The sequence below is a fragment of the Coturnix japonica genome, chromosome 3 (assembly GCF_001577835.2).
Source record: "Coturnix japonica isolate 7356 chromosome 3, Coturnix japonica 2.1, whole genome shotgun sequence".
Classification (NCBI taxonomy): Eukaryota; Metazoa; Chordata; class Aves; order Galliformes; family Phasianidae; genus Coturnix; species Coturnix japonica.
The window spans coordinates 57649772-57721677 of NC_029518.1; the positions used below are offsets into that span (position 1 = coordinate 57649772).

Below are 71906 nucleotides of genomic sequence, written 5' to 3' on the forward strand. Positions count from 1 at the left end.
TGCTGCCAGGCCCTGTAATCACTGAACAGTTTCTCTGTATTTTTGACCAGAGATCACTACGTAGCAGAAGAGAAGCTCATCCTGACGTTGGACACAACTATGAAGACAATTTTGTTGTGTAGAACCTCAGCCCAATCAATGACTTGAAGAGCAAATTACTTGCCTGCTTACCTGCTGCCCAGAATGTGTCTTCACCAAAGTGGAATTATTTCCAGTTCTTTTGAAACTAGATCATTCATGGTTTGAGTGGATTCCAGGTATTAAGAAGTAGAGAAGTTTGAAGGAAAAATATCCTTCCCCTTCTCCCACCCCAAGGCAGTAGTTGTTTCATGTGCTTAAGAGTATCCTCGCTTTACCTGTACTTGCTTGTGTACTCTGCTGCAGAAGTAGTTTGGTGTCTGCTCCCAGTGCCTGTGCCTGTGGTGTGCTGGTCATGAGCTGGGTTTTCAGGACAACTGGCTGAATGAGAGGTGTTAACGGAAGTGTTCTTATTACCAATAAGAAAATGTCATAAATCAAAGATGCTTGGTTGACATCTGGTAACTTTTCAGTTGAGTTTTAACTCATCAAATTGTTAACTACAGTCCTGTTGAGGAAATCCCAGTTTTCCTGTTAACTGTCTTAATGCCTGAGTGGGTCATGCTTCTGTAAAACGGAATAGAACAGAATGACATGGTAATAATTTTGTTGAATGGTATTCATTATTGTCCAAGTATTTATTGTTAATTTATTTAGGGGAATGGAAGCGTTAATGTTCGGGCAGCTGGACCAGAGCAGTTCCACATCCTCTGTACTGGATTTACACTTGCGGAGATGTCTTTGCCCTGGATGCTTTTCCTTCCATCAAGAAGTGGGATGTTGCAATTCTTTCTCTCTGGGACCAACCTGTGGTGAGTGCTGCTATTTACTTTTTCTCTGCTAGGGGGCAGTTAAAGCTTCTGTGTTCTCCCAGGCTTAGTACCAGGTTCATCCTGGTCTACCTGGCGATCATATGAGCTGCCGGCCCTCTGAAGTTTCTGAATTCGGGTGGGTCTGCAGACTGGCTGACAAAGGCGAAATCACTGGAATGAACAAGTGGGGACATGGGAGGACATGGGAGTCACTTCTTTCACAGTAGTATCCCTTAGGGAATATTACTCAAGAACCATTAGGCTATGATGTGTATGATGAATTTGTTTAGTTATTAAATAGTATTTTTCTTCAGAAAAAATGTATCCTGATCTTTTTCCTGCTAAAGCAAGGGATACTAAGATGGCTTGTGAGATGTGTTATGTATCAGGCTGTTCATTAGATTTCATGTGTTCTTTATATTGCCTGGCTTTCTCTCCTTTTGCACTTATATTAGTAATTTTCGTACTATAGTAAGTAGTCGTCTCAAGTGACCTTATTATGCAGTCAAGATTAATTTGTGCTACCTCAGTTTTATGCTATTTAAAAAACCAAAACTTGTCTATTTCTTGGTGAATACGATCTGTAATCACAATCCTAAATATTTTAGTGCACGATATTTGCACTTGTATTTAGAACCAAAAGGGGGCAGCAGCTTCCTTCAAATCCTCGGCATTAACTGGACAGGGAAAGGTCTTATTCTTTGCTGTTTGCAGATTCTTTTTGTTGTTGTTGGCTTTGTTCTTTAAAACTACTTCTAGTCATGTTTACTCTTAAAAGAACAAGCATCCGGTCTAGTTGGTGTCCTGTAGCAAGTGCTTTCCCGGTGAAATAACATAAACCAAACATTGTTCTCTGTATCACTGCAGCATACGTACAGGAACACGTGAACACGCACATGCATGAATCATGACTTGTTAAAGAATGCTTTAATTTCTCCATCGGTTACTTTAAAAAAAAATGAGTGTTCTCTTACATGCTCATTGTACAAGTTTTGATCTCCATGGGCAGATTAAGTGCTGCTGAAGGAATGGGCCGAGAGCAGTGATAAAACACAAAATGAGTTACCGGGTAGGTTTGCAGACTCCCCTGCTTGTGTTTTGCGAGTGCCCTTCAATCTTGCTCTACAACCAGCCTCGTCACGTTCCTGACATTTTTGCTGGAACTGAGGCTGCCCATCATGTCCAACTGTGTTGAGATTTGATGAGGAGGAGTAGCAACGAAAAAAAAGTGGTGAATATAACATTTTGTTCTTGCCTAGTTTTATACTGAAAGCTTCTGGTCAGGGGAAAGAAGAAGATCAGTTCACACTGACCTTCTGTAGTCTCTTCCCTAACCCTGTTGTTTCCAGTGTTCACTAAATGGTGTCTGTTGTCATTAACCAGGTGATCCATGAACTTATCCGTTCTGTTACATAAAACATTTATGTCCCTTATCCTCATATGGTGACGTGACTGTGCTATAATCAGAGGGGATACTGTGTGCTAATCTGTCAGAAGTTAACTATGTAAGTGAACTACAGACTCTAAAGGGGCATTTTTCTGAACAACGCATACCAGGCATTTATAAGATAGTAGAAAAGTTACAGCAGCATTGTTACAGGAATCATGGGTGGCTATGTGTTGTGAGTGTCAAAAGGGATGAGTTCTGTCTTTTGTTACTGTGCTGTATGCGGTTAGGTACCCATGGAAGAGAAATTACATGAGCTGTCCGCAACCTTTTCACATCCACGTATGACTCTCATTCTTCCACATCACGAGAATCCTCTATCGAGGTCACCTTATTCAAATTTTATAGAACTGTCTGTCAGAACAGATGGTGTCACTTAAGGATAAAAACCTGGTCATAGATGTGAAGAAAACCTGCCTCTTCAAGTAAGGCCTTAAAGCACGTCTTAGTCTTTATCACCCTGTGTCTTCTTTCCCTGCATGACAGAAGTTTTTCACAGGTTTGTGACTGATGTTATTAAAGGCTTTTACATTTTTGGGTGGGTTTGATTTGTTGAGACAACTCTGATCAAATGACAACTTTTCGGTCTCTCTCAGTTTGTCCATCTATGAAACAGTTGCCTGGGCCACAGGAGTTAAGATGTGTAAAATACATTGGCAGTGGCTTCTCTTGCATGCTCAAGGCAACAAATCATTTGGACTGACAGCTCAGTAGTAGCGGATATAACTTACTATCTTTCTACAGTGTGTGTTCCCCTTCCTTCATGGCCAGTATCACCATCATCTCTGCTCCCTGTCACTCCTCATGTAGCTTTTCAAAAGGCTTCTGATAAGCCCCATGAAGTGTGTCAGTCTTCAGCCACTGCTGTTTGTTTCTGTATTGTTTGTGTTAAATTATTTCGGGTGTTCTTCAAAGGCTAATTTTTGGCTTTAATTTTTGGCTACGTTCTAAACAGCATGTGTATTTTTTAAGGTCTGTTATTGTCTGTTGCTACCTGATCTGACTGAAAGAACGTTGCAGTTTTGATTAATGTGTTATATTGCAAGCTTTCTCACTGCTTTTACCGACTTAGATTCCTGATAGGAAGTGTTGGATATTCAGTGTTCCTCTTCAGGTGAGGATACAATGTGGATCTCTAAGGCAGCTTTTCAAATCAGGTCTGTTAAAAATGTGTCCACACAAAATTACGGATTTCTGAGCTCAGTTCAGGATGGTGATCAGGGTTCAAGAGCCTTTGTTATAGTAGCATTACATGTTTTAGCTTATGTATTTTGCTATGCTGAAAAATGATGTTGTTCTATACATTTATCAAGTTGTCTCCTTCCTGTTACCTATGAGTGTATAAAAGTAAATGGGATAATAATCTCACAGATGTTGCATGGCAGCTCTGCAACTGTGTTAATATAAATGATGATTGACTCCACTTAAGACACTGACTTACTGAATAACTTCTGTGTACAATAGGTGGCAAATGTTTATCAGGCCTTAGAGCTGCGTAATGTGAGGCCAAACTTAGACAAATATGGTGAAGTTATAGTGAAAAAGCCTCCAAATTCTCATGTCCAGACTATACAATGAGATAACATAGAACAACAAATGTTAGGCGTCCTTCTTATCTTTTACAGCATGAGTTTTTCCCAACTAAGGATGTCTTCCTTCTTGTCTTCATCTAGTTCAGAAATACTTTATCTGAAGAGGTTTCTATTTGGAGTTCCTAAGTGATCATGCAGAAGCGGTACCTAACCTTTAAATAATCATGTTCTTTAAAGCTTAGTTGGTCTTCAGTAATTCATAGGCATTGCTGCTGTTCCTTTATCATGTCTTGTTAGCCCCACACAGCTACAGTAGGATAATTTTTGATATAGATGTCATGTTCAACAACACTGATGAGCTTCAAAAGGAGAAGATAAATTCTTCTTGTTTACTGCATGCTTTGCTACTGTGGGGAAGGTTGGAGGTCAGTGTGAGCTTTACATCATCACTGACATTGGAAAGAAGAGACCTGTATGGAACTTTTATTATGGAAAGTAATAAAGAAAAAAGGAATGCAGTCATATAACCTTGTCATTCCTGGAGTCTGGACTGATTGCAGGCTAAAGGGAACCCTTAGGACACATGCACATTAAGCAAATTGAAGCTGGTTTTGGAGAGAATGAATGAAAGAATACTGACAGATTTTTACAAGGTTTATTTTCAGAGAATGCCTGGCTTCTAAGAAATGAATTAGTGGTCTCATAGAGGTCAGAAAACTCCTGTTCATAGCTAATTGCTTTTTCTTACTTATCTTCCTGAAATGAATTGAAACTGCCTAGAGAAAAATGATTGGTTTTGGCATAAGAAAAAAATAAAATGCCGAGCTTTGGGAAAAGCTGAAGCACAAATAACGGCTTTTTGTTTAATAGCCACCTTAGTGGTGCCTTTGTATGCACAGTTCTGAGGGCCTTGTTGCAATGCAGTGCTACTGTTTTAAAGTCAAAGAGTATTAATTGTAGAATCTCAGAACAATTTGGGTTGGCAGAGACCTTAAAGCCCACCCAGTCCCACCCAACCTGCCCTTGAGCACCTTAGGGATGGGGCACCCACAGCTTCTCTGGGCAGCTGTGCCAGTCCCTCACTGCCTCCAGGTAAAGAATGTCTTCCTAACCTAAATCTCATCGCTTTTGGGGAATTTGTCTTTTCCAGTTTAAAGAGATGAAAGTGATGAACATTTGTGATTTTGTTGTGGTGTTTGGGAAACCCTTTTGGTTTTTGGAAGTTTTTTTTTTTGTGGGTTTTTCTGTTGTTTTTTTTTTTTTTTTTCCCTTTAATAGAAGGCACTGTATTTTCTACAATTCATTTGGTTAAAGGTGCATAGTTACAGTGTGTGACCCCATTCACAGCACTGTCAGAGGCTTGCCATCAACTGCAGCTGGAACAGGTAGACCCTCAGGGCTCTGACCCGTTAATATTCAACCTTCTTGTGAACTCTGCTGCATTTGTACTGTTCCAGACTACTGGGAGTGCCTGCTCAGGGAAGAAGTTTGATACTGAATTGCTATTGAAAGTCTCTGTTAACCAGATGGTCAGTCTCCTAAAGATGTTAGGCTGTGTTCTGCCGTAATCTCAAGACATACTGGAGGGAGATCCAGTGCAAAAGTAGCCCTTAGAAGTAAGTGTGTTAATGTATTAAAGCAGGGCCTGTTTGAATCTTTGTTGTAGAAGAAAGATTTTTGAATACACCATGTTTGCTAAGTCTGTGCTACACCTGCAACTAGCTTTGACTGTGGAAATTAGACTGAAGGAAATGAGCCAGAACAGCTTGTGGGAAACCATTCCGAGGATGAGCATGAGGGTGAGTCCCCACCACCGGGAAGATCAGGCATCCCCTTTCCTTTCTATATTAGGATTTAGTAACTCTGTCACTATCAGGAAGGAGATGCTACTACAGAGACTAGAAGTTCCTCTGTGTATCTGCTGCTAAGTCACTAAGAACTCCTCATTTCCCAGGCTGGGGGAAAGAAACCCCAAGCTGTTTGTGTCAGCTGCCCTCAGCATTCACTCGGACTCGAGCCATGAAGCACCGTGCAGTGGCCAGCAGTTTGTGTGATGTCAAAGCCACCACTGTAGCTCAGAAATAATGAAGACATCTGGGGATTGATTCCAAGCCATCTTTTTACAGTTTCGTTGGTTCTTTATGAGAAGCGGAGGATGAAGGCAAGTTGCAAATTGAAACCCAGCATCTTTTTCAGCTAAAATAGCTGTTCTGAGATGGGCTTGAATGGCAGCAAAAAATGGGCATGTGCAATGAAGAACAGTTTGACTCTGCAGATGCAAAAAAGCATGTGGCTGAGGCATGCCAAAAGGTTGTTATAACACAAGCCATGTCATCAGCTGCCTGCTGCTGTTGCAGTGCTGCATTATCTTTGTGGGGAATAGCTCTGATTACTGAGCTCCACTTGTTTGCAAAGTGACAAGTCAAGCTAATTAGCTGTGTGGGTGGAGTATTGGATTCAGTCTCACCGGGGGGGGGGGGGGGGGTAGCCTCATCCTCCCCTCAATTATGTGCATCCAGCAGCAGGGCTGGGTGCAGAAGTTTGTTCGTGGGCGCTTCTTCTCTAGAGATTACGGACACAAAAGCCAGGCTAAGTGGGGCACCGGGATAAGCTTTTTTTAGCCTGTCATACTGAGAGTAAATTGCAGCCACGCAACTGGCACTTTAGCACGGAATGAGGAACAGTTACTTCTCACTCTGCGGGATATGTGACAGGAGTGGGTGTGCAGCAATGATAAAGTCACCAAGTTAAGTACCAGGCCTGTGTGACTGATTTACAAATACCAGTGTTCTTTATTTACATAGACATGTAAACAACAGAAGGTAAACAACACCACCCAGCTCGGTCTAACAAACAGGCTGCTGCTGCTTCACTTCAGAACCTGAGGTGTTTTATACAATTCACAGAAACTGTATTGACAGCAAACACGGGAGGACTACAAGGTTAGCTCAGCTCTTTCTTCTTTGCACGGAAGTTGCATGCACTGTGCATCGGCGTGACAGAACTGCACCACTGAGGCCACAAAACAAGCAAATGCGAAAAACCCACTGAGAGCTGTTCTTAAGGTTGGATATGGCTCGAGTTAGCAATATTTATACCTAGTATCACTACAGCTGTTCTGTACTCTGAAAGCACTTTCCACCCCAGGATCTGAAAGCACTTTGTGAACAAACAAGAAATCTTTGCTGCATCCTTTGCAAAAGATCCCCAGCTTACATGCAAGGAAACACACAAGGCCTTGAAATACTGACTTTCCAAGAGTTCACATTTTACCAGTCTAATTTCCCATAGCACCATTCTTCCCTCTCGGAAGAATATCACTTTTGTATATTCTGAGACATACTTTCAAATTCAAGGTAAGGCGCCAAGTGCTGCAGGTAGGAGGGCAAAGGATGATTGCAGTCCCAACCTGAAGCTGTGTAGCTTCAATGACACCTCTGCTGAAAGAGGAGCCAACAGCTGTGCGTTGCAGTCAGCCCCAAGCTTTTTCAAGTTTGTCTAAATTGAGGATAAGAAAAAAACCTATTTGAGCACAACTGTGCTGATCCACTGTCTTGCCTTTAAATGCAACACTGAACCATACCCATGTTGTCTTTTAGTTTTACAAATCTAGTGTAGTATTTCCATTTGAAATATTTAGCCAGAAAGGAAAATACCTACTGGAGCAATGAAGAGCTGTTTTGTGTCAAGGAACAAATTTCCTTTCAGTTTAGCATTAACAGCATCAGGTAGGGCCTGAACAGGATTTGATTCTTAGCAGTAAATTCACATTATAGTTCCACACACATTCAATGAAAAAGCATTTTGGCGTGTTTCTATTGCAGATGTGTCTGCAAGGTGATCGCTATGGCTTGAATCCAAAGCTTGTTCCACCTTTTCTATGTGTACTTGATGTGAATAGCAAGTTAGGCTCAGCTCATACATTAGATCAAATTCAAGCATCTACAGATTGCTGCTGGAAGGCAGCTGGGCAGGTGAGATGGAGCGTGGTATTTAAATGATCGGCTGCCTTCTCTTGCACACTTCACGCTTCAAGCAGTTTTACTTCTGCCGTCCCAAAAGGGACTATAGTGATGATCTTCAGTTTTCATAGGAGAGGAACTGAACCATGACAGCTGTAAGATACACAATTTACAGCTGCAGTACAACAGCAGGTGGAAGAGAGAGAGAGCTATTTCTGCAGAAGCTGGTTTGTTTGTTGTTGTTTTTTGTCCTTCCAATTCCACAGGTGAAAAGGAAACTTAAGAAACTCTCCTTAAATAAAAGCTATGTACAAATTGCACACGTTGCAAACGGAGCACTGAGATCAGTTACAGAAAATAAGATATACAGTCTTCACTGATAACGTCTCTTTTGATATAAACAGTGATAAACAGCATATGCTTTCTTCAGATGTCAGAACCCAGCAAGACTGCAATATTATGTACACAGGGTTTGTTTGCCTTCTGCCTTCTGCAGCAGAATCCTTTAAAACTCTGTTTTCACTTTGGAAGCTGTGCAGCGACATTCCTGTGCACCACGTCTCTCTTGCTTAGCAGATCACAAGAGAGCTGTCATTGCTGTCTGGCTTATTGGGTTCAGGCAGTCTCTGGGTGTTGAGTAACCCTCGCTCCCTAGCACGTTTGCCTGAGGTTTCTGGTAGTCCGTACTGTAGCTCACAGAGGTCAGAATACCATTGGCTTTAGGTTTGTCGTAGTTTATTACGCTCTGGGGTGTCTGATAGTCTCCACTCCTGGCATCAGTCTTGCATGAGCCAGAGAAACTGCCGGCAGAAAGGGAATGTTTCTGTGAGGAGATTACGGGTACGTTGTAGCCATTTTCAGCGGGAAAGTTATTTTCCCTGGTGACGTGCCGCTCGATGATGGGGGTGGCATATTCGGGCTCCTGGCTGGTCAGAGGCAGAGCGTACTCGTGCCGGTTGGCTCTGAGCGGGCAGTGGTAGTGGTTTTCAAACTCTGCGCTCCCCCTTCTTCCCTCTTCTTCTGTGTCCATGGGTCTGAAAGTAGATCCTTTCCGCGTTACTGTCCCAGTTCCAATCATGAGAGGCTGCTGATAATCTAAAAGGAAGTACGAACTGCTCAACAACACATAGCCACGTTATTTTATGTAGTAAGTGGCAGAAAATGATTTGCTTATTATATCTAACTCGTGATTATCAGGGATGTCAGGAAACACTGCCCTATCTCCTTCATCGCCCAGGTGCTGCAGAGTTTGGCAGAGATGCTCTTCAATCTGTCACGCCTTTCCTCCCTCCCTCCCTTCCTGCCTTTCCCCACCTACACACCTAAATGCATTGACATCATTTCTGGAGAATACCCCCCAAACCCTATGAAAATACAGAGAAGGAGGACAACAAAATATTAACAATAAACCCGAGAGGGGACTTCACATAAGTTCCACAAAGGGAAAAAGTTCTCAAAGCAAGTGTTCCACTTTTGCAATAATTAAGATGCCTGAAGGATTCTTAACGAGCCCAAGTACGGGCTCTATTTAAAAGGAATCTCAGTGGCTGACTGACAGGAAGGATAAAGTTAGGCGGAAAGGCAGCCAAGAGAGTCAAGGGAAGTGTGAGATGTGTGAAGTCAGCTTCCAACTGAAGTGTGTGTGAGAGGGGGACGAGCCATAAGGCGAGCAGCAGGAGTGGTGCTGCCAGAGAACAGTTCACCCCATCGAGGGGAGGGGGCAGGAGCTGAATTGGGAATGGAGAAATGACCCCAGCAGGAGCATGAGGAAAGATCCAGGGTAGACAGCCTCACAATGAGGATGTTTGCAGTTCTAGTTGGAGACGATGCCAGGCTGCTGTATTAGAAAGCAAGCTGAACTAATGGGGTTTTCAAAACATTCCAGAAAATTGCCTTGCTGAAATTCTGCATTTTAACTTTTTCACTTTGGTGCTTCTATGAAAATTGCTTACTGATATACATGGTGACCTGAACAGCTCTAGTAAATGACACTGATAAAATCTTGTATTCTGGCACAGGCACGAAGAAGTTAGCTCAGATTCTGTTTTAGCATTGTAGTTCATCTGACACGAGCTTGGAATTCAATCCCATATGTCCTGTGAATCTTTCTGGCAGTTCCTGGCTACTTCCCAAATGTAGCATGTAGGGTGAAGGTGTTAGGATATGTCGTAAGCGATGCAGCTCTCACCAGCACTGCTGCTGCTACACTGAGGAATCTCACTTGCTCAGAAAGAAATCTCTCCACTTGCTCCGGGGGCTGCCGTGAAAACCAGCAAGTAGCAAGGAATTTAAAGGGGAAGAATTTAGTGTAGTATGGTAACCTATATGCAAGTTGCATGCCCACCAAAATTTAATTATGAAATGGCATTTACTGCACATTTCTTGGCTGCAGTCCCAGGTTTTTATTTCATGTTTCTTATTTCTAGGGAGACTGCAGGTGAAACGCAAAACTTTGGGAGCTGTCAGGCTGGGATGAGAGATGTAAATTCTCGTACACTGCAGGAGGAAAGGATGGGCAGAGCAGAAGCCCCTGAATGCAGCCAGGGTAGCTGGGTAACCACAGTGGTAAGGTATCTATACTAGCTCCTTTTCCTTTATGAAATAAAACTATGCATTTATACAGTAAGTTTTTGTGAAGCACTGAAGCCATCTCTGATAGACTTTTTAAGTGTATTTCTCTAACAAATGTATTGAATAAATCTTTAGGAATTTCTAAGCTTGAAGCCTGGAAATGGCAAATAAATTTTTCTGGAAGGTTGCTGATCACTGATCTCATAAAATGGCTGCTCTGTCTGGCCTTTCCAGACAGAGAAAACCAGGCAGGGATAAGATGCACTAAGAGGATGAATTAAAAAAAACCATCCCTGTGGAATACAAGCAGTACTGATGCGAGGATTTGTTCTCTCCAGACAGTGACCTGAAGCCAAGATAACACAGAAGAGACACCCTGAGGTGTTTTTTCTCTTTTGCCTCATCTGTCACTTCAGGAGACCCCGTCTCCAAAACAGTTCAGGCACCAGGAATACCATACACAGATCTCAGCATGACTTCCAGCTGGGCATGGAATCCAACCACAAACTGAATAAGCAGTTTTTCTATTTGATCAGCAGCAAAGGACATCATATTTTGTTCCAGTGCCAGAGACATTTGAATTTAAATAGAAATATAAAAATGTGTCAGCAATACCTTAAATACATTCATAGAATCATAAAAGAATCACAGAATCAAGGTTGGAAAAGATCTTTAAGAAATCTTGTCCAACTACCCCCAATACTGCCCACTAAACCATGTTCTTAAGTACTACTGCATCTACCCCTTTCCTTAAATACCTCTAGGGATGGTGATATCACCATTTACCTGGGCACTCTGTTCTGAATTCTTGCGCTGATCCCTTGCCTGAATGCATTCCGTGCTTACCTTCAACTGTAACTAGTTCAGAGCAAGGAAAAAGTCTTGCTCAGTAACTCCAAGATCAAAAAACAAGAACAAATGTATAAAAAGTGAAGGTTCTTGTAGTGTTTTTGTCTCCCCCACATGTCTGGGATGAACACAGATAAATATGTCCTTGGGCCTGAGCTTTCATGAGAGTTGGAGCTTTTAGAAGCTGGCCTGTCCTTCCTCCTGCTAACTACTTTCTGCACAGAATAAAATGAGTGCATCAGAGTGAGGGCAATTGTTACCTGCCATGTCGCTTGTGACCAGATCTAGTTTTTGTGGTGTCTCCTTCTCATTATTATAGCTAATGGTAAATTCAGTTGACTGATGTCTGGTGAAGGGCTGCTTGATCTGTTTCCAACAACCTATGATAAAGAAATAAGAATAGAAGATGTCTGAAAGTTAAATGCTTAAAATTAGAAGGCTTATCAGAATGTTAAATTTTTATGCGTGCTGATTGCTGTCAATATGCTTAACTACTTACAAAGCAAGATTACAGAATCACAGAATGACCCAGGTTGGAAGGGACCTCAAGGATCATGTAGTTCCAACCCCCCTGCCTGGCAGGGCCACCAAACATACACATTTACTAGATCAGGTTGCCCAGGGCCCCGTCCAACCTGGCCTTGAACACCTCCAAGGACGGGGCATCCACAACCTCCCTGGGCAGCCTGTTCCAGGGCCTAACCACTCTCCTAGTGAAGAACTTCCCCCTAACATCCAACCTAAATCTTCCCTCTTTCAGCTTAAATCCATTTTCCCTTGTCCTGCTATTATCAGTCCTTTCGAAGAGTTTACTCCCCTCCTGAAGATTAAAACCACTTCCAGGTGGTGGTAGAGAGCAATAAAATCTCCTGAGCCTCCAAGGTAAATAATTGTTCCCTCAATCACTCCTTAGGTGTTCTGGAAAGCTTACTAGCTTAGTTGCCTTTGTCTGGATGCACTCTGGGGTCTTTCTGGTAGTGAGGAGCCCAAAACTAAATGCACTACTCAGGATGCAACCTAACAAGTGCTGAATACACAGGAACAAACACCTCACTGCTCCTGCAGGCTACACTATTTTTGATACAAGCCAGGGTGTCATTGGCCTTCTTGGCCACCTGGGCACACTGCTGGTTCATGTTCAGCTGGCTTTCAGCTAACAGCTCCAAATCCTTTTCCTCTGTGCAGCCCCCCAGCCACTATCCCAAGCCTGTTGTGTTGCAGAGTTTTTGTGCAGGACCCAGCACTTGGTCTTGTAGAAGCTTATACAATTGGCCTTGACCCACCAACCCAGCCTGTCCAGATCTCCCTGTAGGGCCTTCCTACTTTCAAGCAGGTCGGCATTTCTTCCAAACTTGGTGCCAACTGCAAACTTATTGAGGGTTCACAGTGTTTTGAAGTTTAATTTGTGAAGCATACACTACAAATGAACAGAATGGATAAGGCTATCATCTCCAATTTCATGGGATTTGTCCTCATTAGCGAGTGAGAAAGGATTTTAATGTGACCTTGAAAAATCACATTAGCAAATATGATGCTAAGTACAAATTAATTTTCTAATGAGGGTGAGCTGAAATGGGTAACAAAGTTCCTTTCCCTGATGCCAGCACCTTCTGAGGGATGAATTTTGGAGCTGAGCAGTTGCAGGAGACATGTGAATTACTTAGTGATTTCTTTTTAATGGAAAGCTAAGTTTCAGAAGGATATTCCTCTGCAGAGTTAGCAAGCCAGGAAAAAGCAGCTGAGCTCTAACTTCCAGGCTGAGAAGAGGCTGCTCTAGAAAGCATAGTTAAGCACAACAAGGTATGTTGTTGCACCACGGTTTGCAGGCATCTTCTACAGCAGAGACCTCAAGACAATCCTCTATTCTGATTTTAGATGTGAAGTACAATTCAGTTTTGTTAGACTTTGTTAATATAGTCTCAATCAGGGAGGGCAGCAATGTGGAAACACCGAAGCCATAAAAAAATAGGTAGCACTTGCTGCCTTGGAGAACAGCAATCCTCTCTTCTAGGGGGAAAAAAAAGGAAAGTAGCAATTTTCCACCAAATAGGTGTTTTGGAGGAGGGAAGGAAAGGCACCTGGGAGCACTCTTACATTATCAGTTATGAATTTTGTGTAATAGATCTTTCTCTAATTGCCTTTCTGTCATAGAAACCAAATTACTTTGTTTCTCTGGGCACTGTGCTGGGATGACACAAGTGGGACTATCGTTTGCCATTTCTCCTGTATGAAATAGCGAATTTGAGTGAGGAAACATGGCTGGTCTTTTATAAGCATTTCACACATAGTGCATAAAATCCTTCCCATTGGCCCAGGTGACAGGATGGGACCGGACAAAGCCCACCATTCTCCACTAACCTGATTTCTGAGCATTGGATAATCCATAAGAAAGTCCTTTGGCTTCTTGCCTGTGAGGAGAGGAAAGCATTTATAAACTTCTGCACTCATAACATTTCATCTTTTTCACTCCTTCACTTCAGCAGAGAATCTGCGTGTTTAACAGCTGAAAACAACTGTTCCCTTTTAGTTCCTGGAGGATGCATTTATCAGATTGTAAGGCACAAAAAAAACCTGTATTTCCACACTCAGTTGTTTCCCCATCTGTGTGCATGTTCTGAGTGCTGCTGTGCAAATTCCTCCGGTCTGAAGGAATTCCTTCATGGACTTGATGTGTGCATGTTGTTATATGTCACTCTAGGTAATATTTTGGGCCTGTCCTTCTAAACTTTTATGGATTCTACTGGAAATCCAGGACAGAGCCAGGTACTGCTTATGACGAAACAAGATCAACAGAGATAGCTCTTATGCTTCCAAATCCCTGGATACTGATAGATGTATTTTCCTGTTCTACATTCGAGGGCAAGCTCACAAGAATTGGACACCTACTTTGAGCCTTTGACCCAAAGTTAGCAATGCTTCTTCCAGTTCTGACTTGTGGAATAGAGTGGCTTAGTTTAATCTGTTTAACAATGTATGTGTGCAACTCCTTACAGATCAGCTGTGACTTTGGCCCGCATCTTTACTTGCACTAAGCGGTGAGGAAGTAGAGAGACAACAGGAGGGGAAATTAAATAAAATGCTTCCCTCCCTGAATTTTTGCTCAGCTTTGGTGTGCAAACTGTTCCATCTTCAACTGCATTCCATTTTCACATTTGTGGTTATGTGTAGGCTGAACAGAGCAGCCGGTTGAATCGGACTGTAAATTGGGGTGTGTAGTTCTGAACCTGCTTCATCCTTGTTTTCCTCTGACTAGGGGATGATTAAAAAAGACAATTTACAGCACCGTGAGTTCTATTTGGAAGGAAGACTTAAAAAAAGATCATCTATTTCCAGTTTCCTGGTAGAGAGACTCTGGAAAGAGGGCACATATTTGATTGTGCCAGCTAGGATGCCACAAATATCTCCCATGACAAAAGACAGTATCTTACTTTCGTAGGGCTGCACAGATACAAATTCCAGAGAACAGGAACAGACACAGCACTATGAGGACTGGGACAATTATAGCTGTAAGCTTTAAGCCTGCATGGAAAAAATAAACGGATAAAAGTTAAAAAGGCAGATTACTCTGAAGATGGATATCTCTATTCCTATAGATAATCTTGCAGGAACACTCCTCGTGGGAGAGCGTGTAAATGTAAAACTATAGAACAGCAGAACTGCTCCTCAGCCATACGTAGCTGCCTGCCATGTACACGAGTGGAACAGTGTCGAGAAATACATTGAACTCTCAGTCTCAAGGCGGACACTTGGCACAGTATCTACAAGCATCCTAACACTGAGCAGTTTTCTTATTACATACTGGGTAACGTTATAAAAAGCCACTTGCAGCAATGCTGTTTTCAGTTACTTTCAAAGCTGCTAAATGAAGCTGCATTTTTCCATGCTGAGTATCTGGCTCCTGCTGATCTGGCTGAAACATTTTAGTTAAAATAATTCAAAGATTCCCAAGATTTGAGCTAGGGAAAAATGTTTTGCCCATGTTAAAAATGATTTGGAATTTAGGGATTTGGAAATTAGCCGTGAGGTGGCTTTTGTGTCAGAAGCATGCATTTCACTATTCCTGCAGACACTTGGAGAGTAAGGTAGTGCACATGTCCATGGGATATTTACAATTTAGCAGATCAGATTTCAAACTATTTCATTTTCAGTGAAGATGGATACAATTTACCCATACCACTGCACAGATGAGTTTGCTCTTGGCAAGAGCAATGCTGTTTCAGAATATATACATATATATATCTTAAATAGTGATCACTTCGTAGAAACTCTTTGTTCACAGAGACAGTGCTACAACTATCAGCTACCCAACAGGTAGCAGTGCTTGGTGTGGTGGGTCCATAATTCCTGCCAGGCTATGGATCCACCAATCAGCCAGTACATACTACACATTTTATTTGTTCACTTTTTTAAGATCAAAGAAGTTACCTCCACTTAAAGGATGATGATTGCAAATGAAGGCACTGAGGGAGAAGTATGAGAATTAAGGTTGTCTGAACCCCCACGAACGTAAGTATTATGAAAAAGAAAACCCAAAAGATTCATTACACAATTGTGCACTACAGTATATTGCTTAGTGCTGGGGCTCTGCTCTGAGAGGGGTCATGGTTGCTTAGTAGGAAGGTAACATTTTTGTGATACCACTGCTCTGTGTATTACAAAAGTTAGAAAACAGATGCTCAGTTGAGCCTACAAAGCATGGCAAATAACCAGTATGTCAGAGAGGAGAAAGCCTGGTGTTACATCAAGAAAAATTAAGGCTTTCAATTCCTTTCTGTGGCTCGAGACAAAAAGAAGCCAAGCTCCTCCCTCCTCTCTCTGTAGTTAACTTTAAAAACGTCTGAAGGGGAGACAAAAGTTTTGATTTGTGAGAAAGTTTACTCGGGCTGGGGTGAAGACGTGTTGTATCATAGAAAAATATTAGTGATCAGCAGTGTTACCTAAGTTGGTTTCTTCTGATGGGATGGGCTCTGTAACAGTTCTGTCTTCTTTTCCAAGGGAGGTTTCTGTGCTCTGACTTGGTTTTTGCCACATTGAATGTGTAAATGAACTGTTCACTGCAAAAGAGAGCAGGGAATGAGTTATTCCGTGGTAACACAGCGCCCCTTCGGAGCACTGTGCCTTGGAAGCACTGCTTACCCCATACCTTGCATTATTCGACAACCAATCAGCTCAAGCTTCAATGCTATCCGTTGGTTCCAAGACTGAGGAATAATTCGCACATAACGGGCCACTATTGGGGGGATGAAATTATTACGTACGATGTCACCAGAGTCGGAGTTGCCTTGGAATACCTGCAACAAAACAAAAGTGTGTTATTTGCTATTGTGCTTCTCAAAAATGCTCCTGACTTCCAACTTCAAATATTTTTCTTATCTTAAAACTAATGTTTCAATCATCTGGGATATACCTGCAAGATGTTTTGGAAATGGGATCTCTGAAAGTAGTTAGCCTACACAAAATTCACCTGTTATGAGACTGATTGTTTTACTTCTTGGGCCAACATCTATCTGTACACCTAGCATTTAGCATTAAAAAGTCTTGAAGCAGTTAACACAGTGCAGTGAAATTCCTTTCTGTACCAGCTGAGGAAATGGAAATCACAGCTAGAAGGAAATCTTTCCACAAGTCTAACAGGTTTTTAAAACCATAGTCAAGACTGAGCACCAGGTAGAGCATTACCAAGCTCCCTCATAAAGGATTAGTGAAGATGATCTGACTAAGAATGCTGTGGGAGCAGAAAGGCTTTGTTTCAAGGGAAACAAAGAGTTTTTCCGCAGAAAAATATTAGCACACCCTTGCCCGCAGGAGCTGCTGCACTGATTTTATCAGGTCATTGTTGAATTCATTCAGAGTCTATGACAGCTGTTGTGCGGACAGTTGTAGGATCCCTTTTGTTCGTTTAAGAGCGTTTACTTTAAGTGCAGGTACACTGATTCCTAAGAGATTTGGGCTGTCAGAAGAGTCACGCCAGTCTGGTGTTGGAAGTGGTGCAATCCCTAGAACACTGTCCAAACAGGAGCTCAGTCTGCAAGCATCGATAAGTTGCACCGATATTTAGCCGAGCTAAATACTTCTCCAAATAGCTTCTTGTACAGCTTTAATCACCCTTTTTAATGCAAATAGTATATGCACATGCACAAGCCTCTGTACATATATCTTACTACTTCAGAAAGCCCTGGATATCTCCCTTGTTTCAACAAGCTTGCTATCTACGCCACAGCTGTAAATTACACTGGTGAAGACGACCCAAGTCTGGACAAGTCTGAAGCTCCTGATCTTTCTTGTCAGTGAAAGTCTGTCCTTCAGTGTCAAGGCAGCATATAGTTTTTTTTCCCTCTGTGCTCTGCTACCGGTCCCACTTTCTCTTACCTTTTCTTCATTGCTTAGAATTCCTCTGTAAGTTCTCCATTTCGAGTTGTTATTTCTGTAGTTCAATGTAAACGTCTTTACATAGAAATTAAAATTCTGCGTGGTGGATCCAGAACCAGTAGTTTTGATGCCTTAGAATGAAATGCAGGATATATTTTCACATTAGGTTAGGCCTTTGTATTTGAAGTCTTAATTTATTTTTCAAACCATGTATGGAATTCAAGAGTGGCCACTGAGTTTAAAGGCTGAGTCAAGGGTAGAAATCAGCATTAAGCTGTGAATTTCAAGGAGCTTGAAGCAGAGCCTAAATTAATGACTCCAGAAATGCTAATTGGTTTTTAATATTATGGTCTGCATCCGCAGTCTGAAAATATATGAAAATAACATTTCTCAGTGCAGAACATTTACTTACATTCAGTGAAACAAAGATTTAGTAAGTGCATTATTAAATTTTCAACCATGTTTAGTTTCTTTCTCCAGTGGAAAACCTAGTTGTTAATAATCAGAGCAATCTACCTGTTATTCTCTTCTTCTCTCCCAAGTCTATCTCCAACCATTCACGACTGCTGCTGTGGTTAGCGGCCCAAGCCAGTTCCAGGACTTGAAGCCACGCCTTGTCAGGAGACCACTGGAATAGCTGTCCAAATTCATTGGTCTCCTCCCAGTAGGAAGATGCAGTGATCTGGCTCTTGGAGAGGAATCCCTCTTCCAGACTGAGAGATCTGTTGCAGCCTAGGAGTCCCAGCACAGACATGCATAAACAGTTATTTTGCATTTTAACAGTCTATTTTCATATTAGGCAGACAACATATGAAGATCATTCACAACAGCCAAGCCAGACATTGCCTAATCTGCTAACCTGATGCTATCCATTAGTGTTTGCCAGCCAATTTACAGTGGATAATCCAGTACCAGAATGCTGCAGTCCCTCTCCTTTACCAGTTGGCTCCTACATACACACTTTCTGACTACTGAATCTGTTATTTTTTCTTTGTCATTCTGGTTTTAAATCTCTGCAGTATTGTTTTGTTTATGTGAAGACTTCTTATATTTAATTTTTTCTCCTTCTGAATCATAATATTTATGCTTAAAGTTTGGCATTAACTAATTTTGCTGTACAAAATGTTTCTAAAATGAAGGCACTTTACTGAAAGGAACGCTTTACTGTAAATATTCATGTTTTTCACCTGCAATTAGGGCTAGGAAAGTTCCTCATTAATGAAGCTCCTTGATAATGCTGCCAAGAGGTGACATCATGAAGGTAATAGCTTCAGGTAAGCATTACAAAATCCACCAAAGAACCCACAAAATATCTGCACATCAAGGTTCTTCAGAGAGAACAGGCCAGTGCAATATGGTTTCAGTGAGTTAAAAATAATTTCCTGACAATTACAAAGGCCTATACATGCTCTGAAGTTTTCACTGGAATAGTACATGATTTTATCTAAGATGACTGAAATATAATTTAAATGAATGAGCACGAACTTTTCCCCCCTGCTTTTCTGTGTTTTATGCAAATTAACAGCTCGACAGATTAAAGTCATTTTGCATCTTTGAAAGTCATAAACAAAAGCTAGTTCTGTATAAGGTCAATGTAAATATATTTCCATCCCTCTGTGTGTTTTAGTTCTTCTATAATGAAGGTGGAACTTATGAGTGTCTGAAGAAAAACTGCTTTCATTTTCTGCCACCTAAAGTACATAAAAATGGAATTATCTGATTGCCATTTTTCATGTGCTGGCACCACAAACGTAATATCAGAACGTTATTCCTGTTTCTCATCTATGTGTAGATGACTTATTCCTATTCTGTTTGGTTTTTTTCTCCAGCTCACTTCACCTCCCTTCTCTTTTTTATTCAGCCCGCCAATTTGAAAAAAAATAACTGTCCTAAAATACCTTTTCTAGACACATTCAAATTGCTTTTCTAAACTTTTGAGGAAATACTTAAATAAAAAGGTAAAAATAAGGCCATTATTCTTACCATTTGAAGTAAACATAAACCGCTTATCTGACAGCGAACCACTGTAAGGGAAAAAAAAAAAGGTAATTCAGCCTTTGAGGAAACAGCCATAGGAATGCTAAGAAATGGGTGGCTTTGGCATTGTACAGAATAACCTTTTATCCAGCAAAGCATCTCTGGCCAGGTAGCTGTTTGCAGTGCTCTTGACTATCTGCCCCCTCAGAGCACTCTCGTGCATCCCATGTTGTGACAGAACCCAGTGCAGTTCTAGCAGCCTTCAGCTTTTGCTCTGCTCTAGGATGACTGCCCATCTCCTCACCCTGTTACTCTTTTTGTGCATCTTTGCTTCACTCCTCTGCACAGGATCTTAAACTCTGCTTCAAAGTCTTCCACCTCCCAGTCCTCAGAGCAGCAAAATCAAAGCACGCTGAAGAAGCCAGGAAAGCACTGCTCGAGCATGAGGCCAGATTCTCTTCTCACATCACTTTAAACTGAAATCAGTGAAATGGTGCAAGTCCACACTGGTAAATTCACATTGGTGTAAGACCACATTGGTGTAAGAAAATTACTTTAGGACCAGTGAAAGAGTTATGCCTGAGTATGACTAATGCACATTGGCTCTAGCCAATCCTTTTGGATAATTGTGCCTCAGTCAGGCAATGAAAACTGTCCACTGCTTTAATCAGATTAAACAGATTACATTCAGATCAACAGTTTAGTTCTGTTACAGCCACATTCAGCAGCTCTTCTTAGGAGTTCTTTTTGCTCTGTTAACACATCTGTGGTTTCCCTGTTCTTCCCTGTACCATGGGCTACTTCTCTTCTGGAGAAAAAACATTTCTTGGGCCACCTTCCATAACCCTGCACATTGCAGAACATCACCCAATGACTACAGCATGGAAAACTGTGCTCTCAGCCTCCCTATGGAGCCACTTTCCCTTCTGATTCTCACTGAGATCCCAAAATTATTCCTTTGGTGGTCTTTGCAATAAAAATAAAAGCTTGGGTTTCAACATGAAATTCAGATTTCCTGAAAATCTGTCCCTTTCTGTGCTGCTTCACGTGGTCTCATGCATCAGGTGCCCTTATGAAAGCTCTTGGCCAGTGTGACTGAGTGGAGTACTCCAGCACTGAGCCAGCTCCATTAGGCTGCCCTTTGCTGCTATCCATGAACATTTCAGGCTGCCCAAAGAGTTGGTAGGTGTCCTGTCCATGGAGATATTTGAGACCAGGCTGGCTAAGGCTCTGGGCAGCCTGATCTAGCTGTGGATGTTCCTGTTCATTGTGGGGGAGCTGGAGTAGATGGCCTTTCAGGGTACCTTGCAACTCAAATAATTCTGTGATTTCCTCAGAGGTTACCTATGGAGTCTAACAGCCTACAGCCTGCCAGCGGTACACACAGCTGTATGGTTTTCAAATGCTGCAAATCAGGAAGTGGAAAGCAGTCTGGTGTCAAGGTCAATAAGAACACTGCTTCTTTTTGTCACTGAGGGAAAGCCAATGCCTGCAGGCTAAAGAGGCCCTTTGGGGTGGGGGAGGGCGCTGGGAGGGAGCAGATCTATTTGGGCTCGTAGGTGGTGGAGTCACTGGGATGAGAAATTCAGCCCCTCCCTCCCACATCCTCCCGCAGGCGATCCTCATGGGCCATCAAATTTGTTGTGCTTGCTTCCAGCCAGCTCGGAACCGCAGCCAAAACCATTTTTGCTTTCTTAGGAAACACAAAACAATCCAGTTCAAGAGAAGAAAAGAAAAACTGACTGTGATCATTAAAACCTACTCAAAACAGAAGCATTTCTCTAATATGTATTTATGTGCTCTCCCTCTGTAATAAAACAAGTCACTGAGCTCCCTTTCAAACTACAGGACTGCAATTTTAGCAACCAAAGGGAGGAAGTTAGAACTCCTAATACCTGTAAAGCTATAAAATCAGGCTGAAATATTTCTGTTATAATTCTGCAAGTCACTGAAGAAGACAAACTAATTTGGTAAGCAGCAATTCATCAGTTTCATAATGTGACAGGTGGCATTTGTCATATAAATTTCACTTTGTCCTTCAAGGGATGGCGTCATCCCATGCTCTTCATTTTCCTGCTTAGCCAGCAGCACCACTGTCAGGGCTGCATGGCAGACCTGTGCTGGTGCCTCTGAGAAAAAAAAAGAACGCTGCTTCACATTATAAGCTTATGTAAACCTCAAATCCTTTATTCCAGCATCTGTCCCAAGGAAGCTTTTCATAAGCAGCACAGGTTAACCCAAATCTCATATTCATAGTTCACAAGCATGCAAGCTCTTCCATTTTCACAGGCAAATGATTCACTTGTGCAGATGTACAGTTACAGGCCTCCACAGGCAGCTCACATTACAGTTAAACCCCATATATTTGTCCTCGGGTAGCAGAAATGCTCAATAAATCCTGCCACTTGATATTCATTATATCATTTGTGGGTTCAGGTCTGCACATGGGGCGTGAGAGTTGGAAATCTCATAGATAACAGAGCATAACAAGCTCGTTGAAAAATGGAATCGGGGAGGCCAAGGTCAGGTCTTAAGGGCTGGCAAGTGAACGATTCATTGCTCTGCTGGTACTTTATAACACAGATATTTAACAGCTCGGTGCACACATGAAGCAGCTTTGATGAGGTCAGTTTCAGCTCAAGTCACTAAATAATTTAAATCCTTAATACTGAAATCCGCTATAAATGAGATTTTTAAAAACTTGAGCAAGCTTTCATTTAAGGCAGGACAATAAGCTGGTACAACATTACTATCCTCACACTTGTTTTTCCTCGCTGGTGCCGGCAAGGAAAAAACATTCAAAGGAATGTATTGCAGTGCAGAGGTGTCCCAAGGACAGGGAAGCTGGGCAGCTTTGGGAATGCATATTATAAAAAGTTCTTTAAAGCATGATGTGCACTGTTTCATAGTAAATAGGCCACCTGCCTGCAGGAACCACTTTTATGTGTTTTTAAATAAAATGATCTCCCTGCAACCCCCAGTTTACCTCCCTTGGAACAATGAGGTCACAGCAGTGGTTCATCTGCTCCTGGGACTGTCTCAGCCACCGGGGGCAGCAGAAGCATTCCAAGAATCATTTTCTCACCCTCTTATGTTTCTACAACTCATGCAACTCACTTGTGGGCATCTGAAATGCTAGGAGCCTGTGTACCTTTGTCTCAATGTACGATCACAGAATCACAGAATTGTAGGGGTTGGAAGGAACCTCTAGAGATCATCGAGTCCAACCCCCCTGCCAAAGCAGGCTCCCTACACCATGTCACACAGGTAGGCGTCCAGGCGGGTCTTGAATATCTCCAGAGAAGGAGACTCCACCACCTCCCTGGGCAGCCTGTTCCAGTGCTCCATCACCCTCACTGTAAAGAAGTTCTTCCGCACATTCGTGCGGAACTTCCTATGCTGAAGTTTCATCCCATTACCCCTAGTCCTATCGATCTGCAAAGAGCATTGGTTGATCCCTCAGGGCAAACCCATTCCTTTGGGAGAGCACTGTCCTTGAGGAGCACTTCTGTCTACCCCAGTGTGTGGGAGGTGATAGCACTCCTCATTGGGGTGCTCTCTGTGGAGCCTCGCACTAACTAGGATGAATCCAAGCCGGGAGACCTGTTTCAACACAGGAGTGCACACCTCAGCTCTTGTTTGTGTCAGTGGGAGTTCTATCACTTGATGCAATGGTTGTTTTCACCTCTGCGGGCACTTTCATTACTCACATGAAGTGGATAACTCATTTTGAGTAGCGATAATAAAAGGATGCTTGGCAGTGAAGTTCATGGGTTAATTATGCAAGCAGTGTTTTCCCCCAGCACATCTACATTTGCTGTCTTCTATGCTTCATTCGTTGCTCACTAACTCTTGTACTGTGAAAAAATACAAGTGGGAATCCCAGATGTCTTTCATTATACCATTTTATGTGCTACTGTCTGAGTTACTCCTGGGATTCTCAAGGATCACATGCATACAAATGCATGTAAACGGTTCTACAACCTCTGCAGTTAAGGCACAATATATTTAATTTCTTAGGGTTCCATAAAGCTGGCATGTGTGATGGAAATAATTTGTACTGCTTGCTTTACTGCTGAGCTGAGCCCGCAGTCCTGCTTTCCTTGATACAAGATCATATCATTTTTATACGTATTTTAGCTGTGAAGCAAAATACTTAAGAAAAATAGAAAATATTTATGCCTTAGAGGCCTTCTGCTAGTTGCCTACATGCTACTCACTTTGTATTCAGCTACCCACAGTGTCAATATACAGACCTTCCACCTGTACCCAAGGTTAAGCACAGCAATAGACAGAAAGAATGAATGTCTGTGTCTTCTGTTGGGTTCACAAAGTGAATGTGGCCAGGGTCACTGGGAACGAGGCTTAAAAATTAAACATTTGGTTATATAAATTGCTAATCACCTGCAGCAGTGAGATGCATATACAGATAGCTTAAAATTAGCTTTGATTTCGGTACCAGCATGTTTCATAGTGATTTCATAATTGGTCTGCTTGTTCTGCTTCACTGAGAGGAGGGAGAAGCCAAATGTTTGCAGAATGGCTGACATGGTTATGTAGGATTTCTTCTCATTCCTTTTATTTATTGATTTATTTATTAACAAATGAAACAATGATTGTTAGATTGTCAGGAGGACGTGGAACAAGCATGGGGGAAATAGGAAAAAACTGAAGTCAAATTCCCTTTGCTCTTGTAGTCTTTGGGACCGAGGAGATTTTCCTTCCCATAAGAAAAAAAATGCTTATTGCAAAACCCAGATAACATTTAAAAACTCAAAATACAAACCAACAGAGATGACAGAGGCAATTGCTGGAAGGGCTTACTGCATTGGATAGAGATTAGAGGATTTATTTCTACTTCAACAACAGTGCAATTATAAGTCAGAAGATAAGTGGTAAATATAACACCCTTGCTATAAATATTCTAAAAGGGAAGAATTCTGAACATGTCAAAAGCACAATGTTTAAGAAGATATTCACTAAATCCCCTGTGGCTCAACAGCACTTTATTTATTATTCCTAGGTGGTTTTTTTTTCCACTTTAACATGAATTTAACGTGATTTATTAGTAGATCTATTCAAGATGTATGTTGCGGAACATCATACTTTCACATCTCTGCTAAGAAACTAATTTGCAGATGTATTTTGGAAGGAAAGGAAGAAAAGAGGGAGAAGATACAGCCTTAAACACTATAAAGCCACATAAAATCTCTGCCAACACCATGTTCATAAAGCCATAGAGACAAACCTGCAAACCCCCAAAACCAGCAGCTGACATCTCCTTCCCCAAAAAGCATTGGTGCGGTGTCTCTCCTCCATTTAACAACCTGGCCAGTACTGGAACTGCTCCCAGAGCCAGTGGTGGGTAAGTTAAGCTCCCTCCCAACTCCCTTTGCCCCAGCAATACTCACTCATGTGAGGAGATACCATTGGCGACAACGCCTTCATAGCGGCTGATGCCCTTCTGCTGGGTGACACTGATCTGACCGCCCAGTTCATCTGCAATAACGCCTGCATGTATCGCTGACTTGCACAGCAGTGAGGTCTGAAAAGTAGAAGCCATCAAAACCCCAAACTGAGAAGGCAAATCTGACAAAGTGGTAGTGCTCTCACTTCCAAGCCACCGCTATGGAAGTGTTAGAGCTCATAAAGTCCTGCAAAGGAATGACAGCAATAAGGAAAGACTTAAAGGGAAAGAATAGCTATCTTTGAAAAAAATACATGCTTCCAAAAGTCAAGTTTTTCTCAAATGAAGAATGTAATCATGTGGTTCTAGGAAAATGTGGTGAAGTTTTGACCTGATAAATATTTTGGCCCATCTCAGGAAAACAAAGTCAAAGGCAAAGCAACCACTCTTCTTTGCAAAGAGAAAAAAAATAATGGCTTTTGTGGACTTACCTGAAGCTGGAACTACCTATTACTGTATAGTGCCTTAAGATTTGAGGCAGGTCAAGCATTGGGAAATGTGGCTGTGTGTCCTTCACATGGGGCCAGCTTGGGCACCTCTAGCACCTGGCAAGCACAGCTGACTGCCTGTCCCTTCCAGGGAGGGCTGGTGTGCTGGGACACTGGGGTAGCAGGGCTCCAGGGAGTCCTGGATGTCTTTCCCATCAGAAAAGCTGAATCTGTGTTAATGGCAGAGAAAGGATTTCCTTCAAAAACTCCTCCGCCTAGATAATATCTGCATGAGGTCATGTTATGTGCTGCTTTTATTTCCCAGTCACCCTGGACAGCAGGAATAACTCCAGCTAATTAGAATGCAATGTAGCATTTCTTTGTTTTTTTCAGCTCTGCCATTCTCCTGGATGGGGTGGTGTGCTTGAGTAACTGGATGAACAGGTTATGCATGGGCTTTCTGGAGACTCAGTAACTGCTGTATTTGTGATATGGTGGGGTTTTACTTCAGTGGAAGGATTAATCTTAACTCCACTCTGAAAGATGTCAAGATTTCAGAAGCATAGAGGGAGGTGAGACCAAGGTCTCACACAGAAAAAGAGACACAGGAAAGGCAGAACAATGCATTCTAGGAACCATGAATAAATGTAAGCACTCAGGCAGCTTTGTTTAAAGAGTGAACAGTTAATAAAAACTGATCCTAAAGGTTCTCAGTTATCAGTGGGATGTGATTGGACAGTGTATAATATTAATTTCATCTCAGAGCATGTTCCTGCAGTGCTGAAGGCAGAATCTTAAAGAAAACCCACAAGTAAAGGAAATGCATTTTATTCCAATAAGAGATAACATTAGAAAAGAAATGCATGTGGATTTTAAAAAAGTATAGAGTGAATTCATAGGAATATTTAGGACATCGAAGAGCACTGCCTCAAGAAAGAGAAACCCTATGCATCCAAAAGGCCAGAAACCTGGAGTTAGTAGGTTAGTTTGACAGTCAGCGGACTTTGTTCTCACAGAATTGATTAGTCTGTTTGAACAGTATTTCACTACCTGCTCAGTGTACACTGATAACATACTAATATGCTGATAGTAGAAGGCAACACAGCTGGGAAGAACTATCTACAAGAGCTGAACGGCAATAACTGAAACCAAATTGTGCTATGTAACAGAGCAATGGATTCTTTTCTGTTTTTTATTAAGTTCCTCTCTTTATACAGGGTACTTACATCTCTGTATCCTTCTTCTATGTTCCCAGAAATGTCACCTGCTATATCTCTGCAGCCGGCAGGACAGTATCTGCTGTAGTAAAAGAATAGGGCTTATTTGAAACACGGACTGTCATGATGATACACAGAAACAAACCCATGCAAAAGAAATGCTCTCAGAACCATAGATGCTTCAGCAGTGTGTTCTATCTGACTGTTCACTAGCGATTACCGAAAGTAAATAAAAGCGCTCTTGAGTGGACTGCACATAGCAGCACACAAAGAACTACAATAGCAGTTCTTCAAGTGCATTTTGCTCAATCCTGTTGTTCTAGGAATGTTATTACTCAAGCTTTCAGCCCAGATAAGAAGTCTGCATGCACATCCAGGCAAGTAACCAGCAAAGTACAATTAATTACCATTTCAAATCCTATCAAGGAGCACAGAAATTATAGCTTGTCCTCAGATGATCTTTTATCAGCTGAGGCATGATCTGCTCTCAGGAGATGCAGTGGTATTCAAGGCTACTTTGAATTTCAAAGTGGAAATTCTTCTTACATATGCCATATGCATGCATTCCCAAATGAGGGTTGCTGAGAGCTCTGCAACAATATCCTCTTGTTTTCCTGGGGTGCAGATTTCCATCCTGCACTAGTGCTTCACACAACGAGGCCTGACACTACTGCAGTACTGTAGCTCAAAAACATTCACTTTTCCAGAAAACTAAGACTGTATGTGTCTTATGTGACATTTTACAGCAATTGGATCTGGTGATGCAGAAAAGTAAGAAACAGTGAAGAGAGGAGAGATATAGACTTTCCTTACCTGTATTCAGTCTTTGTGTAGTGGTTTGCTCGTTCCAAACATGTGATTAGATCTGTGGAAAGTTTACAAATGTCAACCCAAGTTGCAAGACATAGAAATACAAAAAAACGTTTGGCTAAACATGAAATTGCATTTGAAGACTTCTCTGTATAATACTTCAAGACAAAACAACAGCTATGGTTTTCCCTCATTCTTTTCATCTCCCTCTTCTACTCATATTTTACATACCTTCAACAAAGATGCATAGGAACACATCCTAGAGTATTAAATGTAGATTTTGTCTCTTCACCTCTCTGATCTCTTCATCCTATCACTGTGTGGCAAAGGCCCTGAATACAGACAGTTCTCATTTGCTGTTTTGCTGGGCCTGTTCTGTAAATTATCTAGATAATATTTCAGCAGCTTTTGTATCTGCTTAATGTTACTATTGCTTCTTATATGCACGCTGTGAAAAAGATGATATTTCTTGCCAATAAGACACCTGAAAATATTTAGGACCAAACATATGAGCCAAAGTCTGTGTGTAGAGAAGATAACGAATTAGGGAGGACTATGCTGCTTGCCCTTTAGAAAAAGTGCTTTACCTGGATGATCACTGCTGGCATAAGACAACAGAAAGCCTCGTCCTGACACATGGGATCCACTCTCAAAATGGATAGTTGCTTCATTGCTGTCCAGAATGATTTCTTTGGGGACAGGCATCATGTTACCACAGTAGGGCCCTACAGACAGAAAGAAGAATTCAGAGTTTAGATGAGATAGTTAGGCTGGAATATTCTTGTGATAAACAAAGAATTTCATTACACGCTCATTCTCCTTCAGTACCAAACCATATACTGACAAAAGGGTTTTAGCTTCAGTCCCTTATGGGTATGAGCTCCAATGTTACCTTGACAAAGAATGGCAAGAATCCAATTGTCCCTCCATGGCATAAACTCTAACATTAACATCTCTCATCACATAAGCCTCAAGAAAATGATTAATACTATTCCACCTTTGAAGCAGAGTGTTCTTAAATACAGCAGTAACTCAGGAGAGAAAAAAAAACTGAATGAACATTGAAAGGCAATCCAAGGTATCTACACAGGATTCTGAAAAGCTTAGGATCATAAACAACACACCTGGCTTTAAAGGATATGTGTACCATGTGTCAAGTTTATGAGCAAGAACTACTAAAATATTCTGTATTTACTTGCATTTTAAAATCATCACCAGACCATTGAAATACATAGTTTAAATTTCCTGAGTTTAAGACAAAGTAAAGAGGGGCGGGAAGGGAGTAGGAAGAGGAGACACGAGTCTTGTGCCTACACTGAATTAGATAATGGTTTTATAGCTACCAGCTGCAGTATCTTGGAGCACTCCTCAGGACACTCCTTTCTTGCCCCAGAAAGCATGTCCGGGACTCTCACAATTACATTTGCCTGTTCAGAAGTCACTTCCTGAGGGGAGCTATCTTTTGAAATTGCCATAGTCTTGCCTCCCATCACCACACCTGGGTGCAAACACTCGTCTCTGGCTCCCCTCAAGCACAGAGGATGCAGGAAATCAAAAGCAGTTTGGATACACTTTGAATTTAAGGGGATGTTTATAATATAAAGTGCTAATAAGAGGTTTTGTAAAATGGCAAACACTTCTTTCCTACATAGAAGCCCTCAGACCATCTATTCTGTTGAGAGCTACAACAGCTTTTGTATAATAAAGCAAGACCTTGGGATGGAAAATGATCCCTTAGATTTTTTTTCCAGGACAATCTCATTTTCTTGGTGGATATTTTGTGGTACCTCAGAACTGAGATTACAAGAAATTGCAAAGTACAACACAAATTTGATCAGCCTTCTGAATATGTGTCTAAAACCTCTTCATTTTGTTTGATATTCTTGATGGGGGGGGGGGGGGCTTTCCCAAATACTTAATCAGCCTTATAGCAGCTAGGAGATCATCCTGTAGAGTAGCCCAGTCAGAAGCAATGACAGCCAGCTGCCAGGAGAAGGGGACAAATTAAAGGACAAATTTTGCCTTTTGGCTTGTAAAATTATAACAAAGTCAGGCAGGCAGAGAAACAAGTGACAATTGTGACATTTCCCTCGAGTGCTCCTGTGTCAAAAATGAGTCACGGCTTAGTCAGAGAAAACAATATCTATAAAAAGGGTTAAACAAATTGCTTAGGAAATGAACTTATCAAAAAGACAGCATTTGACACCGTGTCATACCAGACAACTGCACAAGTGGTTTATTTGAGAAGGTCTTTTGTGTCAGAATGCAGTGGGAGAAGTGCTAACTTATTTTTCTTCCGAAGGAGAAGAAGAAAGAAAGAGAGAAAGGGGAGAAGACAGGAAGGCGTTGTGCTTCTTCAAAATGAAACACTTGAGAAAGCGTTAGTCTTGTTCTTGTCTCAGGGACTGACTGTATATTTTCTCACCAATGCTCTTCTGCTTTTTCCCTGACAGCAATTAGCAGTGACGTATCTACTCTGTAGGTATAATTTTGATCGCTGACTCACTCAACCACACACCGGCTGGGTCAGGATTAGCTGTCTCCTACAGTAGCAAGTCTACATGTGTTTCAGGTAATTATACAAACAAATCACATGCCATAAGTAAAAAAGATGAAATAAGAAAGTCTAGACTCATAGAGTTGTATAATATGAAAACCAATAATTTAGAAACAGATTAAGAAATCAGCATGCAATGCCTGAAGACAAGTTTATATTGATAAGTAATAAATCCAATAAGGGTTACAAATCTATGGTTATCTCCCAGTTCTGTCAATGGTAGTTCTGGTGTGCTCAGAGACACGTGTATGGCTCTCAACTAAGGAGATCTAAGATCAACTTGGTCTATCATAAAGGATATAAAAGCAAGAATAAGTAACCACTGAAGAAATCAATAGTTTCCAAAATTGTATGAATTACCCATCTGCATAGATTAAAATAATAATAATAATAATAATAATTTTAAAAAGCAGATATTAATATCAGAAAACATTAACTTGTTCTTTCGTTGCAAACAGATGAAGCCTTGCAAAGTTTTTCAGCATAGTTCTTCCCAATAATTCCGGCAATACCAGCAATACACAGCCAGATCATCAAACTTCCATGATACCTAGTAAAGCTTAACTGCTTGCATGCCATCGAATACAGGAATTTGCACTGAGAACTATGGTTTAGAAAAGGGTAAAAGCAACACCTCGTGTCCTAGTGTCCCTCCGAGTACACACATTAGGAGATCTTATAGACATTAGTAGATTAAGAACCATCAACACCTGTAGCAATTCTACTTAAACTGAAAACTATTTCCTAGGCAGATTTTTCCATTTGCAATTGAGGTGACAAGATCGTGGATCTTTACCATCTACTTCTAAGACTCACATACACTCCCTCTTTTCTCTGAGTATTCCACATAGTCTGTTGACAGCTGGTCTACACGAGTACTGAGCAACCGCAGTGGAGAAGAGGGATGAAGGAGAAAGCATTGGTTTGTGAGCAGTTTAAAAGGGAGAATCTCATTTAAAGGCCTTGTTAACTTTTATTGCAGCATTTGGACTTGACTCTGGATAAGCATTTAATTTCTAAACTTGGGACTATGCCAGAAGTTTTTAAGATCCCTTTTGAAAACTGCCAGATCACTTTATCAGTTTTTCATCTTCTAAAGTCAGTTGTGAGGTGGGTTGCTTTGCATATTCAGCTTGAAAAACAAGTCATGAATGCTGATCTCTCTCCTTGCTTCCTCTCTCAGTGACTCTGCTGGATGTCTGTTAGGGTAAGGAGGAGGCAGGGTTGTTTGGTTTGTTTACTAAGAACAAAGGAAAGATTTTGATTTAATAAACAGATGTGCTATACGTCAGGAAATTGAGTAGGTGTTCTCCATACTTCAGTATTAGTATATCTACATATCAGGGGCCTTTCTTTTTTTGGTGTCTTGCTGACAAGAGCTGACACAACTGTGGTTCCGTCTGTTCGCTCCAGATTCATTAATAGATATGTATTTTTTAAATTCTACAGGAGAGCTATTAGGGGCTTATGGATTCTGAATGTTCCTAATTTAATATTCTCTATAATTAAATTAACATTTAATGCCTTTCTTCTACAACTCTTAATCTGCTGATATGGTTTAGGTGGCTTAAATGAAATACTCTTATTTTGAAATCATTGTCTCCAAGCAGTATTAATGTCCTGGGAAATACACAGTAAATGGTCTCATGTACATCCTTTGGCTGTCGCCTCTGGAGACCAAAGAAGTTATTTTATGCTTTGTTTGTTTTTAAAATGTTAGCAATAGTCTCCCCCTTTTGTCTTTTTGATAATAGCATTGTTTTGCAAATCTGATGATCTTTACAGCATTGTCTGTTTTTATGAAGTCTAGTTTACTTCTGCTGTCAGCCAGACTCTGGAACATTTCCTGAGGTCGTTTTGTAGAGCTGTGCTCCTTTATTCTTTCTACTTCCCTTAAGAAGTGCTCTGCCAGAGGGCTCACTTCTCTCATACCAAGCAGCAAGGCCTACATGCTGCTTGTTTCTGCAGGTTTCGAGGTACCTCAATAGCTGCAGAAGGACTGGGGATGTGATGAGCACAGATTATGCCTGCATCATTTCAGAGTTAAAAACTCAGCCAGTGTGTAAGAGATTTGCACAAACAGCTCACAAAAACTGCAAGGATCTCTTATATTTTTATGTAAAAATGCGTATTTTTGAGATTTGCCTCCATCCCAAATTCACACACACGCTTCACTTTCATAAGCAATAATTAAGCGTAGCTGGTAACTCTTCTCCTGCTACCAAGGAAGAGGAGACAGAAAGCCTCCTCTGCACAGGACGCAATGAAGTGGTGTTTAATGCTAAGTAGATGTGAGTTGACAGGGAAATCACATCTGTTACTCAGGGTGAGACAGTCTGGTTATTCAGCATTTAACTGTGCAACGCAGTCTGACTTCAGAATAAGTCTGAGAGTTACTTGTTTTAGGAAAAACAAATGAAACTTTCTGTTTGTTCTTCCGAAGGGCTGCCAAAGATGGTGATGAAGTAGAGAAAAAGGCCACCAAGCAGTCAGGTAAAAGAAGTAATTAACTACAGTTAAACAATGGAGAGTCCAGCCCACCTGTTCTCCAGGCTGTAGATCTGCCTGCCTGACCTCACCTAACACTGTGCCCGTGGTGTTTGCTAAACCCAAGGACAGAAGCCCAGCCACAGTTAGGAATCTCTAGTGAAGAGATGTACCTGTTTAACAAAAGACTCAAAGCATAATACCATTTATGAATCTAAAATGAGTATGAGGTCATTTGATGAAAGAAAAGCAAAGTTGTCATTTTACAGCTCGGCCTTTTGAAAGCTGCTGCAACCATTCGGGCGAAACCCAACTGTTAACAGAGTTTTGACTGTTAAGAAATCGCTCAACTTCATCTTCAGTAATGAGAACTTGTCTGGGCATCTCACTGGATTTCCTGAAATACCAGAAACAATACTGCAATAGCAAGTTTTCCTTGAGGAGTGAAAAAGAATCCTGGGCGCACCCTCTGTTCAAGAAAGACATTTATTACAATCTATAGTAAGGAAGGGTGGTGCGATGAATACCCTCTTGCCATAGTGACAGGTGTGAGGCACTGAAAGGCATTTGGTTCTCCTTCACACACACACATGCATGCTCTCTCAACAGCTACCAGACACTCACACATCAGTAAATGTTCAGTTTTCCTAACAACCATCAGTGACTGGCTGCAGGGAGAAAAGAGCATTTCCAGTAATTTCTTTTGCTATTTCACACTAGTTATTGAGTGCAAATTATGCAAGCAGTTAACAGCGTTAACTCTCCAAATTATTACTAGTCACTCAGCAGATCTGACATCCACCCCAGAGGAACACATCAGACTCCTACTGAGTGCAAGTGAATGGAAGTAGGCACTTATCTGTTCTTTATTCTCTCTCCAGTCAGATTTATGATCATCTCACAAAAATTAAGGGAAAAAATACTAAGCCATTAGTTGAGGAAAGACTGAAAAATGCAAGTAAAAAGGGTCCAAAGAGATACAAGAATTTGATAGTCATGAAAAGAAGCTGAGCAAAAGCCATTCCTGTCAAGCCTTACAAACATTTCTGTTAATATGTACATAAGTGGTGTAGCAATGGCTGTTGTGTTCCTGAGAACTACAGGGACCACATTGTTAATCTTGTTTTCACATATCCCTTTAACTAATTAAAAAATCAGAAGCTCTTTTCAGAGCTCGGTATTTTTAATATGCTCAGCTAATGCAATTAACTCTAGAAGAAAAGCATTTCAGGGGAGGCTGCACACCGTCCACACTTTGAAACATGCTTATGTTGTTTTCCATTCTAGATCTCTTCTGTGTGGAAAATAGAAGAAGCAAACAAAAAGAATCCACCCTGTTTTCACTCAGTGCAAAGTCGTGCCTCTGAAAAGGGACACTATTTATTTCTCCCAGAGACAACATGTGCAGAGTTGTGTTAACGTTTGGTGACTCAGTTGCACCAAAACTGGTGTTACTGTACTGACTGATGATGAATGTTTTCACACCTAAGTCTGGATGGAAAGCCAGCAGTTGGAAAGAGAAGGCTTACTACAGTGTCATTCATCCAGTTGACCTCAAAAAAAACAGTGGGAAGAATAATAACCCCGAGACAGTGTTCAGCCACTTTATGGCTCCAGTTTTAGAGCATCATTAAGATTATTTAATGACCATCATTTGATGGCAATACTGTGGAAATGTAAATGCAATGGGTGCCTTCACAGGTTCATCAAAGATAAGAAGTATCAAAAGTGAGAACTGTAGTGTAAAGTTGGTGTTCCATCTGAGTGTAGAGGCTTAGTAGATCAGCATACTCAGTGCTACACATTATTCTAGGAAGGAATTAAATCCAGGGTATTCTTGGGTCAGTGCACAAGATGGGATGAATTCCCTGAACTTAAACACATCTCACATATCAGTGTTCTATTGCCTAATCTGTAGTCACAGGCTTGATAAAGCAAAGAAATCACTTAGCTAACAGAAATCCACTTGTTTGTAACAGTTTGCCTTTGGTGCACGGGACAAAAATACCCCAGACATGAACTGAGTTACTCCTTGTGTATTCCATGAATCCCAGCAGGAGGTTATTAGAATGAACAAATCACAGTTATATATAAAGACCGGTGGGACAAACGTGAAAGGACTTTATCATCAGAAGACTTGCTTATACTAATGTATTTACATGCACATGGTATGGTGCTTTGACTCTGACCAATTTTCTAGGCTTCAGATGCACTCCTCAATAAAATGTTGCGTGCATACTGATGTTGCCTGTCTTGTATTCAGTGGAATTGAAGAGATCAGAGTAGTATTTAAAACATATTTCCCATTGGACTTTATTTCCTGATAACTGCATACCTCACAGAGCAGAGGCTGTCTGGCTAATTTGAGGTATGAGTAATGTTCACACTGCCAGGCTTCACACTTAGCTTTTTAGATTTTCCTTTTTAAGCCCTAGTCAGGTATGGACATCCACAAACAGTCAAACATTAATGTTTAACTGCTTGGAAGTTCCAATGCCTGTCAAGTATTTTCAGATCTCCAACATCCTATTAAAAAATTCAGTGGCAAAGGTCAATATCTTCCTGAATGAAGATACCAACCTGCTTCATGGAAGAGAGGAGAGATGTAGAATGAAAACCTGGGCTGAAAAGCAGCCACCTGAAAGGGCACCTCACAGGATCAAATGTGCTTAACACTGCCCAATCACAGAACTCCTTTTGCTTACATAAACACTTATTAATCTCTAGAACTATAGCAAAACTGCTGAAACAACACACTTGGAAAGGTCTTAATCTCATCTGTGAATTCCTGCATCTTTTAAAACACAAGTGGTACTGTGAATTTTTGCATATAGTGCTACTTCCTCACTGCATGGATCTACCTGAAAGTAAAGAAAGCACTCTGTATGTAGGAAAGTCTACAGCAAGCTATAGACCACAAAAACCATTACAGATAGCATGTCTGCTTAAGCTGTAAAACCTGTTTAATCAAATAGAAGCAAAATCTGCTAATTGTGCAGTTTATTACAGAGGATGCAAATTATAGTCCATACGCATCAGATATTACTAATCAGGTATGAAAATGGGTGTGGGAACACTTTACAAAATTCATTACATGGGTTTGATTGCATAATACACCAGCGTTCAGTGTCTGTAGGCTGATTAGCTGCAAGACTGAACTATGTGAAGACACCTTGGGGCTGTTGTGTGAGGAGTCAAAATTTCAATTAGAATTCAAGCTTCATTTTTACTTCAAAAACCAATATACTGACTTGCCTTGTTCCTTAGATAAGCTATTGATTTGAAGTGTTAAGGTAATATCAGTAAAAATCATTCAAAGTTGTGATACTGCACCACTAAACCCGTATCACTTACTGCCAAGTACAGACAGTGTGCTTCAACTGAACAGAATTCCTTTCTTACGGGTATATGAACATAAACATAAATAAATAAATCCAAGTGCACAAACAGAAACATTCCTTATACCTCAGATAAAGCTATATGCAAGACTTAGATATGAACATGTAAGTGTTCACTCTTGTTGGAGGCTGCTTCAAAATGTAATACATCCCTTGTGATGAGCAATAATTACCTTCACCTTCATTTGTGAGAGAGCCTTTAATACTTCACCTGATCTTATTTTACCAGATGAATTATAGGCCTACCATGTTTATGAATTAAAGGCAATCATCTGTCTTTACTATTATGAGACCTGAGCTTGGGTGAACCACGTACTGCACTGAGACAAGCAATGAGCTGGGCCACATTGACAGCTCACTGTGGCTTGACTCTTCATTTTCTTTTTCCTCTGAATCTGTTTTGCCTGTAATATCCATTACAGTACATTCAACCTCAGCTGCCTGAAGGGCTATAGCCTGCTCTCAGCTGGCAAAACTTTATGGACTTGTAATTCATGAGTTTCTTCCATCGATATGGGACTTCTCACAGCTCCACGTCTTTGCCTAGATTTCAATCTGACTTCAGAAAAAGGGCTCACTGACATGAACATCAGTTTGACTCCTTTACAGAGCAGATCAAAAGCCCCAGCAGCAGCTGGCTGAAAAAACTGATTCGAGGAAGGCCTCAGGTCCTCTTGGGAGGACTTTGTTGTTCTATTGTTTTAAGTGCACAGTTATAGCACATCTATACACTTATCCTCTTCGGTAAATTGCTTACTCAAGTGCAGTCTGGCTGCACACATTTAATATCTGAAGTATTAAAGACTGTATGTTAGGAAAAGTTATCGGTAACAAATAGGTAGCAATAGCAGAGGTTATCTCATCTGAGACCCAGACTAATGATGAAATAGATGCAGGAGAGATGACTCGCTTTGACTTACCATGCAGAGTTGAAGAACTCAGGATGGTAAGGTAGCTGGATTCACACTTCTGTGATTCAATATCCAGGTCTCCAATTTTTAAGATCAGGCGTTTTCCCTGAGGTACTTGGATTTTCTTTTCACATAGTGTGTAGTTTGGATATGTCCCAGGATAGTTCTTGGAAGCCAGGGTCCCGCTGTCCTGATACATCACTATGTGCCCACATCCATCTCCTGTAGTAGAACCAAGGAAGAAAAACAAAACATATTCCTCAATTAATATTTTAAAAAAAAGTAAGAAAAGGCTGACCACAAAACCATCTCAATTGCATTCCATCTTCTTAAAGAGTATTTTGTAATTCTCCGCCTCAGTTTTACAGTTGTTGGAAAACAGGTAATTAAAATAAATGGAGTCTTATTTATCTTGCAAAGCAGGAGCAAAAAAGAGTTGGAAACACTTGTGAATTAAAGAGTATTTGACAGTTCTGTATAAACAGAGACTCTGGTTTTGATTTACAGCCAAACCCTACTGAAACCTTAAGGATGCAATTTCACGTGTAATAGGTAGGATCCTTCCTCAAACAGTTCTCCCTCAATTATCATTCCACACTTTATTTCCACGTAAGGAGCCATCAGGGAAAGAGCAACTGAATCATGCATGGAAGCACAGACATGACCTAACCGCATACTGTCACAGCCCTGACTCATCTTACTTTCCTGTTGGTTTTCTTGCTTTGCTTGCACAATGCAAAAAGCACGGGGGGCAAAGTAAACACAAATGGTGGGATGGGTGTCCTCAGCAAAATGTGCAGGCTACTTCATGCCAGTGTTCCCAGAGCAGTCAGTGCTGCTTTTCACTGCTAGCAGGGAGAGGACAGGTGCTCACCCAGCCCACCCCAGCATAGGCAGAGAGTTGGTACTGCGGCAAAATGGATTTTCATGGCAAGGGGTGAACTCAGGTTTGGAGCAGCTGCAGAAGCATAAGACAACAGGAAAAGGTCCATGGAAATACAGGGGGGACGTGGGGACTGACATGGAAAACAGGATGCATCTACAGAGGGGAAGGAAGCAGGTGACAGATAGGAGACCTTGACTACTGGAGGAAGAAATTCTTAGTGAACTATTTAAAGGTGTACCAGTACTGTAAAATTAATGTGTTAAAGCCTGACTTATTTCATTATGCTGAGTCTTGAAAAAAGGAAACTATTACATTAGTGAAACTGGTGCCACATCTGTGTATGTGTAGCAGCCCTCAGTTTTAGGTCAAATGTAACACAGCAACTCTTTCTATAGGGGTTTTGTACACCGTTGCCATTTACCACTGCAAAACTAAAACCAATTCTAGAGGCATTAATAGAACAGACTTCTGAAGAGCTGAGAATTCGTGTTTACTTAGTTTCACTTTGGGGGATGTTTTGGTTAAGTTGCGTCGATCTGGCTGCTTTAATTACTACCTGAGTTTCCTTTCACAAATACTCAAAAGAACAAGCTTCAGATTTGATAAGACTGTTGAAGGATGAAAAGTTAGAAAAGAGTTGCTTGATAAAAATGCGAACCATTTTGGGGGCTGGAGTGAAGGTGGCATGCTGTGCAAAGGTGAGATCCAAGGTATCAAATGTTGCCTTGCAACTATATAATTACATTGCCATTTCATGAATCTCACTCAGCTGCTTATTCACAGGCAACAGCATTCATTTTGAGGTGTTATCATTACTTCTGCCTTTGTTGCCTGCTATTTAATTCTGTCACAGGTTCATGCTCAGAATAGAGGTGAATAAGAGACAGTAATCCAAAATCGTATCGCCAAGAAACACACTAAAAAAGGTTTCTCAGATCTCTTTGTTGATATATTTTAAAAAAATACCTGTTGTTAAAGGTAGTTTTCCTCTCTCCTTTGATTTTAAGATGAATAGGAAAATGCTAAAAACAAAAGACAAACCAGTCCCTGGTTCATCCTTTCAATGGAAACTTTATTCAGCAGGAATTAAAGTTTAAGGAGAGATACAGTCCACATGCTGTCAGCTGTCTTGACCAGGGAGGTGCAGGCAGTGTGAAACCAGATTGCTTCCAACAGGATATTGGACAATCCTGTGGTCTGTGTAGTAAAAAAGAGCAACCTGTGGTCCTTATTTAATCCTGGTGTTTCTACCAGTAAGCATTCATTTAAGTTGGGCTGCTGAAAACCAAATGATTGCAGTCTGGGGCTTGATTTGCAACTTGTCCTCATTGGAGAGCAAAAAGGGAAAATGAAGGGAAAAGTTACACAGCCACAGCAAGACATCATGGGGATGAACTCCTTGAAACTAAAAGTCCAGTGTTTGCCTGGCTTTCATCTCAGTGGGTTTGTTCTGGCCTGCGCCACCTCAGTAAAACCTCAAGGATTCTCTGTGGTACAGCTGTTCTCACGATGCTGAAAAGACATCGCTATCATAGTGAGATGCTGACAACTGTACAGGTCAAAGGGCACTACATATCTGCAGGAAGTGTACAAGGAAAACTGCAGACACCTCAGCCCTCCGTCCCTCTCTTCATAGGTTATACAAGGTCTTGTCCCCACAGAAACTCCTTCTTTAAAGATCTGTCTTTGAGGCAGCACTGAAATGTAATAAGACATGAACATCTTTAGAACTAAGATAGCGTAAGTGCTATTTTCCAGCTTTTCACTTATGTAATGTGGGCAGGACAGTCATTCAGGCCCTATGGCTGATGAGAAGCAAGTGCAGCATTGTCCTGAACCTGTGAAGTCCTTCATTGCCCCTGCTCTGCCTGTCTGCCTCCAAGGAAAAGGTCAGGACAAAAGAGCATCTGCCACAGGAGCTGAAGCAATGCCCCAAGTCAGGCCAAGCCCTAGAAACTATCGCTTCTAACTCCAGCTCCACATTTTGACTTTCTCAGCAGGATTACCAGAGCAAAGAAAAATGTTATACTGAAATATGCTTGAAAATGCACCCTGGGGAAGGAACCTGAAGTCACAGAGGGAAGGCAGAATAAAGCTCTGGTTCAGATAATTCATTCAAAGACATTTAATGACTACATTTAGTTTAAAAAAAGCGAAATAAAATGAATATAACTTATTGTTTATCAAAGGCTCAAATCTTGAGGAAATTGAAAGGAATTGAAAATACGTGCTTTCTTCATCTTTTCCAATAAAAAAATGTGAACAAGCCTATTATTAGTTTAGGTTTTATTGCTATTTTCTATATGAAATCTTGTTTTTAATAGAAATGCATTGACCAAACCGCAAATACATTGAGTCTTACATGCAATGGTTTAAGTTCCTCATATCACATTCTTCTTTCCTATAAGCACAGCTCTTGTGAATGGAAATAGGTGTATTTAACCAGTAAATTCAGTGCAGGGTTTCTTGCTAACACTAAGTTTTTATTTAGCTTTGCCTTTAGGAGCTGCTTTTTAGCACCCTATTGGGAAGCAGTCAATGGTCTTGCCACAGACATCCCAGTTTCATGGCTTCCCACTTGACTGAAGCTAAACAAAATATTTAAGCAGAAGGTATTCATCAGACAGAAAACCAAAATACGCATAGATTTCATAAAGACTCTGCTCATCACCAGGAGTTACTAAAAGCACAGCAAACGTACTTTACAAACTGCATTCTCATGGACATTTGAATAGAGATCAAGATTGCAGCCACTGCATTGAGAGCCCATTGGCCTACACTCAGGCTGCAAGGGGGATCACACAACACTGGAAATAAGATTTTTTACCACCAAGATAAAAACAGTCTCCTGTGGAAGAAGGTGAAAATATCTGGACTGAACCACAACCTCTGCAGCTAAGCTGGGCTCCCTGATACCCCCTTGTATTTGCTGAGATAAATGTTTATGAGTAAAGCCCAGCCTGGGTCTCACTAGAGGTCACCAGGGCATGGATCATGCAACTGTCCACGTGGAAAGGATGAGGGCACATATCGGTGGGGGGGTTGCCATTACCATCACTTGAATTCCTGTATGGTTGATTTGTGCAGGGCAGGGTAAGGGAGGTATCCCTGGGCAGCCATGGATTTGACCTGGCCACAGTGGCTGGCACATGGTGGGACACAGGAGATAAAACCTGCACCCACAAACAAGCACATGAGCTGCTCACAGGAATATCCCCACACACACATACTATGGCTTAGAAGGGGGCAGCTTTCACAAAACAGGAGCGGTCTCAGAAGCAGCAGAGCTGGATCTTTCTGGAAATAGCTCCAGTACCTCACAGTGCCGTCCTGCTACCCAGTACTACTTGGGTGGCTGCCTCATTGCTCCTGCAGCCTCCCACAGCCAGCTCACAGGCCAAGCCCCAGGCTTGCACCCCTGTGCCTGCCCACCCCTGGCTTTACAGCAGGGTACTCTCCCCTAAGGAAGAGGCTGTTCTCACATAACTGCTACAGAATCTCTCACGTACTGCAGCTTTTACTGAACAATGTTTATATTGCCAACTACAAAATGGTTACAAGGCATGATATCAAAGCATGTTTTCAAAAGCGCTGCTACAATATCCTGGCAGAAAGCAGCTGCCTTTTTCATCCTTCTGACTCACGTTTACTAAGCAATTAATATCAGGCTTGGCCTCACTCCAGTGCTAAATACGTGTTATATCCAAGCATGCTCAGGCACACAGCCGGTCCCGCACACTCCACCATCCTCTGGATACGAGCATTTCTCGGCTCCCACTGCCACTCCGCCCTCAGCCATGGCTGCCTTCCCAAACCATGAGGCCCCCCCAGCACCATATTTCCTTCTTTGCCCCATTCCTCCTGTCTGGATGCCAGCCTGCCTGCATGGAGGTAACTGGGATAATATGACCACCATCCCCCAACATTTTTCTGCCTACACAGAGGTCTGAGCAGAGAGCTGCCAGCCTGCTGTCCTCCTATTCCTGAGAGCACAGAGCTTGTCTGCCAGATCCTATGTTCTGGATTCAGCCAAAAGTGAGTGCTTTCTTAAGAGCTATAGCTGCAGGAGGATGTGGACAAAGCAAAGAAAATGCCACTGCACTGAGCAAAAAGTTTTGCTGATAATCCCCAGCAAAAACATGAATTCATCTCATCATCCACACCTCTCCCTCAAAGTAGTAATTCCAGCTCATTCAAAGATAAAGTAATAACTGTCATGAAAGGGCTCTGCACCCATTTCTGAAAGAAGAGTTATGCATAAAAACAGACTAACGCCAAACAAATAAAGACTTTTCCAATCAGACTCATGCCTTCTTTGATCACATGGGATAGGAGGAAAGACCAAGGGAAAACCAAGATGTTTTTTACAGGTTCCATCTAAGTCCACTGTCATGGCCTGACAACTCTAAATTTAGGTCTTCATATAGTTTCTATGACCTTTGTCACTAACAGAAGGATGCATGCTGCACACTAAGTGGGTTTGTGCTTCCACTGCTTCGTGTGATTAATACTCAGCCTTCAGTGGCTCATCTTCTAACCTTTCTACCAGCTAACCTGGTGAGGAGCACTAGGTCTTTGCTGCACCATTGTCATGAAAGAGAGAAGTCACCAAGTGATCAGGACCTAAAACTGTCACTTTTCCAGAGCATGACCAAATCTCAGATCTCTTTGCTTTGCTTGGCAACAGGCTCAAGTGGCTAACAAAAATGAAGGGAAGAGTCACACCAGTCCTCCACGTCATATTCCATATTCTCAGATGCCGTTCACATCAGCTGAGCAGCTGGCCAGGTCCTTTGTGTAAGACAGCATAGAAACCCACAGCAGTGCTTTTCAAAAGTCCAGCTTTCAATTCTTTACAGCATTTTGTGGAGACTGCAAAGAATATTTTTTAAATGATGAAACTACTGGAAATTAATGCAAGTCCATAATCCAAAATATGAAAAAAAACCAATGAATATAGTTTTTCAAAATTAATACACTTTCAAGAAAACAAGTCCCCCACTTTGCAGTGTGCCCTCCTGCAAATGGAAAAATAATGATGATATAAACTTGTTGTTTGAATTGAGCTCTCATTTGTTTGACTCTGTAGGGTCCCCAGGAAACATTTTAACCCCTGCACCGCAACTGTCACAACGCCTGATTTGCTGCCAAAGCCAATCATGCAGGAGGTGGGGAGTGCTGGGAGGGAGCAGAGGGCAGGAAGGTAAGGTAGAGCAATGAAAGAAACAAAGGGACATTGTAGAGTGCTGATTTCGTAGCCCAAATTATTTACTTACCAACTTCAAAGTGATGCGAAAAGAGTAGGAGGCCAAACAATGTGTTTTTTTCCTCTTCCTCATTGCTGTTATTTACTGTAATGTCTCTCTTAAAGTAGCAATGAGAGCGCAGCAAATGTTCTCAAGGTGGTTCCACAGAGATTCTATAAATCACAAATTTCTACCCCATTCTCAGCTGTGACCACCTCCCCAGCATTTTGGCAGGGTTGGGGGTTAGCTTTCCCCAGGCTTTGCCTGCAGCAACCTCTAGGAATGCCCTGCCTTGAGCACGTAGGAAGTCACTGTGGTAACCAGTAGGGTTTCCACCATCAAGTACATATATTAAGAGAAACCAAACACACACAGTCCTTTTTATGTTCCTTATCTAGCAAGGTAGCTTCCAACCGTATTACCATTTTTCAAAATCAAAGAGCTTTTTAGCAATACCTAAGGGATGCATATATATGGCAGCAGCTAGGGAAATCCTCATAGCTGCACTGACATCAAAGGCATTTACTTCACTGGACTGCCACAAACAACTCTGGAAACCTTTACTGCAGTGCTGCAGAAGTTTACAAAGATGAATATCTCGTAAGCTCCAAATTCTCATTTATTTAACTGCTAAACTGTAAAAAAAGAAAGCAGAAATCTCACATCGAGCAACTTCTTCCACCAACAGGAATCCGTGTTACACTGAAGAGTCAACTTAATACTCTACATTCAGGATCACAGACTTAGCAAGGAGTAGAATAAGTCTTAATTAAAGTAGCACAAATACGAACCAGAACACCATACACCAAAACTCTTCTAGTTTCTCTGTGTCTATACAGGTTAGATTAATTTTGCCACTCCATCATTTAACCTTCTGGAGACCAACCATCTCCTCTGTACATACATCTTGGGGACTGGTGTCACGATGAAGCCTAGCAACACCTGAGTGCATCAGTATGAGAATGAGTGACAAGACTATTTAGATTGCCATAGAAATCACAGAGCCAGAAAGAGAACAGCAGGTACAGCCTTGGTAGTCCCTTTCCAATGAATTATTTATGAGGGCACAGAATTAAGAAGTTACTGAATTCTGGAATGAACAAGATCCTGCAATGTGTAAGGGGCAAGCTTTATACACGACTTTAAATAGCATCACGTAGTTCTCTCGCTTTGCTTCTGTTGAATACTCAGAAGTAGTAGCAAACTAAGTTTGTCTTGTCTTTTCATGATAGCTATCTGATTTCATCACAATCTGTGAAAGACAGACAGTACTGGAGTACACGTCAAAAATAAGCAGGCTTGAGGCACTGCTTCCAGGACTTAGGCAGAATATCCAAATGTAGTTCTGCACAGAAGCGAGCTTCAGAACTGGAATTTGCTTTTCAGCATTCTAAATACAGCAATCTTGAGGCTGTGGGTGTGAGAAAACTTCTCTATGCCTTCCTAACTGCTACAACAGTAAAGAATTTATTTATTTATTCACTGTGTAGCTGCATTTAATATTTATCAATGCCATTCTTTTACAATGTGACATATTGCCGTGACTTGTCACCTCTACATTTATCAGTCTGCATGTTTTTGGGAACAGATGTGAGAATGGATTTACAAATATATGGACATTCCAGAGGAACTGTAAGTATAACATCCCCATTCTGCAAAAATGGAGGTTGAATTTGTTTTCCCCATCAGGTTATCTTCCTCCTTTCAAATCCACATCAAGGTGCACATCCCTTCATTGCAGTGGTGTTGAGAAGGTGCTGTGAATGCACAAGGACTTGTCTGTAGCTGCACCCTTGGGAGGAACCTTGGAAGGCAGTTAGTAAGGGGAAGGGAGTCATGACACTGGGAAGGTCAGGGTGGAGCTCCAGTGCCATAAAGGTGATGGTGGGAGTGTCCTGTCAAGAGCATCCCAGCAATGTGAAATGGAGCCTCATGGGCTTGATGGTTCATTCTATTAGGGCACCTCCAGGTTCCCCTTATTTGGGACAAACATGTAGTGGGATTTCTATCAAGAGCTTTTCAGGCAAAGTAGGAAAAGCTAATCTTAACTGAGAGACATATCATGTATATATGCAAATTGCTTGCTCTACTTTCTCCATCTGTTTTTTTTCCCAGGTTTTCTCTTTGCTACGTTTTACTGGAGATTAACTTAAAGTATATTGCACTGAATAGGCGCTGTGTGGGAAACATATGCTGCAAGCTCAGGGCCAAACTTGATTATTGGGTGGCACAGAAATAGGAATATTCACAGCCATGGAAAGGACTGGCAAACTCACAGGGACAGAAAATTTGGAGACTTAAGTTTAAGGAAAGGCTGAAGCAGTTCCTGTTAAGGTAGCAGGTGGGAAGGCAAGATTTCAAAACAGCTTTAATTTGGGAAATGTCTGAACACGATAGGATGAACCCCCTTGCCTTGTGTTTTTACCATGTAATTCCCTCGTTAGTGTGACACAAGCCAGGAAAGACTGTCAATTACCAACAGTTAAGGCTGGTCTCTTTTCTTGAAATCAAATCTGTCCTGGCTTACCAGCAAATCATACATATGCTTTCTCCCCCCCCCACACACACACACACCCTGTATGACTGGATTGAATAAGTGATTTGTTGTGAGATGTAATTAAAAGGACAACAGAAAGTACCTCTTTTTGTTGAAGAAAATTATGCAAGCCCTACGTTATCCATAAGTTAAATATTTCATGAGAAAATTCATTGTTTTGTGAAGGAAACATCCACAGAATCACAGAATTGTAGGGGTTGGAAGGGACCTCTAGAGATCATCGAGTTCAACCCCCCTGCCAAAGCAGGCTCCCTACACCATGTCGCACAGGTAGGCGTCCAGGTGGGTCTTGAATATTTCCAGAGAAGACTTCACCATCTCCCTGGGCAGCCTGTTCCAGTGCTCATCCATTGTCATTAATTCACAAGACTCAACTTTCTGTTTTGCTTTTTGACTCAGCCAACCTAACTTCTAGGAAACCAGGTCTTTCTATCATAAATACTGCAGCCTTAACAACAAGCAGTTCTCTATGCTTCCAGTAGTAATGGAAGCAAAAATGAACTGAACTAAGAGACACCCATGCCGTCAAAAATGCACACCAGCAGGCTTCTAACCTGGAGTACTGAAGGTAAAAACTGCCTTCCCATGCCATCAGCCTGCCTGGTACTCACTACCACAGCACTGACCAGAGAGATACACACACAGTCTAAGGAAAACATGAAATATTGTGGTTGCTGTGGTTTGTTGTGGTTACATCTAGCTAGTGGGAGAAAGATTTCAAATCAAAAAATAAAAGTGCCATCAGCCACAATTTAACTTAAGTACTACATGATTGGTTGTGTTGCTGACAATGAACCTCTCATTGTTTCTACAGTTTTTCACTCATTTAAGAGTGAATTCTTCAGCACATCTCCTCAGCTACTAATTCATTTTGATACAGTATAATTCCATTTTATTCCTAGAGAACACAAAGGCTGAATTTCTCCTGAAAACCAGGAGGTTTACTCTCAAAGCACAAGCATTAGCACTTCCTGAAAAATCAGTATCTTCTCAGATACGTGTTTAACTAAGCTTCTTCCACCTGTGATAAACTGATAATTGATCAGCAAGTGCTGACTACTCATTCAAGTTGGAAAACATTATTACCACCCAGGTTCTCATCGCATGAACACAACACTTTGCATTACAGCTTACCTGCTGAGATTCTGTTTTAAAGCCTTCAGCAGGAGCACAAAGCCTTTGTCTCCCAAGCATTTCAACTGCAATTTCCCCTTCCCTGACACAGGAAGCCTAGGATAAAACAAAACCCTGGCTTTGGAAGTAAGCTGAGATGGCAGGGAGGGCAGTGACATGGTGTTAGCCATGGACCTTTCTGTGAAGTCCTCACAGTGGAGGAGAACTCTCAGGGTCTCTGAATATACTTTACAGGTTAAAATACATTTTCCTATAGTGGAAGGATACAGTGGACTTACTTATGTCCCAAGATCATTTTGCACAGGAAGCATAACTAACTGTTAAGTGAAAGCAATCCACCAACACAGAAAGGGAATGCACCAGAGTAAAACAGATATAAGCTTTTTAAAGGAGAGGTTGCACATCCCTATTCTGCACAGCTACTCCAGCTGCAACAACAAGGCTCAGCTGCATAACAAAGCCATTCTGTTTGGAGAGGTGAAGCATCCCACCTATATTCCCAGTGTTTTAGGCCTCTCCTCATGGCACCATGAAGAAAAAGGTTGTTTGATTTCTCACAGGACACACAGGCCTTTGTATGGCAAGAGGGATCACATCCAGAATTTCCCACGTGTTTTTGAAATATGAAATAAAACAAACAAACACAATTTAAATTCAGTAGACATGAACATCTGGGAGATGACATCAACATGACTTCAGCTTTAATGTCAAAGTGTTAGACTGAAATCCAATACTGTTGAATGTTTGCGGTGGGAGAGCCAGAAACTTGAACATCATAGATCAAAGCTGTGATGGAAACAAAGTTTCTGCAGCAGCTGAGGGAAGAAACAATGGTTTGGAGCTCTACTAAACCTGGGGTGGAAGAATAACACAACAGACATGTAACTGCACGGTGAAATCACTGCAATCACACTAGCAGCTCGAGCCCAAACGTGACAGGAAACAAAAAAATGAAGCTGCTGCTTATGGAGGATGCCATGGATCTATGTTTCTCCCCTTGCCCTGCTCTGTCTTCCCCATTTTTTCTCCTGTCATTCTTCAGGTTCAAAAACACCTTTACTAGAGCACCTTGGAGATGAGCAAAGACAGGATGGGCTGAAAACAATTGTCCTTTCTCTTCCACACTGAGAGACAGCATGGGCTGCACTAGCAGCGAACATGGCCCAGTAAGGAAATGGAAATAATAAGCAAGGACTCTGTGGGGCTGGAAATGCTGCTCAGGGAGAAAGTCCCACCATCACCAGACTAAGCCTCCACTTCTTGGAGGGGAACTCCTGAGGGACATGTCCTGGTTCTGCCCAGAGAATTGATGGGCAGAGAGGGAACAAAGGACCAAGATATTCCTTTCGTATAACTCTCTCAGCCCCCAGGCTTAACTAGACAGTGTAAAAAAATCCATAACTAGCAGCAGCCTCCCTACATCCAGCCAACTTCAGAAATGCGGCTTCAGCGCTAACAAAATTTTCACAGACAAAATGAAATTTAATTAGTTCTTAATTTATTCTGCAAGCAAAACCAGAGATACCTACACACTCTTAAAACCAGTCAGGACACCGCTTTCCTTATTATTATTTATTTAACTTCACCAGTATGTTGTCCCGGTTTAGAGTTCCCTAATCGCTGTGGTAATGGTAATTAAACCTCCTGGGGAAGCTGTGTGGTTATTCCTATGCACTGATGTTTTGTTTTTGTTTGTTTCAAACTGCAGATAGTTGGGCTACAAAACACCATTCTACCAAATCCAGTAAGAAGGATTTTATTTTGATTCTATCTGGCTTGTTTAATTCTTAACAGATGGTGCAAACGTATGTGTTGATGAGTACATGCCACAGGAGCACGCCTCGGATACGGTACAGCCAGCCCCACACCTTGGCTCTGTCTGTGCTGAGGAGTTTAGCATACACCATTGCTCGGGATCACACTTCTCTGCACAGTGGGGTGTCTCAGACAGGCCTTCCATGCTGTAGCACCTCTGGTACCCAGAACAGCTTTGAGAGGGCATTTTAGGTATTTCTATGTGTAATCCAGTGGACTAAGGATGAAAGCTTTGGACAAATATAAGTGAACGTATTTTTACATAAGTAAATAACAAATAATTTGTATGAAATATCATTCACATTACATGCATGTGCAGATAACTCAGGAAGGAGCATCTTTTTCTCCCTCCTTTGTCAGTGAGACTCCCAGCGGCCTCCCTGTCACTGATTTCATTTGAAATATGTCCTCTGCTAACCTAAAGAGAAGTACATATAAAGGGCTTAGAGCTATTTATAGCAAAGTCTGTGCAACTGAAAACATGGCAGTTCTCTTGTGGTGGGTATACACTGTGCTTATCAAGTGCAACTGGAAAACTGTTGCCTCTGTCTTTAGCAATTCCAGTCGGCACTCACAACACAACGCTAAGGGAGCCAAGGAAGGAAGCAGACATAAGGACAAAATGCAAACAAACTGAAAAAACTACCAATTGGTTATATTCAGAAACTGTGGAGGATGTGGAGTGTGCACGCAAAGATTCATCTCTATCTGCATTGCAAACTGCTGGGAATGGGTACACAGGCTGGATTAGCATTATCGCACCAATATTCCCCAGTATGTGTTCTATACAAGCCTCTGAGAACAGGCACATTCTCTCATAATTACTGCATATGCTGTTATCACACTAAACAACAGCCTTGCTCCAAAATGTTTAAGGGTCTACTGCTCATAAATTCTTCCTACTTAAGAGAAAAATCTGGGCGTTGGATGGAACTGTAACCAGACCCGGCTATAACACAGAACAAGTTCACATTTGGATGCTGATCCGCAAATCTAGTTTGTTTAACTGCTGTGCTTTATTTGAAGTGAAAAGAAAATGAGTGTGAATTTGCGAGAGTGGCAAATTCAGTCTCACACTTAATAGGGTGAAATCCTCATTCCTCATTCTCCTTCCTACAAATAATCAACACACAGACTGAAATCCTACTGGCCAGAATCTGGTTAAGAAAAGCAATGAAAGACTGCTCAAAGCTGTGAAGAAGGAAGACTCAGGTTCAACTCCAATTTAGATATCCACCACCCAAAATCACATAGCTCAGCATCCTGCTCAGTGAGACTAGAAGAACTGGAGAACAGTGAGGAGCAAAGGCAATGAGTTCAGGCATGCCTTGGCCTTGACCTCCAGGAAAGACACCTTGGGAAAGACCACCAGGACAGACAAGGCTGCGTGAGGCCGGGCAGGTGGGGATAAGGCCTATTCTGCAGTGGTCAGACCAGAACTGGCCACTGAAATTACAAGAGGAGTTAAGCATACAGCAGAATTAAAAGGTTCTTCTTTTCCCTTTTAATATACATCTCCAAGTTACTCAATGCACAGCCACAAACATGGTATTTGTCCCCAGGAGAGACCACTAAGTTTATGATATGTTTTGATTTAAATCAGTTCATCAGCCATTCAGACTTCCTTGTCATCATTTGATGAGTGACCAAACACCATGTTTTGTAGATGTCCTCAGACAAAATGTCCTCAACAGGCTTTCAAGAGCTGTTAACCAGGTGCTGTACAGTCACCTGAATACAAGCCATGCTATGACTTAGCAAACAGCACAGTGGAAAAATGACCTTTCCCTGATTTGATAGAAGACACAATGGCAGACTCATCCTTGTTCTGTAGCATCCCTTGGCATAGGCTGAAAAGGAAGGCAAGCTGGTTGTGAGAAAAGCAGACTGCACAGCCAGCTCATAAGAAGACAGAAGGCCACGCTACATTTTTTCTTTTTCTTTTAAATGAGTATTTTTAAATCAATATATTTAAACCTGTGCATCTTCCTGTGAGCCAGCTGGTGGGACATGCCAGTGGTGACAAGACTCAGAATTAGCTGCAGCTTGAGCCTGATTCAATCTATCACTTCTCATTCTACCACAACTTTTAAGTCAAGAAGTTCGCGTGACAGGAAGTTTGTATCTACTTATCCTTATCTCCTTTCTACACCGGTGTTTCTGCAGAACACTTAGCTTTGAATTTATGGGACAGTATCAATAAACAAACAAATAGAATAACCACCCCCTGGGGAGGAAGGGAAGAGATTTCAGCCAAGTCTTCCCCTTTCTAAATGCTAGGCTGACTTTCCTGTGAATTTGAGCCTGTCTTAAAGACGAAAAAGGAAAATATATTATTTCTTCGTACTTCTGGGCTGTTTACTTGATGGAAGAATGTAAGTATAACATAAGTGCCCTTAGCACTCAGTTTTGGAATACAGACAAGGAATTGAAGTCATGATTAATTAAAACTTAGCACCACGGCACGCATTGAAACACACAGAAATCCCTGCACAAATCACTACTTCCATCAACTTTGTGAGATCATGACAACAAAACACTGGTGAAAAAAAGTGACAAATGAACATTGACGGAAAGAGGGGAGTTGAAGAAAGTAACACGCTTTATCTTTTTCATGGAGCACATCAAGTTGGAGTCTCAAAACTGGGAAACACAGAGGAGAGAGAAAAGCAGTGTTTCAAGAAAAAGGAAAGAATAGCTCTTGCATGAAGCTGCTAAGAAAGGCCACACAACTCATAACAAATCTTCCCCTCGATGGAGATCCATGCCACATATCTCCATCACTACAAGGTTATGAAAAAGATGATTACAAATCTTCCAAAGTACTTCTGACTGGGTATGACATTGAACCACAGCGTTGGGGATGGGAGCCCATCAGGGACATGGGGACTATCCATTGACCCAAAAGGCACTGTCAAGACCACCATGGTTCCCAACTCCCAGCACTACATTTACAGGAGCTGTCTGTGAACTCCTCTAGGATGGATGCATTAGGCCGGGCAATTCCACGGCCATAAGGTTGCAATTCCTCAGCAGAAGTCAGCTGTAATTCACACAGGAAGCTTAAGAGCGAGATGCATAAAAACACAGACTAAGAGACGTAGCACCCAGTCCCTCATTTCACCAAACTGCAGCGCCGCAAGAGATAGCGAGACCCTCCTAAAACTCATAGGACATTCTTTTCGGTCAGAGCGGACCGCTGCTCTCAGAGGGGCAGCATTTGAGCGGCGTTGCCCGCATCCAGCTGCGGGAAGGGGCGACTGCCCCGGGCACCCCGCGGCCCCACATCGCCGTCCTGGGCAAGGCGGGGCGGAGCGGGTCCGGGGCGGCAGAGGGCGCCCAGGTGTCGGCAGGAGCCGCTTCCAGCCCCGTGCCTACAACTTGCCGGGGACTTTCCTCTACTTAAGCGATTTCAAACCAACCAAGCGACCCCACCACCCTAATTAACTAGAGATTAAGAAAGCAGTGGGATTCGCTCATCGTAAGGCTGGGTACCGCTGTAATCCCGCAGCTACTCAGACACGCGGATAAACCCGTCGCGGATTAGCCAGGTCGACTCCACGCAGCCCCGGAGCTGCTCGAGCTCCGAGCCGCGGTCACGGGGACTCCCCCGAGCCGCCCGTTCCGCCCGCACTCACTCACCCATCTTCTCCGCCTGCAGCCAGAGCGGGGCTGAAGCCGCCAACAGCAGAGAGAACAGCAGCGAGGGGGCGGCCCGCGCCCCCCCGGCGGGGCTCATGGCTCCGGCTCCCTCCGAGACACAACTTCCCCGCTTTCCTCCGGCTCCTTTCTCTTCCTCTCGTACTCGAAGGGGCGGCCCCGGGCCCGGCCCTCCTGCCAACCCAGGGGGGCGGCCGCCCGACGGCATCCCCCTCCCCGCAGGTGTTGCCGCGGAGGCGGAGAAGGGGCCGCGCTCTGCCCGCCGGGTGCAGCGCTGCCTCCCGCCCGGCCCGGGGGTGGGGAGAGGAAGCGGGAGGACTGGAAGCGCCGCCGCTCCCATTGGGCTGCCGCGCCCGGCGCCTCCTCCTCCCGCCACCCCCTCTCGGCCCGCCGCTCCCAGCTCAGCTCCGGCAGGGCCGGGTAACGCCGAGCCGGGACCTCCGGGTCGGGTTAGGAGCGTGCGGGGGGAGCCGTGAGCCGAGGGGTGGGTGCCAGCGCTCCGAGCGGCTCGCCCGGGATTATGCAGGCTCTGAGCCGCGGGCCCGGGGATGCACAGCGCTGGTGGGTCAGTGGTGTGGTAAATCAGAGCGCGTGATTAGCTCGTGAGTCCCAGAGACAAGCCGCGGTGATTAGGCGGCGTTTCAGGATGCCCGTCCCTGGGAGTGCCTCACAGACTGCCAGGAATGGGTACGTACACATGGTCCATGCAGAGGAAGGAGTGAGAAAGTCGAACTCAGCAACAGCTTCCAGACTGCATTAAAAACAACACAGAATTAAGTTTAAAAATAAATAAATAAAAGCGTGGTCATGGAAAATACATTCCCCAACAGCAAATGTTGTTTCAGAACCTACAAATGAGACTCGTCGTCGCGGAAAGTGCGAAGGAAAGAAAGGGCACCATAGAGATGTTGCAAAACGTACCACTTTTGAATGAGTTGTGGTTATTGAAAAGCTATGTAGCAACATAATGGCCGTTGTGTATTGGTTCAGCGTGTGCCAGGCAGTCCAGCACGGGTCAGCAGTGGGAATCACTCTGCTTTGCACCAACTGGCTGAGGACTGGAATATATTCTTTAGTTATATGTCCAAGTTTTAGTTGCAATTGTATTTGATAAAGATCATGATAAACACTGGGCAAAGAAGTCCTGCAGGCCAATGCCAGTCACCTTTTGGTTGCAGGTCTGGTGATTTTGTCCAGTTTTACCAGGCACAAACCTCTGCCGCAGTGTTTGTGAATAACAGTGCTGGTGCTGATCTCCATGCAGAGCTGGGGGAACTGGGGCAGGCAGGGGAGCCCCCTTGGAAGGCTGAAGAGGCTCATGCCCATCTCAGGCCTAAAGAAGCCTCCTGGGAGCCGGAGTCCTGCAGTACCCTGTGGAACCAACAGCCAGGGACAATTTGCTTCATGGTTATTTTTATTTCAGCAATTTCAAGTAAAACAATAGGTCATGTAGGGCTGTAAAACACCTGGGAGAGATGTTTGCTTTCCTTTCCTTTCATGACTGTTGAAGGAGATTACTGTGCTGTGGTAATGCAGCCCGTCTGCTCAGTCTTCTCATGGCCCTGAGCTCCATGGGCACATGGTGCCTGCAGCAAGCGGGTAAAGTGCTTGGGTGGAAACTCTGCACCTCTTCCAGAAGGTGTTGGAAGCACAGGTTTCCTATCAACTTCAAGAGGATAATGAATTATGCAATCATTGCAGAAGCTTCTGTATTATTTATTTTGCTATTAAATTCACATTACTTTATCATGCCCTCTCTCTGTCAGCTCTTAATGTGCTATAGGCAAGGAACTTACTGTCAGCTCCCAAGATTAAATAATCATTAAGATGAATGAAGTGGTCCATAGCTCTCAAAGCTATTATTCAAGGACTTGTGTAACTCCCATCACATCACTAAACTGTTGGTTTATGTATACTTTTTCAAATCTCCTTTGTAAGAAGGAGAATGAAGCCCAGCTTTTAAATAAACAACATCTTCAGCAATGACTTGGATGAGGGTTAGAGTCCACCCTTGGCAAATTTACTGATGATACAAAGCTAGGAGGAGTGGCTGACACACCAGAAGGCTGGAGAGTTGGGCAGAGAGAAACTTGATGAGGCCTAACAACAGCAAGTGTAGAGTCCTACAGCTGGGGAGGAACAACTCCCCATTATTCAGAAAGAAGATAAAAGTGAAGCCTAACTGACCCCTTGTGAGTTGGTTGAAACACCAGCTCAGTGGTGTTTCACAACACGAAAACTCCCTGGCAAGTCACTTCTGAGAGTTTAGTGCAGTTCATTTTGGTCATGAACACTGGCTTAATCTGGGAGATATTCACCCAGTGATGTAGGCAGATTACTTACTAGCATAAGCACATACTTTTCCATTTACTTTTCTGAATGTACTAGTTTTTCTTAGTGATTATTACAAATCATATTACATGAGTTATCTACACTGTATAGTGTAACTCACTCACAGTCTGTACAGCCTCAGTGTGTGGTCACCTGCAAATGAGCACCCTCAGATATCCAGCCTCAAGATGGATCACAGAATGAAACTTTAAGAGAGTATCTGGGACATGGATAAGTTAAATTCATACACTTTTACAGTCTCCATGGCTTCATGCATTTGCCTTCTTACTTTTACATGTTTTATATTGTTAAATACTTGTAGCTAACACATACTGAAAAACTGCTTCTAAGCAGACCTGAGGCATGTTCAGGCCTTGTGTATGCTCTGGGCTGGAGTGAAGCTGGTGGGTTGTTTTGGGAGATGGGCCAGAGAGAATGAAGGGACAAGGAAGAGCTTCCGTAAATTTATCTTGTAATCATGGCTCCATATACATGCTATCTTTCAAAGGCATCTTGTTTTATATATTTGTTCTAGGGATTAAAGAAAAGGGGAAAGAATCCTAATTTACACTGGGAGGTTTAAATTTGAGCTTAGCGGAGCAGCCTTTCTTTTGTGCGGCTAACAGAAAGATTCCTGCTCTTTGGGAGCTTGAAGCACTTTCCTTGCTGCCTGTGTAGGAGAATGTGGGGAGAATCATAAGGCACAATGAAGGGGATAGGACCTGAGGTCACAAATCACAAAGCTCAAGAACAGTTCTAGTCTTAGAGGTATGTTAATCTCATAATTCAGCAGGAGATGGCTTGCAGATTCAGAAGCCTCCCAGCAGTCTTTGTATATGGAGCACACATTTTGCATTTGCTTTGGTGTGGGGCACAGAGTATCGTAGGCACACAGGATAAAACTGAGAACATGATATGCTGGGTACTGATCCCTGTGCATCCAGGTGCTGCCTTCTGCCAGAAGGGTGCCTGATGGCTGTGTGCAAAATCAGAAAAGAAGACATACAGAGTAGAAGCCTGAGATGTGTCTGGATTCAGCCACTGTGTATAATTTATGGGGAGCCCCTCATGCTGAAAACTGTTAGGCTACAGAAAACTCAGTGCTACTGCATAGCTATGTCATGGCTTAGGAAGTCCAACAAGCTCCTTGAGACACAGTCAGATTATTCTGATCATGTAGAGCACTTAATGGACACAGTATACTGGCACAAAGACATTTCAGCCTATGCAACAGCATCTTCTATTAATATCTGCATGTCATTGAACCTGGAGGAGGTGGACTGACTTCCAGGGCTCCTGGGAGCTTCTGAGAATTCACAAAAAGAAAAGACTCAATGTCTGCCCAAGCCATGGTTCAGCCAAAGCTTGTGCTAGAGTCCCCTTCTTGCTTACTGCAAGGAGCCACCTCCAGGTGTGAAAATGCAAGCCTGTGCAGGAGCAAGGATGTTTGGAAAACTTTTCATCTTTTCAGGTACTTCTGAGCAATTAACTCAGAGGATGCAATAACTTTAGAAGGTGTGTTTCATTACTTTAAGGGAAACATAAAGTAAAAATAGAATAGAAAAAAAAAAAAAATCAGAGAAAATAAACAGCTTAACTGCTCAGTCTGCTGCCAGTACCCTGGCCGGCCTGACACTGTGGCAGTGGCACTTAGCAGTGATGAACACAGGACCCTGCATGAGGGGGGAGCATGAACATTCTTTGACAGTAAGAACACAGGAGAGAAGCTGTGGGCAATAAATGCAGGCAATGGCCTCCAGCAGGCTTCGATACTTCCGTCCTTGTATTCAGCAGCTTAGACCTCATCTGAGTGGGTGGAGCAACAGAGCTCTTGGCAGCACCAGCACGGGACAAGCACGAGACATTTGGTCTCTGAAGAGGGCACAGGGCCTCATTCACTTCAACAACAGCACTTGGGTGTGACTCTACTGGGAGCCATGTAGGGGATGAATGAGCATCCTTCATCACTTTAATTACTGTAACCTATCCAATCTTATCACCTTTTATGGTGTAATTATGCAATCCAGCTCAAGACGGATCACTTGTCCCACTGCCACACATTCTGCAGTTTCTCACAGCTGCTGGGTAGCCTTGTGTCATCATTTTTCTTACTTCCACATGGAAAGAAATCAAGTTTCTAATCATCTTGGTTTTAGAGATAATCAACCAAACGTGCCATGCTGTCGGTTTTAATTCTGTCAAGAAATATGGGGCAGAATGTTCCTTTTCATTTAAACATATTGTTTTAGGGTTGCCTTGAAAAATATTATGATCTAAAGATTCATGACATTCTTTGTCAAAACAGAGCCTACTATTTTATAACTTGCTAGCTGGCAGTATCCTCGATCAATTTGTCAGTGACAAAGCTCTCTTTGCTTTTTATAGATGTTTTTACAAATTTTCCTGTCTCAGTAAGGTAGCAGATCTCACATATTTAATATATATATATGTAATTTTTCCCCTTTAATGCATAGGTAGTATGTAATTTTAATTGTAGCATGATTTTGAGGGGGGAGTTCGCAGCTGGATTTGCACACTCTGCGTTTTCTTTCCATGAAAAACAAATAGTCTTAATCATTTGCACATCTTTAGGAAGCTGCAACAAAGCAAGGGCAAAGAAATTGCTTTGCCAAACATGAAGCAATCCAGTGGTCACTTACTGGAACAACCAATTATGTCTGAGTCACATGTTTTTTTATTAATAAAGACGGTAATTAGTCTAGTTACATTCTTCCAAGCAAAAGTGTGGAGTATTGGAAGGTGAGTGCAAGCAAGTGGGGTTGGCACCTTTTGATGCTGTGTGCTCAGCACTTACTGTCACACATACCAGAGAGGGCAGTTTACATTTTGTTTTACTGACCATTATACTTCCAGCTAAGCTAGTCAGAGCTTAGAGACCTGAAGACAAACACAGGAGTGACACAAATGATCAACTAATTTGACTGAAGTACTGAAGTTAGTTGTTTTACACCAGATCTAGCCCTGCTTCCTAATTTCAAGTATTCGTGATATGTTGTGCTTATTTATTTTTCTTTTTTCTTTCCTTTTTTCAAGGTGTGTTGTAAAGTTTGGCAGAAAATCTTAAAGGCTGAAAAGTAACCTTTCCTGTGAAAAGAGACCCCCCTTATTTTCATGTAGTTTATTTCCCTGAGAGAGGGATTAATTCAGTAATTAGTGGTGGCTGGGACTGTGTTCCCTCCTTGTGCCAACTCCAGATCCTATGGAAGTCAGCATTCCTCAGGAGCTTCACAGAAGTAAGCCAGTTATGCATAGTGGAGGCATGGGTCATAAATCTGCAATAATCATTATGTGAGGAGAAAAAGCTTCTTGTGCAACTTTTCCACATAGCACTGGGACATTACACCAATGAATTACAAGGTCAAATTCTTGTAATTCACAACTGTTCCAGCTGTGAATTACAACTGTATATATAGTTTAAGGGTTCACTGTCAATTGCCATGAAGGCCAGGCTATTTATTAAACGTTAAAAAAAAAAAAAAAAAGATAAAATATCATCTGTCATTGTAAAGGCTGGTCATTGTGTCCATTTCTAAAATAATTTTTTACAAAATAGGGGTTGGAGTATTTCATTTTGTTACAATATGCAATGTATTATCGTGACTGTGTGGAAAACAAGAAAAAGAGAGATAGCTTCCCCTGATTTCCTCAACAAAGATAGCTATACAATAGAAAACTATCAGGGTTATCAATACTCAGATAAATTTTAAAGTTTAATTCCTTATAGAATAATAAATGATCAATGATTTGAGATGTTTTTATGTGTGAAGTTAGCTTTATGTGGACATTATCATTTCTTAAATAGGTCTCAAAGTAAAAACTTCAGGTAGAATACCTTTGTCTCCTTTTCATTAAAGACACTGTACTCTTAGTTATGCAAGACATGCACACTGGTGGTTGTTTTGGCCTGGGGGTCCTCTACTTGTCCCTCTCTCACAGTCCCACTGATGTGCCATCATTGCTAGGGATTAAGTATGTGACAAAGCCAGTATAATTAATGGTCAAATATCCTTTGTACCTCTCAATATGCAGAAGTAGGAAACCAGGCTGCTCCTCAACTTCTCCTGAGCTACAAACCACTGTTGGTAGGTCATCCCACACTGGTTTTCTCTGGATGCAGAGGCTGGCTTTGGTGGACCATGAACTTTCACTTACTTCCCTGCTTCCTAATAATTCCTTCGTGTTCCTTTTCTTGGAGACATTTTTGTTTTGATTTGTGGAATTACATTAATGTGATAAAATAGCAAACACTGAAGTAAAAGAAAGAAAAACCTCATGTCAAAGATAGCACAATCAGAAAATGGTGATAACATTTGCAGACAATTGCTCTACCAAGTGAAGGTCAACTGGTTGCTACATGAGAAGAATGTAAAGCTATTTTATTTTACTGTTTTTATAGAAATATACACATAGTCAATTCCTCATCTGTATCATCTTTATCTGAAAAGCATATGAAAAAAAAAAGCAGTATCTAAAAGCAGTATGTGTCTGAATACTCATTCTCAACCTTGAAGCTGCCTAAGGAAGCATCTCTACTTTGGAATCATTCTTTGTAAGAGTCTCTACATTCAGCTTAGTTTTTGGTCCTAATCCAAAGCATCTTGAAGATACCAGGACTCACTTTTTTGGGTTCTGATGTCTCTTGGTATAGTGGTTTACATATTACTGTGCCTCTATCTCTCTGCTCTGCTTAGCTTCTGTAGCTTGCACACTAGCAGAGGAGAGAACATATACCTACACCTCACATATTTTACATTCACTTAAATTGCTGTTATGGTAGGTGTGCAGCAGCAGCAGGACTGTGAACACCAGTGGCTCTGGAGACCTAAGATGTGGTCTCCAGCAGTCTCTACTGGAGATTTCCAAAGGATGCATTAGATTTTTGAATAGAACATTCATTCTCTGGTTTTCATTTCAGTCCATATCCTATACATTGCTAGAGAAGAAAATGAAGAGGAATCTTCTCAGGAATAGTTACTGCAGTATCACCTGGTGTAAAATAAATAATGCTGTTACATCTGATATGATCTAGAGATTTACTCTTCCTCCTGTACTGCGTTCTTCTTTGACTCTTTTCAGCATCAAGAGAGGTATGTGTGCACATGTGTTTGAGCATGTAATACAGAAAAAAATGAAATACTTTTCACAAGGCAGCTTATATCTCTAGTCTTAGGAGCATTAGCTAATGAACAGGTGTGGCATCCCTTGTTTAGTGCTTCCCCTCTCTTATCCTGCTTTACCTTGACATAATATTTGTCATTCCAGCTTAAACGTGTCATTGTTTTGCAAATCTTCTGGGAGTCCAGATGTGCTCACAGTTAAAGGCCAGTCCTTATAATCTGTATTAGCGTAATGCAAAGAGGAGGTCAAAACTCTATTGTGAAAGATCACATTCAAATACATCATAAGCAGCAGACCCTGCTTGCCAGGCTTCTCTCTATTAAGGCACAATGATGTAGTCTTAGATTTAAATTTAGCTAACAATAGCAGCTGTTATAATGAAGGTTCAAACCAGCAGGAGCAAAGTGTCCCTTTCTTGGCCTTACTTCCCTTCTTCCTGGTACTCACTCACTGGTGTTGAGTCAATTCAGTTTGCTGAATTGCAGAATTTTTTCTTGACAGCAAGGTGAATGGCTTTCTGTTGTATCAGGAACATGAATTGTCTCAGTGTAGGATCAAAAACAAACCAGAACTGGTGTAAGGACAAACAAATGCACAGCTAGGGCTGGGCAAGTGAAGTTTGGTGATGTAGAAGTGGGGTGAGAAAACTTGAGGAGCAGGGCTATTCTCTTTCACAGAGGCATAAATCACCTCAACCTCCATATACATCCTCACTTTTAATTTTCATTTTTGTGTGCCTGACCCTGACCTTGACTTAGTGTGGGGTGACATCAGCCTGCCTAGGAGCCAGGGCACACCCAGACCTGTCCCTGCCCATCCCCTGGGGCTCCCCTCCATATGCTCAAGTCTTGGAACTTGTATCAGCTCTTGGGTTGTCAGCCTGTGTCCCAGTGATGCCACAGCAGGACTGGGCTCCAGGGCCTTGATGTGTCCCAGTCTCTAGGGGAGCGGTGCTTGGTGCTCCTGGCTGCCAGGCCCTTCCCTGGGGGAATCCCAGAGCATGCTGCCCTAGGCCTGGGTGCAACTTTGGGTCTCTCCAGTGACCTGTGCTTAGCTGATGAAGCCAAGACCCAGAGACTGTTTGTGAATGAGCAGAATCTCTGTGGGCTGCTGCTTCAGTCCCTACTGCCTGGACAGGGACCTTGAGAACCAGCACATGCTGGAACTGATGTTGTGCTGCTATCTCTCAGCACTGACCCAAGTCTGGGGCTGATGGAGACACGCTTGTTCATTTCCTTCTGCACATGAACCTGGGCAGAAGTCTCCAGGAGCATGACAGCTTTGTCCTGAGGAGATGGATCCTCTTCAGCCATGGCAACTGCTGATTCTCCAGATGGGCTTTGAACCTTTGTAGGATAAATCTTTAAGAGTCGACTTGGCTGTCTGTGATGTCAGCACATGTTAGCAAGTCAAGGCAAAGTGGTGGCTTTCCCACAGTATTTCTCTTCTGAACTGCTAATATCTTTGAAGTTTACATCCTGGGTTACCATACCCAGTAGTTCCTTAAGGTCCAGGAAGATTTTTCCTATTGAACATTTCCCCCACAGTGTGTTTAGTTTGAAACCCTAGATGGACAAGTTAGTGTAGTGGATCCAGTCCTTTCCATGGGCAAGTCAGAGGGATAGTCACACCCCACCTAATTCACTTCCCAAGAGTGGGATCTGCTGTTTCTCAGGATGTCACAGCCTCCACTCTCACACTTCTAGACTCCTGGCAGAGCAGTTTCTTTTCATGAAACTACTGGGAGATGAAATGTTCAGGTATTTTGGAATGCCATGGAAACCAGGCAGTGCTAGAGGTAAAGCCTTTGTGGAAGATGTTTGTGAAGGCTGCTCCAAGAATCTGTACAAAGACCATGTAATCCATACTACTGCTGCTGTTCCTTTTGCCTTTTTCCCCTAATCTTGGCTTTATACCTTCTCACGTGCTGATCTACTTGCTCAGAGTAGTAAGTCACTCCCTCTGTAGTACAAAATCTTCTTTTCATTCTGTTCTTCACCAAGTAAACTTCACAAGTCTTCTCATTCAGTCCCCCTCAGACATGCTGTATACAACCATCTTACACTTGCTCTGCTGCCTTGCTTGCTGCTTGTGTGAGTTGAAATGTAGTTGTCTCCACATTTCAAAATTATAATTAACCATCAGAAGATACCTAATAGATAATACAATTGAACAAATCACTGAAGAATTCTGTAAATACATTGCCAGCCTGTCCTACTTAAAGCAATACTAAATGAAATGCAAGTTTTATCTACTTAGCAGCAAGGTTTTTATTCTCACTTTGTGTTAGCTCTCTTTTTCCCTGGTGTTGTACAGGATTATTACAAAAAATGTGGCATAATAAGCTTCAATATATTGTTTTGTTTGTTGTTTGTTTTATTTTTTTGCAAGCAAGACCATTTTTTTAAGGCTGATTTTGTTTGCGGTTAACCATTATATACTCATCATAGATCCACATTGTTCTTTAGAAGTCCTTATATTTTCTGCCCTGGCCTAGCTTTCAGATCCCTCACTATAGTTAATCCCCACAGCTCAAACTTGCCTAGTCTGAAATCCATCATTGTGCTTCATTTAATGAGACATTTCTCCAGTCATCATTACTGCAGATCAATGGAAACAAATCCCTGTCTCCTGACTGGTTTAGGTAAGTATCTCACGCATGACTGTCTTTCCAATTTGATCCAGTTTAACAGTCTGCTTTTTTTGTTTTTTTGTTATGTTTTTTTTTCCTTTCCCCCCTTCCCTAATCTGCAGAGACAGATATAAATCTTGATCCAGACTTCCAGGGGCTTCTCCTGTATGATTTTCCCTCTGTTTGTGCAAAGAACTGTCTGTGACTGCCAGACAAACATCTGCCTGAGCAGTTGCACTAACAGACAGAAGAGGAGGAAGGCAGAGGCAGTGGAGGGAGCTCTTTGCCCTTAGGGTCCTCGTTCACTTACTCTGCAGAGAAATTCAAAAGCTAATGAGGTCCCATTGCTGGGGGGAAAATGAGAATAATCTGCAATATTTGGAAGAGAGTGAAAATCAGCCACCATTAGTGAGGGCTTCACATCTGCATATCTTTTCAAGCCTATTCCCAACAGACAAAGGGATTAGACACTGATAAGAAAAACAGAGTTTTTCTTTTTATTTCTCTGCCCTAAAAGCCAACTGGCTGTGGGAATGACAGTCTCTCCTTTCTCACCTCTCCCATCCCACCTCCTTACCAAGACTGGACCTATGAATGTGATCCCAGTTTCTGGGAACATTCATTGTTATGTATTTGGAGACCACCAGTCCAGACTTGACACAGATGTTTGGGGGCTTTGGAGTGTCTCCTCAGCCAACCCCTTTTTCTGTGGTCCTTCCAACTTCTGCTGTGCACCATAGTTTTGTGAAACCAAGTGTAGGCATGTTTAAATGGTGGTCACGGCTGTTTCCTTTGGTGAGATTTTTGGTGCCTGCCTCATGTGTAGGAGCAGATTACAGATAGATATCTACAGTGGGCATTACCATGAAATGGCTGTCCTGCCTTTTTAATGAAGGTCACTGCCACCAGGACAGGGGTGATGGAATGGCTCTGGTGTTGGGTTAACCTGCAGTTGTCTTGAAATTTGGAAACTTTCACTCTGGAGTATTAAAACAATCTGAATTTGGCATCAGCTTTTGCTAATGTATGGCGCTGTCTCCTTTGTTAGTCTGCAAGATAATTCCCAACTGATTGCCCTGACTGTAAGGGTAACACCTTGTGTTTATACATGAGAGAGTGGGGGAGACCGCCAATCCAATTGAAGCGCTGAAGCAAACAATTTCAGTGTACTGTAAGTCTTCTTGTAAGTGCATGGGATCCCTAAAACTCTTAGATCACTCCCCTGCATGTATTATACCATCCATGTACACATATGAACAGACATGTTCGTTCTCATGGACAGGAAAGATTTATCTTATCATGGTCATTCCAAATATAAATAAGATGTTTTTTCTCTCGCTGTCACTAATAATACATATTTTTCTCAAGCCCTTATTCATTATGTCAAGGCTGATCATTCATCTGCATGTATTTCTTTCATTTTCAAAGGAATTTAAAAGGTGAATCCTCAGCTGGAGAAGTACTCTGATATATTTACTTCCGTACAAATGTGGAATTGTAATGAGAGTTTGTTTTCATCATTTATTTGCTACGTTTATTTCCCTGTTCATTCATACTGTTCTCTTTCACAGACTAAAACTTTTTTCACCTTTTCTGGTCTTTGTGGTGAAGGAAATGGTGTACAGTAAGTAAAACTAGAATGAAAACTGACAAGTTTTATTAATGTATTCTTACAGAGTTTGGATTTCTAGTTCTGTGCCAGAATGCAGCTCTATGGAAGAGGTACGCTTAAAAATAACAGTTAATATTCCATCATTTAAAGATTTTATAAGCCTTCATTTCAAGTCTTGGCTTCTGAAGTCCACAAACAATCTCACTGGAGGCAGTTTCTTAATATTTAAGTGAAAAATCTGAAGGGTCAGGTGACTGCTAGTATTTAATCAGTGCATTAGGAGGAAAGTAAACAAGAGAGACTTCAGTGCTAATGCTCTCCCCCCCCCCCCAAAGGTCCTTGTTTATGGCATGTTGCAGTGACACCTGGTGGAAATGCATTGGAAGTCTAGGAAAAATCTGGTTCTTAAAATGAGCAGATCATTTGCAAGTTATTTAATACCAATTTCACTATTTTGCAGTAATGGTTGGAGGCGGGTTTCACAAGGCATGCATATACATATGAGGATGATCAAATGCTCACTTACAATAACTATCAGCACCAGTAAGCACAAATCTTTTTAGTTACAGGGAAAATGTCACGTATAATTGATAATAACCATATTTCCTTGTCCTGAGAGTGAGATGCCAGCATTCTGTGTGGCTGACAACAACTTCTGTTTTTTCTGTGTGTTTTGTTTTATTTTATTTTATTTTATTTTATTTTATTTTATTTTATTTTATTTTATTTTATTTTATTTTATTTTATTTTATTTTATTTTATTTTCTGATGTACCTTTACTTCTCTACTAACCAGAATCTCAACTTGAACCTTCCTTCTACCTCCCACTGCTCCTCCTTATACTTCCCCAAACAAGACCAAAGACAGATCCTCCAGTGCCTCAAGCTAGTTCTTCCTATCAGCCAAGCCTCCCCCGCACACACTGCCCAGCCTCACCTGCATCCACTCCAGGTCTCTGGTATCCTGGACATCAACAACCTCAGACCTGCGAAGAGCCTAAGGTGTCAGACCTTTGCTCTCAGACCTTTGCTTCCAGCAGGGTAGTAGGAGCTATAGCTTGTGTTGTAGAGTGTCTTCAGCTCCCACACTCAGTGTGACCTGTCCCTTTACAACCATTTGCATCTATCAGGTTATGTTCAAGAGTGGGAGCCTGAAATCAGTGGGGCTGTCATGGTGACAGTATGATCCTCCAGACCTTGGAAGTTGAAAAGCATGATCACCATCTGTCCCTGCGGGAACCCAGTGCAAGCTGATGCCATGCCTTTTTCCAGTTCCTCCTGTGGGCAGTAAATAGTGTAAATGCTGTTGAGAAAATCTGGGAAGCAGCGGCATGGACAATCCTTGTGATCATATATTCCAGGGACAGTTTAGGATAGTAGTAGTTCAGTTAATAAAATTTAGGGCCTATTCTACACAGATGTTTTGGCAATCCCACTTCTGGAATGTGATAAAGTTTTAAGGCATGATTAAGAGTTATCCCTTAAACCAAGTTAACTCTTGGTTTATCATTGTTATCAAGTGTTATCCCTAGTCTAGATGTTAGGATACTGACATGGATACATTTAATTTACTCATAGACTTACTAGCCCTAAAGACAAATCTTGAGAGTCCTAAGATCTCCTGAAGTTCCACCCAGAATGCATTCCTCTCTGGGGAAGACATCACAGCCTACACCTGCCTGTTGCCAGCTCCCTCTTCAGACTTACGGTTTTTGCAAGCACTGACAAAGCTTCTTCAACCAGGCTGAGCTGGATTAGCAAAGAGCCACTCTTTAAGCAATCAGACTGACCTTGTTTATTTTGGCTGGAGCTAAGGAGTTTCTTCTTGAGCAGCTTTGCTGGTGGGTTAGAGAAGGGCAGCAGCTGTCTGGAGTGGAGAGGTGGCAAAATGTTGAGGGAGTGGCTCCCTTCCCTCCACCGGTATAGCTGGAAGCCTAAAGTCTTACTGTTCACAAGCAGTTCCCTTGGGCAGTAGTGAGAAAGCCCCTCAGGGCTTTCCAGGGAAAATGGAAGAAAAGGAAGGATCCTGTTCTACAAAGTCTTTTCTTCTGCAGGCCGTGTGCTTGGCAATATCCTCTGATCCCTCCAGCTTGGATTATCCCTTACTCCTGCCTCAGTGCTGTTGGCTCCTTTCATCCACCACACTTGAGTGCAGCAGCACACAGAACTGTGCTGTGACCTGCATCAGAGACAATAACTTTGGGTTAATGCTGACCAGTTTGTTTCTTTTTTTGCTGGGTTAGCGTTAACCAGATTCTCAACCTAGGTCATTGCATGAATACATGATCATTTTCTTGGCAAATGAGTTGGGTGTGGGAAGTTGGAGAGTATGATGAGAAAGGAAGTTGGAGAGAGGTGGAAAGGTTTGAGTATGAGGGGATAATCACGTCAGTGGGATGTGACAGTTCAAACTGGTCTTTAAAATGCTACATTACTTTTGTGCTTGCATATACACGCACACAAAACCACACAAAACACATGTACAGAAATAACACAGTATCTATTTATACATACAAATACATAGGCTGGATTGATTTCTTATTCCAGTTCACAGTTACTTTGTGGATAGCTCTGCTAGCACAGTAGAGGTGCGCACAGGCTGGAAGATGCAAGTATCTCAAGCCTGAATTCCCACTGACTTCTTTAATGCTGGTGTCTAACTTGATATAGGGCACTTTACCTCTCTCTAAATCAGATATATGATTTATCTATTCACTTCTATTTTCCTCCATAATATGGGCATAAATATATTGAATAGAATTAATTAATGTTTTTATACTGACTGATATGACCTGTAGTGTCCTAACAAAGTTACTCATGAACATGAACAAATGCACTTAGCTGTAGGGATCTGAAAATACATAGTAGTAGTAGAAGTTAAGATTTCTCCATCTTTCCATTTCCGTGTTGTTTGCAGCACCTGACTGAAAGCATTGTGCTTAGTTTCCTCTTGACGTTAATGATATTTGTGTAAGGAGATACGCTGACTTTCATTGGTCACCCCTTTTGTTTCAGCGGTTTAATAAGAAACTGTGAAATAGATGTTGTGCAATTTCAAGGCAACTGCTCCAGGAAGCAGAAAGGTCGTACAAGGAATGGATTGTAAACAAAGAATTAAAGATATTTAATAAATTATAAAGTAGAAATTTCACAGTGGTGTCTCTGCCACCTGGACTTGAAAGAATTTGTATGGCCAAGACAAGGAAGGAATCAGGCTGCCAGATGAAACTGCTCACGTTATGAGGAACGCTTGCCTGCTGCTGAATAGATTTTGTACTTTTTACTTCATTTGGATTTCTGCTGCATATTGTTCTTTCTTAAAAAACTGTCCAGAACTATGTACGAGTAACCTGGTAAGTTCTGAAAAACTCTACTTAATCTTTTGAAACGCATCTGGTTTTTAGCACTGTAAGAATTTTCAGTTACCTATTAAGTTTTTAATTTTTAATAGTATATTTGAGTAAAAGCAGAGTATGAGAACTAATATTTTACAACTGAACTTGTAAAACCTGGTAAAGAAAATATCCCATTAGCCAGATTGCATGAGTTTTCATTTTATGCTTTTGTTTCAGCAGATCCCAAGATTACTATAAATTCCAAAGACCCTGAAGTGTGGAGGAGAGAAACATTTTTTGTTCAGTTTATTCACTTTACTTAATGGTTTCTGTCTAGTCTGTGATTTTTCTTATGTAACACTAGAAAAACTGTAAACACCCAGTTGCTTCCACAGTTATCCTGAATTTGTTTCATTTTCCTTTTTGAACCTCTTAAATAATAGGTAAATTTTTAAGAAGTTAAGCAAGTGGCTAGGTCCTCTCAGTATTCCTTTGAGTCGAGGGGAATTTAGTACTTTTCCTTCTACTGATGCGCAACAAAGATAAGCAGAAGCTCACAAATCCAAACAATAATTCTACCTCAGGCTCTCAGGAGTCACCTACTTGTTTCTATTTGCTTGAAACACTGATGTGCTTAGAAGACCATGTACCTTTGCTGTATAAAAAGTACATTTTGTGCCTCTGGGCTAATTGGCTGTGTAAACCTACTGCAGGAGGCTATTACCTGCTCCATTTTGTTTCATACATTTGCCTGATGGTTCCTTTAGAATTACTTCTTAACTCTAGCACCAATGAAAGAGTTAATTATTTTCCCTGATGGGAACCTAGCATGCAATGATAACTTTAATGGAGATCCTTTGATTTAAGCTTAAATTAGCTCAGAATAAGAAATGAGTTGCTCTTCCTATCAGCTTTGAAAGACAGGAAAATCGCATTCATGCTCGTGTTCGGTGAATATATTGTGTTAGGGATTCAGATGAGTCTGCCAGCTGTAGATCTTACTTTTCTTCTTTGGTCTACTTGTTGTGTTCACATTTACGTTGTGACAGCTTTGCGTGGGTCTGGGGTTCTACTTACTGTCACGTTACCTGTGTTCCAGTGTGCTGAGAATCTCTACCTGAGGGTTGTTTTGTTAAGAATGATCTTACTTGCTCACAGGACCAAATCTAAGATCTAGCATTCAGCTTTTCAAAGGCTCTTAGATATACTCCCACATCATTTGTACTTCACAACAGGTGACTGGTTTTGCACACTTGGAGTGACATGGAAATATAGGCTTTGGCTTTTCTGGCCAAAGAAGAAGGCTAGTAACCATTTGGCTGCACAAAGACTGTCAAAAAGAGGCCAGACAGAAGCCAATTAGCTTGAATGAAGGTCTTTCTGCTCTCCAGAGGTCAAAGACACTTGCCTTTGTCATTTATGCCCTATTTACTTATGAAGCAGTTGTTACTGACTCAGTGAACCAGAATGAGGGGGTGAGGGCCAAATTCATACCTGAGATAATAAATTTGTGCTATTTGATTCTGCCAAATCTTCTTTTTTTCAGTGCCCTGAAATTGGTCTCAAATGGGAAGCTACCTGTGTGTCAGCAATGCACCTATTCATATGACTAAATCATGAGTCAAAGAAATTTTGTTTTACAAGAAACCAGTGTTTTATTTTAATAAAATAATTGGGGGGGGGGGGGGGGGGGGGGGGGGGGGGGGGGGGGGGGGGGAGGGCAGGGAGAGGGGTAGGAAGAGAGGGGGTGGAAACACATCTTGACTCTGTAAAAATGTATGTATTTTTTCCTCTTGTAGGAAGGAGAACTTGGAATTGCTAACCTTTGTAATGTTAGTGACATCAATGTGGCAGTGAGTAATGGTTTGCTTTATTAATTACTGACAGTTTGCATTACTGCTATTTGAATAACATGGGTACAATGACCATATTGTCAAAGACCAGATGTAAATAATATATGTACCTACAGGGGCAATTATCATTCTTTTTGCTTAAAGAAAACTTGATGTGTAGAGTCTGACTCAGTGGGTTTAGATTTTGTCTACAAAATTCATAATCACACTGATTCATAACCAGTCATTCTTTAGAAAATGGGGGAAAAACAGTGTTATCCCTAGAATATAAATCATTACAAACTTTAGCTTTGTACAGTTCAGTTTTGCTTATTTTGCTTTCTCAGTGGTTTAATGGGAGAAAACCTAAAACAATCGATTGAGATTTAGAGTTAGGTATGAGTTCAAAGGTTTGTACTGATATCAGGAGACTCTTTAGCTTAACATGTACCTTCTGTAGCAGAATTCTTGTAAGCCAGCATTCTTCTACTTCCAACTTCAAACACAAGTCAAGCTGGTAGTTATATATATATATTCTTAGAAGAACTATGGACAATTCAGTCATCAATATTTTCTGCAGAGACTAGTGAGAAGGTGCCTCTCAGCACCTGGTATCTAGCAAGGCTGGATCTTTTATGATACTGGAACCATAAAAGGCTGTGTTGTCATGACAGTACATAGCACAGTTGACTATTTGCTCGTTGTTATCAAGTCTTGCTTTTTTTTTTTTTCATGAGGCTTTGTAGTACATGATGTCAGAGGCTCCTGCTTCTAAAGTCATCCCCTTTCCTCTTCCCTTTAAAAAGAAAAATGCACACAGCTATTAAGAGGTGGATGGGACAGATTAAACAAGACAAGTCCAACGCCAAGTTCAGATAATGCTACATAATGTTACTTCTTCCCTGTGAACAAGTTGCTCTGAGTAGTTTTCCTCTTTAGCACTGGAGTTTTCCTTCTCTTTAAAAATGTGATTTCAAAGTCCTTTTTAAGCCACCATCTGTCTTTGCAGTGCATACAGGGATGTCAGTTTTGGAATGCAACAGTTCAAGTCAATTGCCCAGTGAAATGTGTGAGTATTGCCTTAGTGTTCGTTCTATAACACTTATCTCCTGCTTATCAAATACAGATAATGGCAGATGCGCAAAACCTAATCAGACAGCATTTCTAAAAACAGATGTCTATATTTTTTTCTGTGCATTTATAATTTCTCTGTTCAGAAACAAATTATAGAATACTCCAAGTTGGAAGAGACCCAATAGGATCAATAACAATTCTTGGCATAGGAATTACCTGTAACATCATTCTGCTTGTCTAAAATTTGGAACACTTTATAATTCATCAAGCTCAACCACTTAACCAGGTTTTCAAGCACTGAGGAAGAATTAGTGCTTTTAAGGATTTTACCTTCCTGGAGCCTATCTCATTTTTAAATTCACACATAAAAGTCTCTGGTGTTATTTGTGTGTGTGTATCTTTTCCTTTTTTCACTATTCACCAATGCAAAGACTTGGTAGTGTACTTTCACTGTAAAAAATTTCTGATTAATTGGTACCTGTTAAAATACTCTGTGATTATTTTTATACTAATCCTATGTTTCACTTATCTGCTTCTTGTTTCTCTTCTTTATTTCTTGTCAGAACAAGACATACACCAGAGAATGTGAGGTAAGCTAAATGCTATCAAATTGACACAAACTTAAAATTATCATAATTTCAGCTGCTACAAAGTTCACAGAATTCTAAAAAATATAATGTAAATACACAAACATAGCTATCAATCCAGTTCTAATTGTTCTGTGTTCCCTAAAGCTGAAGAATGAGTTATGTATTTGAATATACAATCCTTCTTAGCAGCGTGTTTGCATTGAAGGCTGCTCTGTAACAAGGAATATTGCTTTAAAAAAAGCCGTCTGGTCCCACCAGCATGAGACACAGTACAGACCTACTTAAGCTATTTTCTAGGCTCTCCCAGGAGTTCTGTACAGTTTTTCATTGATACTATCAAGGATGAACCCTTAAGAATGCTCACTAAAGCCTGAATGACACCAGCTTGGAGAGAAGGGGAGGCTAAACAAGAAAGAATGGGCACAATACATTCCTGACTGGATAGAGGACATGAATTAAATAAAATATAATTCAAGAATTTGTCCTTTAGAGCATGGGATGTGACACTGATGGTAGCAGGACTGCAGCTGGGACTGTTGAGGCCAGTGGCTGTATCCAGATGGTGGCAAGTAGGCAGCGAAGGAGTTGGAGAATAAACCTGCTGGAAGGCTGGAAATGTAATTGGAAGGATTGATTTTTTGGAGGGTAGTAGTGTGCTTTTCTAATCTGTGAAAATGCAAAGAAAAAAATAAGCAAAATAGTTTACAAATAAAGTAGTAGGTAGTTTTGGAACATAGGAACCATCCAGTAAGTAGCCAACTTACTTCTATAGAAAGACAGAATCAGTATGGGGTGTTTATGGTTTGTTTATTTGTATGCTTTTGCTTGTCTGGCTACACAATATGCCAGTTAAATTCACAAACTGCAAGGGCTTTTTGGGATTATCTTTCTGCTGGATCAGCTGGCTGATTTGACTCCTCATGTAGTGAGGCCAAACACCATGTACTACATGCCACTGATCATACCACTGCAGTTGATGGGAAAGGAGGAGGGATAAGTGGAACTTCTCCTTTAGCATAGATTCAGCTCTGTTAAGTGACTGCACACTGAGACTGAAATCCAATTGGCATTACTAATTGCAGTATTACTCCTGTTGAATATTACCTCTTGCCTAGGAACAGAGAAATGGCACTGAATTCAGTGGTAATATGCAAAGAAGGGGCAGTTGCTATAGGTAGAGAATAAATTCTTG

At 41.7% G+C, this 71906-nt stretch overlaps 2 protein-coding genes across 5 annotated transcripts in view; one reads left to right on the top strand and one right to left on the bottom strand.

Moving 5' to 3' along the window:
- Positions 1–6634: 6634 nt before the first annotated feature.
- DCBLD1 (discoidin, CUB and LCCL domain containing 1) lies at positions 6635–52509 on the bottom strand. Of its 3 annotated transcripts, XM_015858670.2 has the most exons (15): positions 52153–52488; positions 36882–37094; positions 28107–28244; positions 27523–27574; positions 26719–26791; positions 25009–25142; positions 19604–19644; positions 18137–18352; positions 17621–17751; positions 16395–16542; positions 16189–16305; positions 14680–14770; positions 13610–13659; positions 11512–11631; positions 6635–8926 (listed from the first exon to the last, which is right to left on the bottom strand). In XM_015858670.2, exons 1-15 carry the CDS (start codon positions 52376–52378, stop codon positions 8409–8411), a joined length of 2268 nt encoding a protein of 755 aa, XP_015714156.2. In that variant the 5' UTR covers positions 52379–52488; the 3' UTR covers positions 6635–8408. The 3 variants fall into 3 exon arrangements, with proteins under 3 accessions (XP_015714156.2, XP_032299185.1, XP_032299186.1); XM_032443294.1 differs by lacking the exon at positions 11512–11631 and having other exon boundaries at positions 52153–52507; XM_032443295.1 differs by lacking the exon at positions 14680–14770 and having other exon boundaries at positions 8618–8926; positions 52153–52509.
- Positions 52510–66933: 14424 nt separating this feature from the next.
- Positions 66934–71906, top strand: part of ROS1 (ROS proto-oncogene 1, receptor tyrosine kinase) — a 78200-nt gene continuing 73227 nt past the window's right edge. Inside the window, exons 1-4 of one of the 2 annotated variants that reach the window (XM_015858759.2) lie at positions 66934–67236; positions 69018–69071; positions 70060–70119; positions 70688–70714. In XM_015858759.2, coding sequence (XP_015714245.1) covers positions 67123–67236; positions 69018–69071; positions 70060–70119; positions 70688–70714 — 255 coding nt within the window. In that variant the 5' untranslated portion in view covers positions 66934–67122. The remainder of the gene's footprint in view (positions 67237–69017; positions 69072–70059; positions 70120–70687; positions 70715–71906) is intronic. The other variant, XM_015858760.2, reaches the window with a different exon arrangement.

Excerpts from the sequence above, each read along its gene's own strand:
- DCBLD1 (XM_015858670.2), bottom strand. The coding sequence starts at position 52,378 with ATGCCGTCGGGCGGCCGCCCCCCTGGGTTGGCAGGAGGGCCGGGCCCG. Across the intron at positions 27,575-28,106 it reads TGCCAGCAGTGATCATCCAG|ATCTAATCACATGTTTGGAA; the intron begins GTAAAGCACTTT and ends AACTTTCCACAG. Across the intron at positions 17,752-18,136 it reads AGAGAAGAAGAGAATAACAG|GCATCAAAACTACTGGTTCT; the intron begins GTAGATTGCTCT and ends TTTCATTCTAAG.